This window comes from Moschus berezovskii, chromosome 22 (genome assembly GCF_049115385.1).
Source record: "Moschus berezovskii isolate FMDL1 chromosome 22, NW_MosBer_1.0, whole genome shotgun sequence".
Lineage (NCBI taxonomy): Eukaryota > Metazoa > Chordata > Mammalia > Artiodactyla > Moschidae > Moschus > Moschus berezovskii.
In genome coordinates this window covers 458,388-530,476 of record NC_142481.1, presented here as the reverse complement: position 1 = coordinate 530,476, position 72,089 = coordinate 458,388, and the positions used below count along the sequence as shown (strand labels likewise).

Genomic DNA, 72,089 nt, shown 5'->3' with positions numbered 1-72,089 from the left:
ATGTATAGAAATTGGAACTTTAAAACGTTGTTGAAATGTGATATGGCACAATCTACTTACGCAAAACTTTGGCATCGTATCAAAAATATAAAAATGCAGTTATCATCAGTTTCAAAAAGTCTGCTCTTACATATATACCCAAAGAATTTTAAATAAATGTTGAAATAAAAGTTGTATACCAATATTCAGAGCAGCACTGTTCTCAATGGCCCTCTGAGTTAAAATGTCCATCATTGGATTATTGGATAAGGAAAATAGGGTAGATCCATTAGACATGTTATTTTACCATATAAAAGAAAATAATAAAATGGAGCGGTATCTGTGGAAATCAGTAGGTGGGGTCCTCAAACACTGAAACATAAAATTAACATTTAACTCCTGGATTTGCCTACGGCCATGCCACCCTGATCATACCTGATCTCGACTGACCTCTTAAGCTAAGCAGGGTCTGGCCTGGTTAGTACTTGGATGGAAGAATCCCTCAATTCCACTCCTGGCTGTACCCACAAATATTTAAAAGCAAGGACTGGGACAGGTATTTGTACCCCATATTCACAGCAGCCAAAAGGTGGAATCAAAACAAGTGTCCTTCAGCAGATGAATGGATAAACGTAATTTAGTAATATACAAAATAGAATACAATTCAACCTTTAAAGTAATTCTCACACAGGTTTCAATGTAGATAAACCTGGAAATCAATATCCTAATTGAAACAAACCAGACACAAAAGGACAAAGGTTATCATTCCACTAGTATGAGACATCCAGATAAGCCAAATTCAAACACAAAGTAGAATAAGGTTGTCAGGGGTTGAGGGTGGTGAGTGTTTGTTTAAAGGTTACAGTTTCACTTCAGGAAAATGAAAAGATTCTGGAGATGAATGGTAATAATATTTTTACAACAATGTGAATGTAATTAATGGTATGGAAGTGTATAGTTAATATGATTCAAATGATAAATGGTATATGTCTTAATCACAATGAAAAGCTACTGATACATGGTACAAGGGAAACCACTGAAATTATCCTCAGTAAAAAAAACCCAAACAGAAAAAGCCACCCAGATCATATTCATCTTGTATACTTTAAACCCGTGAAGACTTTTAACATGAGGGGAAACCCCAGGGATGGTTCCAGAAAAAGAAAATTGCATTAGAATGGAGAAAGACCTTTGCACAAAGTTGGGGCACCTTTTGAAAGTTGAAGTGGTCTGGTGGATAGGATTGCAATGCGGAAAGCATAATTATCCCTCATTTTGGAGTTATGTGCTGGGAGAGAGGCCCTGTTTTGGGTCAAACACACTGCAGTAGCTGGTATGAATGTAGCAAACTTTGTACTGCTATTTAAAGTTTAAATATTTGAAATTGACTAGAAAATAAATTACTTTTCAATACATGTCAGTAACATGCCAGAAAATCAGAGATGACTTCAAACACTGTTAATAGGGGCCAAGACTTACTTATCCAATTCAAATTCACCCGAAGTAGTGATGCTAATTGCCCTTGTAGAAGCCCACATAATATAAAAAGGCACCATGGGAAGAGTATATTAGTGGCCATGTCTTGGGTGCTGTGGATGACTCTGATGTAGTGGAAACCGCAGGATTTCTGAAGTCTAGTTTTCCACATAATACCACCAAAAAATGCCAGAACTGAAAAATGAGTTCAGTAAAACTGCAGGATCATTTGTGATTCTCTCCACTAATAATGAAGTATCAGAAAGAGAAGCTAAAAAAAAACCACTTCCATTTACAATTGTATCCCCCAAAAAACTAGGAATAAATTTAACCAGGGACTTAAAAGAGCTGCACACTGAAAATGCTAAGACATTGATCAAAGAAACTGAACAGACAAAAAAATGGCAAGATATCCCATGCTCATGAGTGAAAATATTGTTAAAATATCTATTCTACCCAAAGCCACATACACAGGCAATCACTACCAGTATTTCAGTGACATTTTCCACAGAAGCAATTTTAACATTTGCATGGAGCCACAAAGGACCCAGAAAGGCCAAAGTGACCCTGAGAAATGAGAAGAGGCTGGTTGCATCTCCCCGCTGACTTCAACCCACATTAAGCAGTTAATGGCACCACAAGGTGTGTGGAATTGACACACAAGCAGGTAGAGACGAGAGCCCAGAAATAAACCTACAGACCCATGGTCAGTCGATTCACAAAGAGGACCTAAGTAAGTACACTGGGGAAAGGCCAGTGCCCTCAATAAATGATGCTGGGGAAAATGGACACCACAGACAACACTGGACACCATCCTATACCACAGACAAAAACTGACTAAAAACCCACAACTTTCCACATCAAAATTTTCCAGTCCTGAGTCCTCTGAAGATAGACACACTCAGCAGCAGCCACACACAGAAACTTTCTCCCCAATTTCCTCACCTTCTCCTTCAATGGCACCTCCTCTACACAAGTCCTGAGGAGACCAGACTCCCGTCAGCCTGAACTGAACCCCACAATGTCGCAAAGCCGAAGCCCCAGCAGGTCCTGAGAAGATCAGACTCCCATTAGCGTGGACTTGACTCCGTGTTGTCCCAAAGGTCCCAGGCTTTCAGCATGGACTCAGCCATGAGTGTTCCAGAAGCCAAAGCCCCAGCAGGTACAAAGGAGACCAGGCTTCTGTCCACTGCTCGAGGGAGCCAGGTACATGGGGAGAAGGTGCAACACCCCGGCGGGTCAGGGAGGGGAGCTCTGCGTTCTCTGCCAGCCAGTAAGCAAGTGCAGACTGAGCAGCCCTCACAGCTGAGTGGGGACCCCACACCCCTGAGGGCAGTTCTAATAGGTCCATTAAAGTGTGGAAATTCAAACTGAAAGAGCGCCAAGGATCCCAAAACTTCTCCAAAATAGTTAAGGAACAATTAATTTATACACACAAACACAGAAAATCTACATGATCTTGGGTGTAGCACACAAAAAGTCAGACCACAAAAAATATTGTGGACTTTAAAAATTAAAGATGTCTACTCTGAAAGACCTTATTCAGGAAATCAGAAGATAAGCCACAAACTGGGAGAAAAATATTTGCAAAACTGTGTCTGATAAAGGATTTGGACTCAGAACAGACCTCTTGAACAGAATTTGTAGTCTAAAGGCAGAATGGACCTTTCACAGATAGCGGGCTTTATTTTACAAGGTTCTTTCCAGGGTTCTGTAGCTAACAATGCCAAAACCTGTGCACATGTAATCCGGAAAGAAGTAACACACAGATAGAGGGCAGATAGTGAGAACCAGGCTCCTCACTGTGGGAACGGGAGGGACAGACACACGAGGGGAGAGCCTCTGCCCTCATAATCATAAGCCAGTGCCTACCCCATCGTATTGATGATGCCATCCCAGGAGAGCCAACTTTGCAAGGTAAGCCCTGCTGGACTTGACACCTGGCCCCTTTTCACGGACAGGATGGGGTGGCTGTTCTCACAGGCCCCACGGTGGGAGAGCTCACGTCTGATGAAGCCAGGCCTTGATCTTTCCCAGGTCCTCATTCTCCCCAGACGCCCACCCACATGACTGCTGTCTGTGCTAGTCTATATGGGACTGCGGTGATCTCCTAAAATGAGGGTTGTTTTACACATGGATGATGGGCTGAATTGTGGCCCCAAAAGCTGAGTCCCCCCAGAACACATAAACAGGGCCGTCATCTGGGGAAAATGTCTCTGTAGATGTAGTTAAGGATCTCAAGGTGAGGTCATCTCTGGTTAAGGCAGCCCTCAATCCAATTGACCAGTTCCGTATGAGACAAAAGGGGAAAAACACAGAGGAGAAGCCACATGAAGACGGAGGCAGAGATGGGAGGGAGGGGGCCACAGGCCCAGGGATCCCTGGAGCCCCAGAAGCTGGGAAAGGAAGGACCTTATCCTGGAGCCTGTGATGGGATCTCAGCCCTGCGCCACCTTGATCTCAGGTGTCTGGTCTCCAGGACTGGGGGAGGATGAACTTCTGTTGTTCTAACTCATCCAGCCTGTGATCATTTGTTAGAGAAGCCACAGAGCAGCCACACAGACCCTGCTCTGTAGGATCCTAGAAGTGTGGGTCTCAGTAAAGGAAGATGGAGGGTGCTGGGCCCTCAGAAATGCTAGAGCAGTGGCTGGACATCAGAATGTTGAGGGGTCAAGTCTGAAGCCTGTCCCTAGGGGTACCGGCTGCACACAGCTCCCCAGGTTCTTATGCCTCTACACATGGTGTAACGTCTCAGCCCTGACTGAAGAGGACATTTAATGTCACCGTTCACGTTGCTAATTAACAACCCACCAGTTACACAGGTGAAAATCAATCAGGACGCCTGCTACACGGTTGGACAATTCTGAAAGTGGCCAAGGGTGAGGACTGACACGCAGCCAGCAGCCCTGCCGCCCTCCCCACCCCATCACCCCACTCCCACCGAAGGTCCACTGTGAGAAGCTGGGGGACCCCACGGAGGCATCTCTAAGTAAATGCTGGCTGACTCCCAGGCTGGTTGCTCCTGAGCATCCTCCAGCCTCCACAGTTAAGACACCTGAATGTAAGCAAAGACCTCAGAGGCTGGAGGAAGGGGCCTAGAGCCACCCCAGTGACAGCACGCTTGCCGAGTTGGCCCGTGCAGGCCAGGCGGGATGTTGCTGACCCCAGGAGCTCTTCTGGAAGCTTTCCATCTTTCTACCTGAGTTACTCCTCTGTCCTGCTCCCACTGCCTGTGTTTTTGCTTCCTCACCTCTGCCTGGGAAGACTTCCAACAGCAGGTGTCAGCGACACAGCCTCTTCCTTAGCAAGTGGCAGCCTAGCACATCCTGCAGAAGGCCCAGCAGAGCCCCACGCAGGCCAGACTCCCTGAAACGCCACGGCTCCTCAATTCCCTCTCGCCAGCCCAGCCCCGTGGCCTCTGATGGCAGAGAAGTTGGCGTCTGGTACCGCTGCAGGCGCCCTCCTGCTGGAAGCAGGGCCTCAAGCAGGCACACCTGGGAAGGGCTCGCCAGCTGGGTCACACTGCCTGGGTCAGCCGATCCTCACCCACACCAGGGGCTCAGTTACAGAAAATGGGCCCTGCTGTCCCAGGTCCAAGGACCAGCTATGTCCTGAGGGTCAGGATGGACATGGGGCTGCAGCTCTGGTCTGTCTTCTAAGTATTTTAACTGGCCTACAAGTGGGAGACAATTTCAAGAAGACCTGTTGGGCATTGCTGGTGGTCCAGTGGTTATTAATCCGTCTGGCAAAGCATGGGACACCAGTTCGATCTCTGGTGATCGCTGGTCCAGGACGATCCCACATGCCTTGGAGAAAGTAAGGCTGCACCCCAGCTGCTAAGCCTGTGCTCTGGGACCCACACACTTCAACTGCTGAAGTCAGCCCATCTGGAGCCTGAGCTCCAGGCAGGAGAAGGTGCCGCAATGTGAAGCCTGCTGACCTCAGCGAGGAGGAGCCCCGACTCCCGACAACCAGAGAGGAGGCTCGTGTGCAGTGATAAAGACCTACCACAGCCAAAAAGTAAAATAAATGAATGAATCTTAAGAAAAGAAAAGACCTCTCCCCAGGAGAGGAGCCCAGGAGTGAGGGAGAGGAGGAGAGATGTGGAGGCCTCTGGAAGGCCTGGTTGGGGGAGGCCAGATAAACTCTGTGGGCTGCCCAGGCGAGTCTCAGGTTCTGGAAGGTGCCTGCCTAAAAGGTGCCTGTTTAAAAGTGCCCCTGGCCCTGGGAGGGTCATGGGGAAGGAGCATCTTTTCTTTGCTACCAGCAGTTTCTGATGAACAGCCCTGGGCAGCGCTGGGTGAGGCGAGAGCCAGGAGACACTGGGCTCCCGAAGACGCCTGGGCACATCCAGAGCAAGGTGGCCTGGAGGAGGCAATGGCAGCGGCACTGGCTGCTGTTCAGTTGGTCAGTCATGTCCAACTCTTTGCGACCCCATGAACCGCAGCACTCCAGGCCTCCCTGTCCATCACCATCTCCCAGAGTTTACCCAAACTCATGTCTATTGATTCGGTGATGGCATCCAACCGTCTCATCCTCTGTCATCCCCTTCTTCTCCTGCCTTCAATCTTTCCCAGCATCAGGGTCTTTCCAATGAGTCAATTCTTCGCATTAGGTGGCCAAAGTATTGGAGTTTCAGCTTCAGCATCAGTCTTTCCAATGGATATTCAGGACTGATTTCCTTTAGGATGGACTGGTTGGATCTCCTTGCAGTCCAAGGGACTCTCAAGAGTCTTCTTCAGCACCACAGTTTGAAACCATCAATTAAGCCTTCCTTGTGGTCCAACTCTCACATCCATACATGACTACCAGAAAAGCCACAGCTTTGACTATACTGACCTTTGTCAGCAAGGTGATGTCTTTGCTTTTTAAAATGCTGTCTAGGTTGGTCATAGCTTTTCTTCTAAGGAACAAGCATCTTTTAATTTCACGGCTGCAGTCACCATCCACAGTGATTTTGGAGCCCAAGAAAACAAAGTCTGTCAGTGTTTCCATTGTTTCCCCATCTATTTGCCATGAAGTGATGGGACCAGATGACACGATCTTAACTTTCTGAATGCTGAGTTTGAAGCCAGCATTTTCACTCTCCTCTTTTACCTTCATCAAGAGGTTCTTTAGTTCCTCTTTGCTTTCTGCCATAAGGGTGCTGTCATCTGCAAATGAGGTTATTTTCTTCTGGCAATCTTGATTCCAGCTTGAGCTTCATCCAGCCCAGCATTTTACATGATGTACTATGCATACTAGTTAAATAAGCTGCCCTGGTACCCATTTTCAACGTAGTTGCTTGTTTCATAGCACTTTACATTATGCAAGTACAAGTTCTTTATCACACGTGTATTTTGCAAATATTTTTTCTTCATTTCTGTCCTAGCTTTTGACTTTCTGGATAAGTTATTTCAGCAGTATAATTTTCAATTGTACAAAATTTGTTATTTTTTCCCCTTTTCTGCGGATTTTCATGTGATATGTTAGAAATAAAAGCTTGCAATCTACATGAAAAAAGCCACAGCCATGTCAATTTTCTTCTATAAGTTTTAAAGTTTTATATTTTAAGTTTGCTTTCAAACAACTTGGAGTGTCTTTTCGTTTGAGTTGTAAAGTCTGTTCCTACATTTCTCTTGTGGTTCCTAATTGCTCTGTAGTTAGGGTTACAGAAGTCCTGGGATAGTGGCCTGGACCTGTTTATTTCCAGAGTGCCTTGAGCAGGACGGGCAGGAGAGACCTCCGCCCGCTCTGCAGTGGGAGCGGGCGCGGCCTGCATTCTCCAAGTTGGCCAGCAGAGGACGACAAGCCGCCTCTCTTCCCAGGGCGGACCCGTGTATTCTGGCCACAGGCTTGGCCCGGGGCGCAGCTGACAGGCATTAGGTCTCCTCAGGACAGGCCAGTGCTTTGGCTTCGGGAAAATGCAGGGCTCTGCCCACACAGAGGGTGGCTAGGTTTTCTCAGGACCTTATGGGAGGGACCCCCTGGGAGAAAAAGGTGAGGAAAGGTGGGGTGATGCTGCCTCTGGGGGCCGGAGGAGGCATCCGCAGACTGCGAACATCCCTGAATCTGCTGAGTATTGGGCGGGGGAGTGCAGGCAACAGGCAAACAGGTTGTTCCGGTGGCTCTTGAGCAGAATTGGGGGACAGGGGCTCAGTCCACAAAACCTGAGACGTGCTTCCAGAATGGCAAGAGGTGGTTCTTCCACCCGCCAGACATGGAGCGGGGGATGGGCCCACCAGGCCACCCTCATTCTCGGCGACCTTCTAGGAGGCTCCCCGGCCTCAGCGCACGCTGTGCGTGAGGCTCGGACGGGTCAGTTTGTGCAGCAGGGAGGCACGGTGGGGGGGTGAGGGTTCCTCCAGCCTCCTCGCGACCCCTCCTTTCCTCAAGGGTCTCAGAACGTCTCCCCTCCCAGTGACGGAAGGTAGTTCCCCAGAAAGGCTCATTTCAGACTTGACCCCCAGGTGGGGCTGGTCACGTGGTGTCCAAAACGCCAGGCCCCAGAAGGGGAGCCTCGCTCAGTAAGGACCACATGGCCGTGCAGGGGGCTAACCCTCAGGGGAGGGAGCTTTAGGTCACAAGGAGGGTGGTTTTCCAGCTCTCCTCAACTTCGCCACCACCACCTGCTTGTCACCGCTTCCCCCACCCAGCTTGGGCAATTCACAAAAGCCAGAGTCTGCATCAGCACTGACCAGCCCAAAGTGAGCAGCAAGGCCCACATGGCCCGGATGCCGCCATCAGATGCGAGCTGACCTCCCCGAGCCAGCAGGAGAGGTCCTCTCCGGGCAAGTCATTTACTTCTTGGGTTACATTTACTCCCATGCCTTAGGTCCTCTTGACCTTACTGTGAGATGGCTTTCTTCCTCTCTGATGCTAATTAGTAGGAACACAACTGATATTCGTGTACTGATTTATGCATCATGCAACTTCACATACTACTGGTGTTTTTTCGTAGTTGCACACGGAAAACTACAGTTAGACCACCACTGTTTCTAGAACAGCCAGGTCATCCAGAACACCAAGACATGCCATGCCCTTTGAACCTACGCCTTCCTACAGTGGTAAACTGCATATCACTTTGGGGGAGCAGCCTGGGTGGGTCTTGGCCTCTGAAACAAGTTTTGACATCTTCTCTAATTTCTGGCTCTTCGTTGACATGGTTTTGAAAAGAAATGTACGTAACTTCAGAACTCTAGAAAACTGTCCACAGCAGTAGAATGGGCTCCCGTTTGCCATCTCACACAAATTTCAGCCCTGTTTTACACAAAGCAGAAACCCTCTGCCAGGGAAGTGGCACGTGACCTCCAAGTGAGGACATTATTTTGGTTTCTACATTATAATCCAGTTCACAGGGCCATGTCCACTTCCACTAGTTGCCCCAATTCTAGAGAAATGTCTTTCCCATTCTGATCTGTGTTTCTTTCTCTGGGACCATAAACAGATACTTTCCCTCCTTGTCACAACCTTGATGGACTGAAAGTGCACCAGATGAGCGGGCTCTGGGTGGCCCTTTCTTACAGTAACAGGGATCAGTGCTTCATTCATTGTGGCTAAACGGACATCGCACTTACCATCTGGACCATTTTATGTACACAGTCCTGTGGCATCAACCACACGCACATTGTCGTATAAACATCCTCAGCATCTATGTCCAGATCTTTTCCATTTTCACTGGTGAAACGCTGTACTCTGAACACAAATCCCCCTCAGTCTACTTTGTACCTTTGAACTGCACTTCTCTGGATGCCTCCTGTACATGGAAACCTATCATGTTTGTCCTCTTGTGACAGGGCTATTTCACTGATCATGCCTTTGAGGTTCGTATATGCTCTAGCAAGCATCAGCATTTCCTTACCTGTGAAGGCTAAACGGCACTCCTTTGTGTGTAGACCACACGTGGGCTATCCACTCATCCATCGATGACACTCAGGTGGCTTTCGCCGCTTGGTATTGTTCTGATTCATGGTGCTCAGAATGTGGATGTGTACCCACATCTGTTCCAGGCCCTGCTTTCAATCTTTTGGGTATGATTCTCTCTGAGCGGGTATTTTAAAACTTTTAAAAAAACACTGGACAGACTTCCCAAATATCAGATTCTATTTAAAGTTCTTCTGAACTCCAACTGCTTTGGGGTACTTCAAAGGGCCCTGGAGCATCTCAAAGAGAGACCCTAAACTAATTAGATTCATTTGGAGGGTTACACTGCATGGGAAACACTGTCCAAACTTGCTGTTGCTTGTGTAAGAAGGAATCATGAGGCTCTCCCCAATTTTATCATAGCAGCCAAACAGGGGAAAGGATTCAGGGCGTCTCCTGCTGTCTAGTCTCTCACCTCACACAGTATCCAAGAAATCTAAAGAATGTCTTCATTTCCTGGCCCTCGGGTCTTGAACCCCATGCTGCCTTCCACAGTGCCCAACTCTATTTTCTCCAGGGGTTCCTCTCTGCATCAATTGAGTGCCTTTCACTCCAGTCTCCTGGGCTGGCCGCTCCCCAGAAGCCCACGTTATAATCTTTATAGATGCTCAATCGTGAGGAATACACCCCAGGGTAGGGAAACTTGCTGTTGGCTCTACCCTTTATACACAACAGAGCCTCCTCAGGGAGAGTCCTGGCAAGGCCCTGGCAGAGTGTGCAAATGTCCCTGTCCCCAGTGAAAGGCCTCGGTCAACCAGAGACATCTGGTTAGGCAACAGGAGAGTAGAGGATGCTCAAAATCCCACTGGGGGGATTTCCCAGGTGGTCCGGTGGTTAAGAATCCACCAGCCAATGCAGGAGACACAGGTTCGATCCCTGGTCTGGGAAGATTCCACGTGCTGCGGAGCAACTAAGCCCATGTGCCTCAACTACAGGGGCCCATGTACCCCAGTGCCTGTGCACCCCAAAAAGAGAAGGCGCTACAATGAGAAGCCCACACACCACAGCTAAGGAGAAGCCTTTGCTCTCTGCAACTACAGAAAAACCCTCGCACAGCAACAAAGACCAAGTGCACCCAAAAATAAATAAATAAATAAAATCTAAAAGCCCATTAGGTTCAAAGGGAATTTGGACGATGCTCTGGCCCCTTCAGGTTAAAGGCTCCTGGTAAAAATTTCCCAGACGCTGGATTCCATTTCTAGGAAAGTCCAGTTGCAGATTGTTCAATATGGGAGGATCCCCTTCTAAGCCAGAAGAAACACCTCTGGAGTGTATCCTTAAGAACTGGAAGTTCTTAAAAATAGTTGGGCTAAGAAAGGAAACACTTAAAGTTTATTGTAACACTGCCTGTCCTTTATGGAAGCTGGGAGGATAGAGAGGAAATGGCCTGAAAATGGGTCTCTAAATTACAATATCACCTTGCAATTTGGTCTTTACCGTCACAAGAGTAAAAAATGGACTGAGGTTCCCTATGTTCAAGTCTTCAAGACCCTTTCCCCAAGTCCCACCCTAAGTGGCTTTTGTAATTAGAGGCCTGGGGAATCAGAAAACACTCCTGACATCTAAGGTGATCCCCTTCTAACCTCCCAAACCCTCAATGGGGAAACCGGCCTCCCCTGCTCCTCAGGAGCCGGCAGCCTTTCCAGAGCCACCTACTCCTCTGGATCCCTCTGACTGACCCCAAATCCCACTCCCCTGAAAACTTTCATACCCTCCGTTACTCCAGGAGGGCAAGCCAGTCCCTCCATAGTAGGGGAGCTTCCTCTCGCCCAGGATCAGGGAAAGTGACAAATGGCAAAGGACGATCAGAGTGTATGCGCCCTTCTCTCTAACCAACTGAGCCCAACATGGAGACTAAGCCGATCTTCTAAGAAACCTAGTAAGTCTGCTGAAAGGTTTTAGGCCTGACTCTGGCCTCTGATTTAACCTGGAAGGATGTCCCAATAGTCCCACCTGCTGTACCCAAGGAGAGCAAAGCACCTGGACTGAAGCGCAGGTGCACACCGACCAGCGTGCCAGGGCCCCCATGCAACACCCACTTCTGCCGGCTGTTAGGCCAGATGGGGAATAGGAGACGCACACACACCCGGGAGCAGTAAATGAGGCAGAGGCCCTGTGCCTTCCCTCGTGGCCGACGCGAGGGCCATGCTGCCACTGAGGAAAGGGGGAGACATGGTGGACCTGAAGTTCTCACCCAGGGAGGCGGGAGTGCCCAGTTCTCCAGCGTCACATCGCAGGACTGGCATCCCTGAGCCTCTCAGGAGACCCCACTCCTCCCAGGAAAAATGCACATCCACATCTTCGAAGGTCAGGCCATCCTGCTATGACGGTGACAGACAAAACCACAGAAGCCACACTCCCACGAAGCCACGATCCACTCTCCACACCCCCAACACCGACCCCATCCTCTTCCCATGCTCCTCAACCCGGAGGAAAACCAGGCCCGGTGCCCCTGTCTCCTCGCTGGGTAAAGCCCTCCGCAGCAGGAGGTATCTAAGCTCTGGGTGGAGAGAGGAGGGAGTGCCACTTCCACAGGACAGCCCCACGGTGTGGCCACAGCCATGTAACCCTCAAGGCAGATTAGCAGACGTGTGCCAGGCTCCGCACCCAGGGCCACTGTGACCTGTGCGCCTGCCCACTGGCGTCTCACTGCCTTCCCAGCACTGGTGTTTCAGTCACTTGCTCGTAACCCCACTGGTGACAGTGCAATTCCCTCAGCATGTGACCAGACACGTGACACCTGGCAGTGGCCAGATGCAATCACCAGCCCTTTACTGATCCCATGTTAACTTGTGGGAGATGGCACACAAGGCCACCAGCAGGCTGCACTCCAGAGGGTCACCAACCACGGGGTCTGGGATGCAGTCTTTGTGGGATCAAGAGGGTTGGATGCCCTGCTTCCCAGAGGACATGACTGGCTTGTTTAAATGACTCTGCATGTTTGTAGGGAACTGAAACTCACTACAAACCGATAAGCAGAAACTGCGCCTATTCCCTTTGATGAAAAGGGTTGTAAGATTAGGAGATATTACCTGTGAGAAGAGTGTGGAGGGAAATGCACTGCAGTCACTGGAGGGCATCCTTGTTTCACCAGCTCAAGGCACCATTTCCATTGGCCTTAATTTGAAAACTTACAACTTGGCAGACAGCAGCCAGAACATTACTAACAAATTCCACAGGAGCCAGGATGACCACAGACTTCCCACGGTTCCCCTTAGTGATGGCAGCCTCAAATCACTTTATATGCTCAGTCACAGAAAATCGAGTGTGATCTCAGATACCATAGTCCTGCTTTTCCTATCCTTGCTGTGCCCTCAGAAATTACAACCTTCCTCCGTTCATCCAACTGTCATCCAAAGCCCAGCAGCACTGACAACCCACCCCGGGCCTGGTGACTCCCACAAAGGAATGTGTTTGCCCCTGATCACATGCACTCGGCCAAATGAAACACCCGAGACTCCAGCAAAATCCTCACAAAATCTTGGTGAGTCCACAAAACGGTGAATTTCAAGTTTCAGCCTGAGTATGACTTTAAATATGCATAATTTATGGTAACACAATGAGTCCTCATCTTTTCACAGATTCAGTATTTGTAAACTTTCCTACTTGCCAAAACTGTGGAAACCCCTCAAATCAATACTTACATTTTTACATTCGTTCACAGACATTTCATTGTTTAGTCGCTCAGCTGTGTCTGACTCTTTGTGACCCCATCCCTGTAGCTCACCAAGTGCCTCTGTCCATGGGATTTCCCAGGCCAGGCTCCTCTGTCTGTGGGATTTCCCAGGCAACAATACTGGAGTGGGTTGCCATTTCCTTCTCCAGGGGATCTTCCTGATCCAATTCCAAACCCACATCGCTTGCATTGCCAGCAAATTTGTACCACTCAGCCACAGGGGAGGCCCCTCACAGATGTACAGACACACAAAAAATCTGAGTCACCCAGTGATGCTCTGCCTTCTCATTTCAGCTCTCATACTGGAAATAAGCATTCTTCCCATGATGTCTTTGGTACCCCATTTATGCTTTTTCTTGGTGATTTTGTGGCCCAAACAGGCCTCCAAACCTGGTGCCTATGTGCCACCTGGTGTTCCTAAGCACAAAGAATGTGCCTTAAAGAAAATATGTAATAGGTTAGCATTGGTCAGTCATGAACTACTGTTGTTGGCCATGATTTCAATGTTAACAAATCAATAGTATATAGTAAATGAGTTGCTTAAAAAAAAAAACAGGAAAACAATGTTATTTACTGACTAGTGGACAACAATTTTGCAACCAGAGGCTCTCAGGAAATTAGTTCTGTTATTTCCCCCTAGAAACAATGGTTGTGCATCTATTAACTCAGGGAATTACAGAAAAGGACTATTGTGAATGACAACTGATTATACTTCAATAAAGCTGTTTTGCTTTAAACAAACTCTTAAAATTTGTAACTTCCTAATTTACTATGCTTTACTATTATATATATGTTCTTGAAGTTATCCACATCTACTGTAGCATTATGGAGTCGACAGGATATAATGCGGTACCTTCTCTGCATCTTTGTCTCTTCTCAGGTTGCCACAACAAAATCCCCGACTAGGTGGCTTCAAGGGATATACATTCTCATATTTCTAGAGGCTGGAAGTCTAAGGCCAAGGTGCCATCAGGATTGCTGTGTCATTAAATGGCCTTTCCTCTGTTCAAAACTACAGAGAACAAGCAAATACCTTCTGGTGTCTGGTCTTCTTATAAGGACACAAGTCACACTAGGAGGCCATTCTCATGACCTCATTTGTCTTAATCATCCATCTCCTTATAGGTGACACCTAAAAAGTTCCATTGGGTGTTAGTGCTTGAACATACAAATTTTGAAGAGCACAATTCAGTCTATAACAGACTGACCAATATTATATAATGGTCTTTATTCCTTATGAACATTCTAGTACTTTGGCAAACTAGGGTTAAAGGTAAAGGACTTCCATTCACTAAACGCTAAGGTCTGTCTCTAATGTGAACTTTCTGGGTGTTCAATGGAAGGACTGATGCTAAAGCTGAAACTCCAATACTTTGGCCACCTCATGCGACGAGTTGACTCACTGGAAAAGTCTCTGATGCTGGGAAAGGTTGGGGGCGGGAGGAGAAGGGGACGACCAAGAATGAGATGGCTGGATGGCATCACCGACTCTGTGGACATGAGTTTGAGTGAACTCCGGGAGTTGGTGATGGACAGGGAGGCCTGGCGTGCTGTGATTCATGGGGTCGCGGAGAGTCGGACACGACTGAGCGATTGAAATGAACTGAACTGAACTGATGAGGTTATAGCTCTGGCTAAAAGACTTCCCATATTCACTACACCCACAAGGACCATAAGGCCTTTCTCCAGTGTGACCTCTTTGATGCTTAGGGGTTAGAACTGTCACTGAAGGCTCTGACACTCGCTACACTCGTGAGGCCTTTCTCCAGTGTGAACTCTGCAGTGCTGAAACAGTGTCAAGCTATAGCTAAATGATTTCCCACACTGCCCACAATCATAAGGCTTTGCCCCAGTGTGAACTCTATAGTGTGAAATGAGGTAAGATTTGCAGCTAAAGGATTTTCCATATTGACCACACTCAAATGGCCTTTCTCCAGTGTGAACTTTCTGATGTTTAAAGAGGTTGAACAAGCTGGTACACATTCATCACATGAGACCTTAAACAAGTGTGATCTCTGTGGTGTTGGAAGAGGTGGCTGAAGGAAATAAAGAATTTCCCATTCACTGCACTCATAAGGCCTTCCTTCAGTGCGAACTCTTTGCTGTATAATGGTGTGAGAGCTCTGGTTAAAAGATTTCCGACATTCAGTGCATTCATAAGGCCTTGTTCTAGTAAGAATTCTCTGGTGAGTAATGAGGTCAGACTTATAGCTAAAGATTTTCCCACATTCACTGCAATCATATGGCTTTTAACCAGTAGGAACTTTCTGATGCATAATGATTGCTAAATAATTTTCTATATTCATCACACTCATGAGGTCTTACTCCAGTGTGAACTTTCTGGGGTTGAAAGAGGCCAGAGCTTTGTCTAAAGGATTTTCCACATTCCTCACGCACACAAGGCTTTTCTCTAGTGTGAACTCTCAAATACTCCCTGAAGATACAGTATTTTTACTGCGCCTGTAAGATTTTTCCCTTGTGAGGACTCTCTGGTGCTGAACAAGTGTGTGTTTGGGGCTCCAAGCTTTCATGCTCTCTAGTCAGTGACTTTTTACAGTGTGGAAGGCCACCACACACTCTCCTCTGCTGTTTGGCTTCTCCCTGGTGTGAGGGGCCTGTTGCTGAAGATGTCCTGAACTACCTTCCCGACCTCCTTAAAGATAAAAGATTTCCCTAATGCTTGGAATTTGCAGCTCTTCAAAAACAAGGCTCTGTTCGTGTTGCTTTTGCAGTGTTACTCGCCAATATGCCACCTGTGCTGCTGATACAGGTTTGCCGTGAGATGAAATCGATTTCCACATGCCCCACACGTGTGCAGTTTCTGCCTGTGCTGTGTTTCCTGGTGTTCAGCCAAGTGCAAACTGTCTCTTGACATGGGCCCACACACCTCACACAGGTGTGCCTTCTGGGGAAACAGACCTGCTTTGAGCGTCCTGTCCTGTGGTATTACATTGGCAGAAACGCTCCGCTCAGATGCTTCCTTATCCTTACTACAGACCAACAACCTGAAAGAAAGAAATGCTGGTGAAGTGCATGTTGACTCCAGTGAAAAGGGGTAACGTGTAGAAAAGTGTGTGGGGGACAAACCCAGGAACAATCAGTGAGATTGTTCTGAGGACTAAAGACTTGGGGACAGGTTGAGAATGGTCTGCTTAGCAGACTTGGACCTCTAAAGATCACAGATCAGAGGTGGACTCAGGAGGCTAAATACACTGCCACTGTGAGACAGAAAGGGTCTATAACTCCTTCCTCTGGAGACAACTCTCAGGAGACCTGTGCATTTGCTGACATGGGTGTGTTATGTAGAACACTGAGTTTAGGCCCAAGAAAATGCAACTGCAACAAAGTAGCAGGTATTCAATGACTGTTAAAAATTATGCGTATGAAAGTCTCTAGGGTGAGGCCCAGCCCCGCAGACCCCGGCCGGCAGCAGTCCTCAGTCCCCCAGGCTGGCCCACTGTGCCCCCCACCCCGGCCCCGCCCAGACTGGACCAGACCAGTGAGCGCCCGGCCCAGCCCCACTCTCTGGAGCCCGCCTGTCCCCCTTGCCCCAGCTTCCCCCAGTCCAGCTTTGCTTCGACATCGGATGACCTTTCTTGCCTTTGGTACCTGCCCCTCCTCTGCTAGGACTTTGCTGACTGGCGTCATCATCCAGGTGTGGTTCCCATTGAGCAACGTGCAGTACAGCGGTGGTCAGGGCCCTCTAGGAGAGCTGGGTGGAGGTGGCCGTGGGGTCCCCTCTCTCCCAGGGCCAACTCCGTCGTGACAGCCTCTCCCGGATCTCCGGGAGGACGTCCTGCCTCACGGCTGCCGGGCTCTGTCCTGTGAATCTTACCGACCCAGGCAGCCGGCTGCACCGCAGAGCCCACAGCTCCTCCCAGCCTGAAGCCGACTTATCTTTTAATAAGTTATTCAGACAGAATAGCATGACTGCATGACTTTAACTCTTGGGACAAAACAGTCGTTTACACCTGCGCACACACACACCTGTGTGGTCTAGAATATGCACTGTTTCCGGCCCAGTTTGGTGGGGGTGGGTGCCAGGGGTGGAGGGTTGTTTTGGAATCCGGAGGGAGACCCTGACAGAACACGTGTCCACCCTGGCCCTCCCGGGTTGTGTGCAGGCTCCAGGCGGGCGGGAGGGAGCAGGCTCCCTGCAGAGCGCAGGCCGAGAGTTGGGCGCTGCCTGAGCCCCCACCGTCTCCCTACCCAGGTGGCAGGCAGGAGCTTTGGGAACAGGGGTGCCAGAGCAGGAGAGGAAGGTGGTGGTCAGACCTGGCCTGGTGGCAGGAGTGGCACAGATGCCCACTGAGGCCCCTCAGTTTTTGGAGGAGGCCCCTCAGTTTTTGGAGGAGGGCCCTCAGTTTGGGCCACTGACCTGGGTCCCAGGTGTGGGACTGCAGAGGGAGCGTTCTCAGAGGCACTTTGAACGGAACTGAGCCTGGTTTCCCGAGGGGCCTTTTGTGCCATTTGCAGAACACTGTACTGACCCCACTGCCCTGTACATTCTCCCGGTGGCACCCGGTCCCTGATCAGTAGTGGGAGTTTTGTAGATTGTACAGAAATCAGCACACTATTTTCTTGCAGCTTTCAGATTTTGTTAATCTGGATTATACAGACAGACGTAAAGTGTTTTAGCAAAATGGAAAATTATGTGTGCAGCTATTAAGATGGGATTTCCAGAGCTGTAGGGCCTGGACCCAACACCAACAGAGCCACCAGTTCACACTGCCAGTACGGGAGAGCTGCAGTCATGAGACTCCAACCCAGGAGGGCACAGAGGTAGGACTGCTCTCAAGAGAGCCTCAGAGGCAGGCCTGCTCCCAGTGGGCCTGGAGGGCCGAAACTGAACCACCGAGGAGCATTCTTAAGGCTTAAGGTTCAAACAAACTTGCCCCGGTAAGTTTTGGACTTATCTGGTACCTATTACTCCTTTCTTCCTGCCCTTTGGAATGGGAATTGCTTCCTTCCGACATGGGAATGTCTATCCCATGCCTGTTTCATTATTATATTCTGGAAGCATATAACCTGTTCGGTTATACAGATTCTCAGCTGGAGATAATCTGTTGAAGGATAAGCTGTACTTCAAGTCTCACCCACATCTGATTTAAATGATACTTAGATGAGACTTTGGAATTTAGAGTTGATGCTAGAACTAGCTAAGATTTGGGGGCAGAGATTGACTCTGAGTATGGGGTAGGTTTGAGGGCCTTACCCAGGGGGTTACAAGTGCCAAGTTCTCCAGCATCACATCATAGTATACAGATCACTGAGCCTTATCAAGCAGATTCCATTCCTCCTCCAAAGAGAAGCACATGGCCACATCCTCAGAGGTCACTTTACCCTGCTGAGATGGTGACAGAAGAATCACAGAACAGTCCACTTCAGAGTCACAATCTCTTTCCCCATACATCTATTCCATGCCCAACCTCCTTGCAAACTCCCTAACTCAGGGTTCTGAGAAACTAGACCTTGACACCACTGTTGCCTTGTGCCTCCATGTGCCCATGAATCACTGGATCCAGACATCTAAAAGAGGAAGGTGGAAAAACATACAGTCGAACGTTGGATAACACAGGTTTGAACTGCAAGCATCCACTCATGTTTGAATTTTTTTCAGTAAATAAATAATAAGTTGGTTGAATCAACAGACGTGGAGCTATAGACACAGAGGGTCACAATGTAAATTTTATGTGGATTTTCGAGTGTGCAGAGGGTTGGTGCTCCTAATCTCTCGTTGTTCAAGGGTCAACTGTGTATCTAAGCCATGCGCTGGCACAGAAGGATCCAGCCGCTCATTTTACCCTCGTATTACCAAGGGCTCAATATCAGATCCTAGAACCATAAGGTACACTCTCTAAGGGTGCACCACTCTTTGCAACGCATATCCCTCACATCTCTCGATTCCACAGCCACATGCCATGGCTACCACCACCTGAGGGTTCACACCATAGGCACGTCCCTGGTCTCCCCATGTTGCTGCTGCTGCTGCTAAGTCACTTCAGTCGTGTCCGACTCTGTGCGACCCCATAGACGGCAGCTGACCAGGCTGCGCCGTCCCTGGGATTCTCCAGGCAAGAACACTGGAGTGGGTTGCCATTTCCTTCTCCAATGTGAAAGTGAAAAGTGAAAGTGAAGTCGCTCAGTTGTGTCCGACTAGTAGCGACCCCATGGACTGCAGCCCACCAGGCTCCTCTGTCCATGCAATTTTCTAGGCAAGAGTACTGGAGTGGCTTGCCATTGCCTTCTCCACCTCCCCATGTTACTTATGCCTTAATTGGCATCTCTTCACTCCACTGTTGCGGGTGGAATTCCCAGTGTATAGTTATGGAGATAGCCAAATACGTGACTCTAAACATATGACACCGACATAGACATTTACAAATCACATAGACGCAGAGCCTAAGAAAACAGGACATACCACACCACACAAGATCACATGGAGGTTGCATTTCAGAAAGAGTAGGGCTTCCCTGGTGGCTCAGCTGGTAAAGAATCCACCTGCAATGCAGGAGACCTGGGTTTAATCCTTGGGTTGGGAAGATCCCCTGGAGAAGGGAACGGCTACCAACTCCAGTATTCTGCCCTGGAGAATCCCACGGACAGTATAGTCCAAGAGGTCTCAAAGAGTCAGACACGACTGACCAACTTTCACTTTCACTAACTAACTTAGCTTACAAATAAAATAACTCCCAGTTTGATAGAACAGAAAAGAGTAAACTGCCACGGACTGTGGGATGTAAGGTTTGTAGTGTCAAGAGAAGTGTTCCTTGGTTTCGATGGGAGGATGTGATAGGCTTTTTGCAAAATTCCATGGACTGGTAGGAACTGAAACCTGCTACAAAGAGATAAACAGGAACTGCTCTGGTCTCCTCGATTAAAAAAAAAAGGGGGGGGCAGTATCTGGCTAGGAGAGCTTACCTGTAGGAACAGAGTGGGGAGGGCAACTTATATTCAGGATATCTGAGCCATCCTATTTTTCACCCCCCACGTTAAGGTTACTCATAATGGGCCTATGCGGCAATCTAGCAGACAACACCCACACCATACTTTACACAGTTTGCCATGATTTGATATCACACCAGACATCCCATGTCTTCCACTAGCAGTCGCAGCCCCAAAACTGTCTATGAAGCTCTCCCTGCCTGGCTCTGTTCCCTGCCTCTGACTCAGTCACACAGAACCTCGTGTGGGTCTCAGACACACATGGCTCTCCCTCTGCTTCTGTGTTTCACTTGCTGCCCCTTTGCTAGAACCTTCCTCTGTCCACCTCTCCCTCACTCAAGTTACAGCCCACAGGTGGCCTGCCCCAGAGAACATGGGGTTCAGTGTCAGGCCCCAGAGCGGGAATGGGATACCTTCTACTGTGTTGGTTCCACAAAAAGCCACGGAAAGGTGGGGAAAGTGATGAGTCTATGGCCGGGGTTTGGATGGGTTTATGTTTCCGTGTACTCCTGCACAGCCCTGAGGTGTCCGGCAGCCCTTTAACCTCTGACCCTCAGTGCTCAGTACGTCTTTTATCAGGTGTCCCTCTGTCACCCTCCCCCAGTTGCCACAATGCTGTCAGAAACAGGTGCCCACCTGAAACTCCAACAGGATCCCCTGCGACTGCTGGGCACGGAAGCTGTTCCCCATCCCCAGCTTCTTGTTTGTTGGCCAAGGGACACACAACGATATCTTGATTTCTACTGCAGAACTAAAACAACCAACAAACAGAAAACGCTAAGCACTTGAGTAAGCATTCTTCAGAGACGATCAGGAGGCCAATGAGGCCAGATTGAAGAAACGTAGGCCCGGCACACATCCTGGTCCTAACTCCTCCCTTGAACCCAGTAACTCCTCACTGACAGCCCTGGGGTTGGGACCACTGTGTTTCAGGGCACGTGCCCACTGTGTCTCCCTTCGCCAGGCAAAGCAGTACAGACAGTCATCTCTGCTTCACAGAAAACTCGAGCGCCGAGATCCCATCCCGCACCTCTGCACAGATGCTGCGCTTTCGGCATCACGCTTACACCTACGGCCGTCCCCACCCCCCTATCCCTGGCCGAGCTGCGGGTTCCCCGCGCTCCGGGCTTCAGTGTCCGGTGGGGCGAGGGCGGCGCGGGTCCGCGGGACGTGCGTTTACCTGAGACGGCCCTGCAGCGCCGGCTGCCATCGGAGTTCGTGAAGGGTGGAGCAGGGAAGATGCGGCAATCCCCATCCCGGGCCTGGCGAGGGGGACCCCGGGCCACGTGGGAGCCTCAGACCCGCCTTGGTGCAGCGGGGACAAAGCCTCTTCTCAGATCAGAACGTCCCTCACGTCTGTCCAAAGCCTTAGGCACCTGTGCCCAGACAGACCTAAGGCAGTTATAACGTCAGCCACGAAAGGGAAACTAGAAGTCCCGCCCCTGTGAATTAGTACTAAGATGCTTGCTCCTTGGAAGGAAAGCTACCACCAACTTAGACAGCATATTAAAAAGCAGAGACGTGGCTTTGCCAACAAAGGTCCGTCTAGTCAAAGCTATGGTTTTTCCAGTGTTCACGTATGGATGTGAGAGTTGGACTGTAAAGAAAGCTGAGCGCCCAAGAATTGATGCTTTAGAACTGTGGTGTTGGAGAAGACTCTTGAGAGTCCCTTGGACTGCAAGGTGATCCAACCAGTCCCTCCTAAAGGAAATCAGTCCTGAATATTCACTGGAAGGACTGATGCTGAAGTGAAACTCCAATACTTTGACCACCTGATGAGAAGAGCCGACCCATTTGAAAAGACCCGGATGCTGGGAAAGATTGGGGCAGGAGGAGAAGGAGACGACAGAGGATGAGACGACTGGATGGCATTACTAACTCAATGGACATGAGTTTGAGTAAACTCTGGAAGTTGGCAATGGACAGGGAGGCCTGGTGTGCTGCAGTCCATGGGGTCGCAAAGGGTCAGACACGACTGAGCAACTGAACTGAACTGAACTGAACCATCCTCCAGTAAAGGAGGCAAAGCTCTCCTGGGAAATGGTGCCTCTGGGTTTCCAGGCAGAGGCGGGATTTCACTCCTTAAAGAGGCTGTACTCAGATTACTGGAGTGTCCTGTCTGCAACTGAAAACTCTTGGGTGTTTGGCCACCTACTTATTAGTTTGGACTCCAGAAAGTTCAGCATGCTCTCAGAGGCTAAACAGATTCAGATTCTCACAGAAGCTATAGATATAATGCACCTGTCCTCCACAGAATCACAAAAAGTGTGTCCACTAGTAGAGAAAACTCATAAATATCATGTGCAATTCAAGTGTCAAAATTATAAAAATTCAACCATGTTTTGAAATTCAAGAAATTAACAATCATATGACAATGATCATAAATTGACAAAAGTAATTTATGTAAATTTGGAGTAATTGCTCTGCAAGAAATTGAGACATAAATCTAGAGTAAAAAAACGCCAATTACAAATTGACAGTTGCTATCTACCTCTACGAGGATTAACTCATGTGCTCTGCAGCTGCTGACTTTCAACATCTCCCCAAAAGGAGTTCAAGGTGGAGAGCAGAGATAAGGCACTCTGCTCGGGGAAAAGTAGCAGAATAGGTCTTCAGATAGATGTTTTCAGGAGCCGATTTTATGAGCCCAGTTTTTGTTTCCCCTCATATCTAGAAAAGCACCAAACCCCTTCATTGTGATGACTGCTCCTTGTAACTAGTACTAACCTTGACGAGACTAGCAGAAACCTTTTGCAAAAAAATGTGCTTGCTTGCATGTATTCCCCCTTCACCAAAATTACATACATACTGACTTTCCCCTCTGCCTCTTTGGAGCAGTTTCTTAGCACTATCTGAAATGCTGTCTCCCAGGTTATAGTCCTCATTTTGCCCCAAATAAAACTTGGTGCACAACTTCCACGTGGTGCATTTTTTTAAAGTCAACAAACACTGTGACGTTGGTATCAGTTCAGGTCGCTCAGTCGTGTCCGACTCTGTGCGACCCCATGAATAATCACATTATGCCAGGCCTCCCTATCTATCACTAACTCCCAGAGTTCACTTAAACTCATGTCCATCGAGTCGGTCATGCCATCCAGCCATCTCATTCTCTGTCGTCCCCTTCTCCTCCCGCCCCCAACCTTTCCCAGCATCAGAGCCTTTTCCAGTGAGTCAACTCGTCGCATGAGTTGGCCAAAGTATTGGAGTTTCAGCTTTAGCATCAGTCCTTCCAATGAACACCCAGGATTGATCTCCTTTAGAATGGACTGGTTGGATCTCCTTGCAGTCCAAGGGACTCTCAAGAGTCTTCTCCAGCACCACAGGTATAGAGACATAAAATTTCAGTCACAAATCCAAGAGAACAGGACTTCCCTGGTGGTACAGTAGTTATGAATTCGCTGGCCAGTGCAGGGAACCCAGGTCTGATACCTGTTCACGGAAGATTTCCCTTGCTGAGGAGCACCTGGGTCTCTGTGCCACCACTACTGAGAAGGCCGCGCACCGAGAACCCACGCTCCCCAGGAGGCCACAGCAGTGAGCAGCCTACATGCTTCAACGGAGAGGAGCCCCTGCTCAGTGCAATTACAGAAAGCCAGTGTGCAGTGATGAAGACCCAGCCCAGTAGAAAATAAATTAATTTTTAAAAAAGACCTACATTATTAAAAAATATAACAGGACAGATTATGGAGAACATTTAAAGGCATGTGTATATTTTGATCCTGGATTTATGTGTAGAGTGGCACCAGATAGCAGTGAGAGATGTAAGCTTTTAAATATGGTCTGCATGCCACAACAAAGATCAAAGATCCCACATGCTGCTACTACGACCTGGAGCAGCCAAATACATGAATAAATCTAAATATTAAAAGGGAAAAGAGTTCTAAAAAAAAAAAAAGAGCCAAACTTGAATCAGAGGGGCATCAGTAAATGGCAGAGTAGGAAATTATAGGTCCTTGTTCCCCCTAAAAACTCTAGGTAAACAACATCATGCTGGTCAAAATAGTTTTTCAAGTACTGTAGAAACCAGTGAAGGATCTTCAGAAACTAACGAAGCACCCTATTTTGTGGAAAAAAATTCCACAAATCAAAATGATAAATTTGGGAGATGTCCCAGAAGTCCAGTGCTAAGACTTTGCGCTTCCAGGGCAGGGGGAACAGGTTTGACCTCTGTAAGATGTCACGTGCCATGAGTCCAAAAAACTAATGGAAAAAAAGAGAAATTTGAAGGCATTTTCAACGGCTCCATGCCCTCCTCCCAGGCACAGCAGAGTGAGGTGGAAGCTGCCGTATTCTCAATTCTACTATGGCAAAGGAAGGAAAAAGCATAGCACCTAACTGCAACATTCTGGCTTGTCTGAAGGCTGGCCAACAGTCTGGTTTCCGCATTGCTTGCCTCAGTGCTGATGACAATGGTGGCGATAGTCTGTAAGTCAGGATGGAGGCCAGTAAGGCCCCTGGGACTTAGACTTAGTCCAGAGACTCCAAACCTTGGGAGAGCAGCAGGGAGACTGCAGTCCTGCCATGTCTGGGGATAAAAAGACTAGGTAGGGCAGAGGAACGCGATAGAATGTTTAATGCCCTGAGAAAAATCAGGTGTGGGGGAGGGAGACTTTAGGGAAATTGAGACATTTAATGCAGCACACTGTGTATGGCAGTATGGGGGGAATACACCCATACCCACACACCAGGGAAGATGCATGTCCAGAAAAAATCTGAGAAAGCCTGAAGCCTTTACCCTGGGTTGATTAGCAAAGGTCTTTCCCTGCATGGGTTGTGGCTTCCCAGATAGCCCTAGTGGTAAAGAACCCGCCTGCCAGGGCAGAAGACGTAAGAGACGCAGTTCAATCCCTGGATTGGGAAAGATCTCCACGGAAGATCCCCTGGAGAAAGAAATGGCCACCCACTCCAGCCTGGAGAATTCCATAAACAGAGGAGTGGAGGGCTCAAGAATAAAGTCCATAGTCCATAAAGACTTGGAGAGGTGGTTTAATGTAACGATTAAGAGTGACAGTCCCATCACCTTTGCCTGATCACAAGACTGACATCCGTCATATTTGAAGACCCACACTCAATGGCAGGTGTGCACACACAGCTGTGGACACCAGGGAGCAGGACTTTCAGGGGCCGTCTCAGAATTCTGCCTGCCATCCTGGTTTTTGCTAAGATTTAAGACATGTCTGCCTGAGACGATTTATGCTCTTCTCATATCCTTGATACCTGATAAAAAGTAGTCCAGGGGTTTCCCTGGTGGTCCAGTGGTTAGGACTCAGCACTTTCACTGCAGTGGCCCAACTTAAATCCATATATCTGAGTCACTTTGCTGTACAGCAGAAATTAGTATAATATTGTAAATCAAATATAACACTTGTGTCTTGAGTATTGGCCTTTGCAGCAGTGAGCAGCTGAACTTGGGTTTGGTACCAGCCTTGTCCAGTTACACTAAAATTTTTTGGTAAAATTTTTCATTGCCTTCAAAAGGATACTCATACATACCCGCAAACCATTTTTCCATTTTCTCCCCACCCGCAGCACCTAAAACCACTTTAACTCTCTATGGATTTGCCTAGTCTGGGTTATTTCATACAAACAGGACCATATGATGTGTGACCTTTTGTGTCTAATCTGTTTAACTTACGCATAATGTTTTCAAGGATCGTCTGTGTTGGAGCCTGTGTGGGTACTCCTTTTGTCTGGCTTAACAACATCCCACTGTACAGGGAGCCATTTTGTTCGCCTGTTTATGAGCTGATGGACGTAAGTGGTGTTTCCACCTTTTTGCTATGAATGCTGCTGCTATGAATGTGTGTGTACAGCTTTCTCTTGTGTGCAGGTACATGTATTTTCAATTCTTTCGGATATATACCTAGGAGTGGAGTTGCTGGGTCATGGAGTGGCTCTATATTTAACTTCTGGAGGAACCAGCAGACTGTCCTCTTATCACAGCTCTCAATGACTCCTAGCTTACAATACATCTGACAGTGTTTTCAGCTCTTTGCCTGCAAGCTTATTTCCCTCACCAGGTCCCAGACCCTTAAAAACAAAGGTTGCTGTATCTTAATCTAGTGTCATATTCATTTTGACATTCTCACTCTCCTCACGGGAAAATGGAAGCAAGCTACTGGAGTGGACAGATAACGTCACTGAGGAAACTTTACTTCATGAAAGCGGTTCCCTGGCATGGTCTGGGAGACTTGCCCAAAGAAATTACTGGTTCGGAGTGAGAAAAGAAAATCCTGAAAATTTCTCTTTCACACTTAAAAGTCAGTTTTCTCTTCCAATTAAGTTATATTTATTCATCAAACTATGAGAGCTAGGAAGCAAGAATTGCTACATCACGTGAATTTATTTTCTGCTTTCACGTCTAGTTGTCATCATTTAGGGTGCTCCCGTACAAGGTTCTCCAGAGGAAGTCAGGCCCACGTTCTCGGCCATCTGTCCTCCCGCGGTTGTTCCTCCACACTGACTAGCATGTCTTACATCTCCGTCATTTGCTTTCATGGACTCCCCGCTTCTGCAGTATGTACAGGATCCTTTACTTTCACTTCCTTTACTAAGCTTTGTGCTGCATTCAATCTCTTCTTTTCAAAATGTTTTCTTCTTTTTGATCTAATAACTAAAATGTAGACATCATGTTGCTGAGATACTAATAAATGAGGAATTTTAAATGGAGACAAAAGAAGTGAGGAAAGATACGGAAAAATAAAGGAAGAACAATGGAATTTTTAGGCTATACTGAATGCTATTTGCCTGATAAGGAAAACTGCACTTTGAAATTATTTCCCCACTTTCCGTACTCAAGCTTTGTAAATTCCCAGGTTTAAAAATGTATAATACTGTAAATCAACTATACTTGTTTTTAAAACTTAAGCAACTTAGCATACCCGACCGCATGAACATATATGTTGTTATCTCCTTACAAGAACTGGCAGGGGTGGTGAGCGACTCTCAGCAGAGGTCTCTGACCTGGGGGTAGTAACCTGTTTTGTGGGCTTGGATCCCATTTCCACATCAGGCTGAGGCAGACGGTGTAGGAACGCATCTGACTGCGTTCAAAACTTGAGAATAATGCAACATTAATAAGTATGCGTAAGGGAAATATTTAGTTCAGGAAAGGTTTTGTTTCCTGAACTCTTTTCAATCCTTGGAATTGCCTTGCAAAAGGAACCAAGCAACCACACAGTTGTTTGCCCTCTGTAACTGAGAATGGTTCACTCTTGCAGGTGTGGCTAGAAATATTCATCTTTCTTACCTCCCACTTGGCTTTGATTTTGAGAAAACCAAACCATCATTGTCAGCTCAGCTTTCCTGCAATTCTGGATCTGACAAGATAAACTGGTTGACCCCCTACCTGAATGAATAAAATTTTCCAGTTCCTTCTCATTCTCCGGAAGGAGATACGTGGACTCATCTTGGCCCCCATCCTCAAAGAATTCCTCTTCATCTCCTAATGATGGGATCTTGATATTTTTATAAAGTGATGCAAGTTGTTGTTTTTCCTCAGCCTCTACCAGTCGACTGGAGAACAAAATACATAATTTTGGAGGAAGGCTGTGCCCTGTGGCTTGCAGAATCTTAAGTTTCCCTACCAGGGATCAAACTGTGCCCCCTGCAATGGGAGCGCAGAGTCTTAACCACTGGACCACCAAAAGAATTCCCAAAATAGATAAATTTGAAAGCATAATTTTCACACTGAATCATCAGGTCTTAATCCTTTGTCCTATGATTTTCTGACTAAAAAGTAGTCACTAGTACATGGTGGTACTAGTACATGGGGAGGGAGGCAGAAATAGTCTTTGAACAAAATGTCAACATTTTAAATAAAGATAGCATAGGTACTGTGGGTTTTTCCTTTTGCTCAATCTCCAATATTTTTGGCCTGGCACTGTGACTGATCCTGTATTTAAAATGTTCATCATGGGGCTGTGAATGCATTAATTTAGATTTAAAAAATACTATATTATTATTTATCTTGACTACCAAGTTTTTGGCATTGCCTTAAACTTTGCACCTGAAGTGAGTGCCTTGTTCGCCTCACCTAGATCTAAACTTGGAAGTAGATCATTGAACAGATATTTGTGTGAAGTGAAAATGGATAATACAGTGTTTAATTTTTTGTAACATACGTACCTTCTTAATTATGTTTGACTCATGTACTAATGGGCTTCCAGGGTGGCTCAGATGGCAAAGAATCTGCCTGTAATGTAGGAGACCTGGGTTAGATCCTTGGGTCAGGAAGATCCCCTAGAGAAGGGAATGGCTACACACTCCAGTATTCTTGCCTGGAGAATTCCATGGACAGAGGGGCTCTGCAGGCTACAGTCCATGAGGTTGCAAAGTTGGACACAACTGAGCAACTAACACTACATGTAATAATAAATCATTTTAGGGTTAGCTTAATTGTGTTCTAAGGAGCTGAGATGGAGGAAGGGGTGTAGGGATAACATTCCAGAATCATGCTTTTCAGCAGAAGAACTGATCTGACTGTAAACACTGCTACAGATAATCAGGAAACTGGGCCAGGAACAGGATTTGGGTGAGGAGAATAAGGTGCTCACTTCATGTGCAAAATTTAAGGGGGTGCGAAAAAACTCAGTAATGATGATAAATATTTTGACTTAATATTTTTAAAAACTGAAATGAGTGAATTCCCTGGCCGTCCAGTGGTTGGGACTCTGTGTTTCTACTGCCAAGGGCCCAGGTTCAATCCCTGGTTGGGGAACTAAGATCCCACAAGCAATGCGGTGTGGGTAAAAAAAGGAAAAAACTGGAAAAATCCATGATAAACCAAATATCAAAATTTTAAAAACAGGATCCATCAGCACTGTGATGAACTGCATGAGAGCCTGAGTCAAAAGGGAAAATGTTGAGTCCCTATATACACACTTTTATGTATTAGTTTATGGTTCTTCTTTTCTAAAACATTAAAGTAGTTGAGAATATATTTTAAAAATTGAAAAGTCCTATATCAAAACTCACATTATGTTAAGTTTAAATACTTTATACCAGAAACAAAATTTATTATAATTTTACTTTCCTGGTTTAAATGAAATAAAACTCACTAATATATTTTCATTTTTTATATTTATTTATTTAATTTGGCTGCACTGGGTCTTCGTTGTGGCATGTAGGATGTTTAGCTGTGGCATGTGAACTCTTAGTTGTGGCTTGTGGGATCTAGTTCCCTGACCAGGAATTGAACTCGGGTCCCCTGCATTAGAAGCACAGAGTATTAACCATTGGACCACCAGGGAAGTCCCTCATCGATATATATCCAAAATATACTTCTGGAAAAAATTAATGGCCAAAAATTACATAAAAACATATACTCTGGGGCACATATTTTTCCTTTTGCCTCAGGCTTAAAAAATGTCACTATGGGTAACACAAACTTAAAAGCGATAAATGTTGACATTAGCTCAGTACCTTAATTGGTCACTATACTCACTGGAAAAGACTCTGATGCTGGGAAAGGTTGTGGGCGGGAGGAGAAGGGGACGACCGAGAGTGAGATGGCTGGATGGCACCACCGACTCTGTGGACATGAGTTTGAGTGAACTCCGGGATTTGGTGATGGACAGGGAGGCCTGGCGTGCTGTGATTCATGGGGTCGCGGAGAGTTGGACACGACTGAGCGACTGAACTGAACTGAACTGAACTGAAGAGTTCAGGATGAAATGTTTTAGTGAGTTATTTTAGGACTCTTCATATCTGTTAACATCTTTGTCTACACTAATGAAATAAACTGAAACTGAAGTTCCATAAATTGAGTCAAAGGAGATCGTCAGATTAGAAAATCCAGAACCAAACATGCTAGTGACACACTCACTCATTAGCAAAATCTCTTCAATTTCACCTTTAATTTTACCTTCATTTGACATACTTCAAGGTGTCCTAAAATGGTTACCTTAAAAGATATTCCATTCATGGCAATGTATTTCCCATGTGCACACTTAATCCTAACAAAGAATTTAGTACTTCCTCAAGATGTTTCTGATGGGATATAATGGAATCCTGGAACTAAATCCTAGAATAGGAACCAACATGCTGCTCCTGATCACAGTCACGTGATGTCACAGTCACATGTCAAGTCACATGATGGCTTGCTTTTGTCTGATACTAATTTCAAAATGATCACATAAACTGAGCTTCACCACAGGCTTCATTTGTGTGAACAAGATGACGTGTCTTCCCTAAATGCTACTTTAACCCAAACCACATTGGTGATAAGTTTCTAGTGAAAGAGACAGTGGTCACTTTTCCACTTTGCACTATTAAGATTTTTTTTCCAAAGCATCAAGTTCACTCTAGAAAATCACATTGTGAGAGGATGCTAGCATCTCAGAACACTTTTGATCATGAGCCACAGTAAGAGATAAGTTTTACTTCACAATCTTGAGTCTGAAAAGTTGAAAATCAGCATTTCTATTCCACTAAATTGTATTCATTCTGTCCTGGGGTTTTTTTTGTGTTATTTATTCATACTTTTTATTTTTTTAAATTTTTTGTCACGTTTCTTTTTATATTTTTCATTTATGTCATGATCCACCATGAACATAGGCCATATTCTGAAAAACACTGAAAATTTATAATGACTGTAATTATTCAGTGATTATAAGAATTACCAACATCATCACCATTATTAACATTACTACCATGAAATAGTTACTTGTATGTCTTACTAAAGGATGGTAAACATTATTTAGCATAGACTTACTATATCATGTAGGAAACAGTGATCCCAAATATCAGGGCAATAGTGAGGGCTATACACGCAATTGTAATTACTTTAACAAGAGCAGGTCTATGAGGAATCCATGCTAAAAACAGAAAGAAAAGAAGTTTTTATAAAGTCTCATTTTAGCTATGACTATCAGTTATTAGGGCTTCCTTGATAGCTCAGTTGGTAAAAAAAAAAAAAAAAAAAAAAATCCACCTGCAATACAGGAGACCCTGGTTCAATTCCAGGGTTGGGAAGATCCCCTGGAGAAGGGAGAGACTACCCACTCCAATATTCTGGCCTGGAGAATTCCATGAACTGCACAGTCCATGGGGTCGCAAAGAGTCAGACCGAGCATCTTTCATAGGTGGTGCTAGTGGTAAAGCACCCACCTGGCAATGTAGGAGACATAAAGAAACTTGGGTTCAATCCTTGGATTGGGAAGATACCCTGGAGAAGGGCATGACAACCACTCCAATATTCTTGCCTGGAAAATCCCATGGACAGAGAAGCCTGGCAGGCTACAGTCCACAGGGTCGCATAGAATTAGACACAACTGAAGTGACTTAGCACACACACATGTATCAGTTAATATATTTGTTAATCATATTGTTTTAGGGGAATGGGAGAGAAAATCAGAAATAACATTAAAAATAAAATTCTTAACTTACAAGAAAACCATGTAAGCTAGATAGCACAGCCTGTGTGAACAAGTATAATCTGAATTCCCACCTAAATCCTCACTCCTTTTTTTTCATCTGTCTCCTGTCTTTGGCCAAAGCCGTTTCTTATGAGACCGGTCCCTGATATAATAGCAGAGACTGCCACTGATATACCTGAAAGGAGAGCCCTAGTTTTACAATTCAAGTGTTGCTGGATGGCCTTAGGTTGTACAGTGATGGTTTTAAATAAAACAGGATATTATAGGTCAATTCGAGATCTAATCCCACAAACCTGCATTCCAGGGACTGGTGTTTAGGCCCATTGAATATCCTATAAAACCAAGAGTGGTCCTTGCAGGCTCACTCTTATCATCATCTGAAATGAAAATAAACAAACAGAGCTACTATGGGTACAAACTGAACAAAGGCGCAATTGACTAAGTACATTACTCAATCATTTGTAAAATCTGACAAACTGAGGTGCCTCCTCGTCTTACACAGAGCACTCCCTCACTTTCTTTCCCTTCTCTGGCTCAACAACTGAGCTGAGAAACTCTTTGAGACTGGCACCTCAATGTGAAGTCAGCTTGACATGAAGAAAAGAACCTGGACTATGAAAATGCTCGATTAAATGCTTAAGTTTTCAGTCCAGTTCAGTTCAGGCACTCAGTCGTGTCTGACTCTTTGCAACCCCATGGACCGCAGCACGCCAGGATTCCCTGTCCATCACCAACCCCTGGAGCTTACTCAAACTCATGCCCATTGAGTCGGTGATGCCATCCAACCATCTCATGCTCTGTTGTCCCCGTCTCCTCCCATCTTCAATCTTTCCCAGCATCAGGGTCTTTTTAAATGAGCCAGTTCTTCACATAAGGTGGCCAAAGAATTAAAGTTTCAGCTTCAGCATCAGTCCATCCAATAAATACATAGATGTTCATTTAATGATTCTCTCAATTTTTCTGTACATTTTCAGGTTTTCATAATGAAATACTGGGGGGATATGGGTTACAGATGGTTTCAAAATCATGACTACTGAAAACTGGTTGTTGGACTTGGCAATGGGAAGGTCATTGGAGACCTAGTCAAAAGTGCTATTACCCATGTGCATGACTGACAGAGGTTCATGAGAAAACAAAAGGAAAGGGAGAAATAATCGACCAGTGTCCCGAGCTGGCCTAAGGGGATGGAAGTTGGTGCACAGGTGAAGGGTCAGCCTTGACCTGGCCTGGAGGAAAGATGAGAAAGTGTTATTCGGAGATACAGATGCTCACTAAAGTGCTTGTGTTGTCAGTGATGGTGGGAACAAAGTCATCCTCTAAGAGCAAGGCTGGAGTAGATATGGTGGTGGTGTTTGTGGAATGAGAAAAACAGAGGAGAAAGTCACCAAGCAAAGGGGGAGGGTAAGTGGACTAGGAAAATGGACCAGCATACTTTAAACAAAATTTCCTAGAAACAGAATGGCTGAGTACACTATTTTTTATAGCCACTCCTTTAGCCCAGAGCCCACCAAAATTATTCAAACTATGCAACACTAGTCAATCCTAAAGGAAATCAACCCTGAATATTCATTGGAAGGACTGATGCTGAAGCTGAAGTTCCAATACTCTGGCCACCTGATGGGAAGAGCTGACTCACTGGAAAAGACCCTGATGCTGGGAAAGATCGAAGGTGGGAGAAGGGGGTGACAGAGGATGAGATGGTTGGATGGCATCACTGACTCAATGGACATGAGTTTGAGCAAACTCTGGGAGATAGTGAAGGACAGGGAGGCCTGGTGTGCTGCAGTCCAAGGGGTCGCAAACAGTCAGACACGACTGAATGACAACAATAACAAACGCAACACTAAGCCTACTCCATGTACCTACCCCACCTCACGCATTCCTTCCCCCAGACGGTCAACAGCAGCTCTGGGTCATGCACCCGTCTTTCTGCCCCCTGCCTCCTAACAAGGCTGGCCCTTCCCCACATGGCTTGGCATGGTGTGCCCTGCCTGCTGTTTCTAGGATTCTGTGTGTATAACCTTCCTCCTTCACGATGATCATTTCCGAGTCTGTGGGTCTTATCATACCTGATTAAAACAAATCCTGGGTATATTTCAAAACTGTGGGTCAAAAAGTGAATGCATTCTTCTTATAAGAACTCCCAAATTGCCCTCTGTAGAAACCACACTTATTCCTGGCTTACACACAAGACAGGAGACTAAATTTCCCTACTCCTTTGCCAGTACAGTTTATTATGAGATATTTTGCCCACTTTCAACATGATAGCTGAAAACTGGAATTATAGTGTATTTTCAAGGTGTATTTTCCTTTTTATGAGGTAGGCATCTTTCCATGTAACCGAGAGCTGAGAGTTACAAGAGAAAATTGGAGTCTTCCAGTGATCCAACTAGACAAACAATTTCGTCTTCTGTATCAGAAATTACACTGGGACTGAAAGCTCAGGAACAGCAGAGGTCTCAGCGAACCTCCAGGGCCACCTCACAAGAGGTTAGTGTTGATAGTGTCAAGGTAAGACTAGAATGTGGGCCTTCTAACACTTTGACCCAGCTTCCTTTTCTGAACTTTGGTGGTGGTGAAGTGAATGGAGAAATGAGATACTACAGCTGAGCTTTGTGTGTGTGCATGCTCAGTCACGTCCAACTCTTTGCAACCCCATGGACTGCAGCCAGCCAGGCTCCTCTGTCCATGGGGTTCTCTAACCAAGAATACTGGAGTGGGTTGCCATGCCCTCCTCCAGGGGATCTCCCCAACACAGGGATCAAACGCGCATCTCTTACAGCTCCTGCGTTGGCAGGTTCTTCACACTGAGCCACCTGGGAAGCCCATAGCTGAGCTTGAGGAAGAGTAATAAAGAATGTCTTTGGGATGGACAGATGTATTAATTGTGATTTTCTGTATTTCCTGACACTTTGACATCTGTGCTATTTTCTAATCTGTCCCTAGCAGCATGGTTACTAACCCAGCCATGGGGGGCAAGGCGTGCCTTTTTCTAATTTGCACGGAGCTGGGGGGGGGAGCTGTTAGTTATGAGAGTCATGGGATGTCCTCCTGGACGAGCCATATGACACAAGAGCTCTGCAGATATTTATGGATCCCACGTGCACTCCCAGATCCCCTGACTTACCAGTGCTCGCTGGGGGCTGCATGGGTGTGGTACGCGGAGCTAGATGGCCATTGAAGGGGATCAGAGAGAAGAGAGTTTTAGGATACATTTAGGAAAATCACAATATAACTTGGTATTAGACGACAGGGCGTGACATGTAGTTTCCAAATATTAATTGCTGAGATGGTAAATGTTCTTAACAAGTTTACTCCAATGCCGAGTAGATGCATGGGGCTTAGTCTGCAAAAGCATGGTGCTCTGCTTGCAGCCAGTGTTTCCTCTGATGTATATGGACTGTTAGCAACACAGTGCATTTGGGTCCTGCTCTGCTTCTGCAGTCATGCAAGCCGGGAACGCTCCTCCTAAGCAGAGGACCTAGAGAAACTTGGTGCGGAGCTGAAGGGTGCGGTGCTGTCATCAGCTCAGAGAGGTGGTGCCGGGAGGGCTCAACAGTGACAGCCCTGCCATCACCCAGCTCACAGAGAACAACTCAGGATCCAGTTTCCAAGCAATGTCTATCTAATCTTATTATTTTATGGATCACACTACTAACAATACAGAAGAAAAGACACACTGAATAGCAGTTAGGAGGACCACAGAGTACAGCTCCCATTTCACTGACCAAGTAGTAACAATGACTCACCTCCGGGTCTTGGGATAGCTCCATGGACCGAATGAAATTGCTTACCGAACTGTATGGGTTGTTTGGTGACATTTGGGTGTCTTTCTAAGGGAAAATAATCTGGAAAAGAAAACCTACAGCAGTGAGGTGTAATCACCCCTTTTTACTCCCTCAAAACAAGTGAAAGCAATGGTTGAGGCAACCCATTCAACCTGTTGTTTGTCCAAGTGGTTTGAACTCACCTGCATAAGGCACACACAGATGAAGTGGGCACTCCATTAAAAACAAAAATAAAACAGCAAAAGATCTTTGAACCTTGTCCATCATTCCAAAACTGCTAGTTTGTTATCGTGTGAGTGAAAGGAAGTATTTAGCTATTGTCCACAATCTGCCCCGTATTTCTTTGAAAAACTAAGGAGCTCTTCTCCCTACAGAATGTGTCAGTTCTGACTGGGAGCCACCAGTGTGAGGTCAGCTCCCGTCACCACGTGGAATTCTTTGATGGAACCAAGTCAGCCAATGGTGAGACTAACAGAATGAGAGGGCGTGCTGGGAGTGAGTAAGACCCTCAGAGTCTTGCTCTGAACATTGCTTGGAAACTGGATCCTGAGTTGTTCTCTGCGGGCTGGGTGATGGCAGGGCTGTCACCGTTGAGCCCTCCCGGCACCACCTCTCTGAGCTGATGACAGCACCGCACCCTTCAGTCTTACTCAGAGTCAGACTCTTGAGGAGACAGAAGGGAATCAATTATAATTCAATGTGACACCTCACAAGAAGCAAATGGAGGAGACAGCAGGGCTCTATAGGCCCATTCTAATGCTTACCTCTGGCTTCCTAGATGTTTGAGCTTCATCAAGTTACTTAACCCCTCTGAGCTTCAGTTTCCTCATCAGTAAAATAGGAGGAGGAAAGAATACTCACTTCACAGGGTTACAGTGATGGCTCAATAACGCAATCCACACAAAGCTCAAAAACAGGGTGGGCACTGAGCGTTAGTTCTGGATGTAAAATGTGAGAGTGTAATCTTTGAAAAAAAGCAATTTGGTATGCCTCCAACCTCTGGGGTACCATCCAGAAGCCGAGACCCAAGTGGCTGTCTCCAAGTTTCTTTAAGGGAGAGATTAACTGAATCATCTCGGCATGTAGAAAGGGAATTGAACAGTGAGATGGTATAGAAGGCTGTCCCCTGGACTTGTCCTCTGCCCATCCAGTAGTTCACGTGATACATGAAATAGGCTTTCATCCCTCCCATCAATGGTAGTAAGAACAGACTGGACACCTCTGGATGCTTACACAGCCCCGAGGACCAGGAACCAACTCCACCTGTGGTGCAGCCCAGAGGGCAGCTGCCCCTCCTAAATGTCTATGGGATGACAAGGCTAGGACCTGCCCCCCGCCCCCCGCGACCTCCTCCCGCTGTGGACTATCAAGAGGGCCTTGCTCTGTTCTTTCAACACCCAATCTGTCTTTCCCCCATCCTGCTGTGCCTCCGGGACGAGCCTGGTAAGGATGCGGCTCCCATGCTCTCTAAACCCCACAGTCTCACAACTGCCTCCAATCTAACCCATCTCTTTTGAGCTTCCTGTTGGCCTGCCTGTGGGCACTGTTTAGACTGGACTTAGGACTGTCAAGGTCCCTGGGGACACTGCTGTCTTTGGAGCTGGCCTGGGGTATCAATCTCCCCATGCTCACTGCTGCTTTGTCCAGTCCTTCCCCCTAGGTCTGTGAACACCTGGCTCCTAGTCCAGGATTCCCGGAACACAAAAGGTTGGACGGAATCAACTGTTTTCCAGGAGCCTGGAGGTAAAGTTCTACACCGTCACCCCGTATCTCCAGGTTTCACACCACCTGTATCCCGGAGCCCTTTGGGTGGCCCCTCTAGGCCAGATGAAGCCTAGGCCACCACCCTCCTCCATGCTGTCATCACTGTATGGGGCCAAGTTACAAGTCCCCAGCACTTTGCTTGGGTCCTGCCCAAAGTGGACCCACAGTGACCTCAAGCCAAGCTGGCTTCCTCCTTTGTGAGGTAGAAACTGTGTCATGTCCTACTAGACATCTGCTCCCAGGATGACAAGAACCCCCAGAGCCCTGGTTGAAAATACATTATTTCTGGGGCCGGGGGAGGGGGGGCTCTGTATTTTTAAGATGCCCCCAAGTAACTTTCAGGATAAGAAGTTTGGGGAACAAGACCAAACTTAGTGGTTTCTGGCTGGAAAATCTCATCAGGGTCCCCGTTTCTCCACCGGAACCCTCCCTCTTTGGGGCACAAGTACTTCTCCAGACCCTTCACCAGTTCCTCCCACCGTGAGGGCCCACCTTGAGCAGGGCACTGCCTGTAACCGCCGCATTTGCTCCACCTGCAGAGGGGTTTCATCTTTGTGATGTCACAAGGGAGGGCATTGTCCGGGCAGAAAGAATAGCTTCTGCAGGGGAGGCTAGCATGAGCCCTGGCTCTCCAAACTGAAGACTGTGTTGCTGGGAGTGCCCAGCACTGTCCACATTCCCAGGCCCTTCTCTCCTCTGTCCACAAGGCAAGGTTGCCTTGTTGCTTCTGAGTTAACTGCCTTTTTTTTTTTTAGCAGCATTTAAACACTTATTCTTCAAATTAAGAAATTACACACTTTGATAATGGTCATTGTCTTAAAAGTGTCATTCAGTTGCCACACATTTAAAAGGATATTGGTAATTCTGACCAATTCCTATAACTGCCTCCTTGGTATCCACCCCGGACCCCATCGTATGGCTGAGCCTTCTGACCAGTCCTTCTCCCACATACAGGACTTCGTGACCGTCTGCTGAGTCCACAGTGCCCTTCTCCCTGTGCCGCACCCCCTCAGTCCCCCCACATCTCCGCGGTCAGGAGATCCAGATGAGGAGGTGGAGAAGCACAACCGACAACCTGCTGGTGTCCCAGGCACTTCTGGAGCCAGAGTGCCATGCTGGGCACCTCAGACATAGCAGACCAGGACCAACGAGGTCCCCACGGAGCACAGAGCCTGGTGTGTGGCATCAGGAGACAGAGTGGACAGTAAGAAAGGAGAAAATGTATGAGGTGATGTTAAGTAACGGTGCGTGCAATGCAGCAAGTTGACAGGGTGGTGAAGTGGGCAGTGAGGAAAGCGTGCTGGTTGGATGGTCCAGCATCAACATGGCCATGAATGGCCCCTGGTCCAGGTTGCTGAGGGGTGGAGTCAAGGTTGGGCAGTAACCCGTGCTCAGAAGTAGCTGAGAAACAGGCAGAGACTCCATGACACCAGGCACGTGTTTTTCCACCCTGACTCTACGAAGCCCTGGGCTGGCGGATCACACTTCAGAGTTACCTTGGGAGGTAAGAAGTCACTGACTAGCTTTCTGGTGCCTTCACCTCCCCATCCCAGGATCCATCCTCCTAACCCTGAACTCTGGGGTTCTTAGGGACCAGGATCTGATCCCATCCCATGTATGCATAAAAACAAGTAGCTGATGAAAACAAGAGAAATAAATGTGCTCACTGGTCAAGGAAATAAGCAATTTTCTGAGCATACTTATTTCCAAAAGAAAAACAGCACACTGGATTACAGATTCTATCAGAGGCACATATATTAGAACAGATGGTCCAAAATTTTAAAGTAGTCACATACATTTAGAGAGATAAGGCATGACATTAACAATAGGGAATGAGGCTAATAACATATAAAAGAGAACCAAGAAGAAATATTAGATATGTAAAACAGTTGTTGAAATGAAGATACATTAGAGGAAATAAGTAGCAAACAGACAGCTGAGAAATTAGCAAACTAGCACAGCAAACAGGAAATGGCCAGAGGAAAGAAAGGAAAAGGAATTAGAGAACATGAAAGCAAAGCTAAGAAATATTGACAACAGACACAGACATGCTAACATCTAAGTATTAATAATCGGAGTCTTAAAAAGAGAAAAAATTTAAATACATAGATGAAATCTTAAAAAAAGAAGAGATAAATTTCCCAGAATGTAAAACAGAATAAAGACATCAGGTGAAAAGGCCCATAGAAGTAGCTTATGAAGTTAAATATATACTTACCATACAACTCAGCTATTCCACTGCTAGGTTTTTACCCAAGATAAATGAAAACCTGCACACGCAAAAAACACTGAAAAGGAACATCCAGAGCAGCTGTATTTACACTGGCCCAGGGCTGGGCTCAAGGTAATGTCCATCTACAGGTGAACAGAATGACTACCTCATCCACATAACGGAAAGCAAGCTACTGACACACGGTACAATGTGGAGGAGCCTTCAAAATCATGCTGAGCAAAAGTATCTGGATACAAAAGGTACGATATGAATAGAACACTGTACAATTCTATCTTTATAAAACTCTAAAAAGACAATTCTAATGTATATTCACAAAACAGACATGTGGCTGCCCAGGTCTTAGGGTTGTGGTAGGGACATGGGGAACTTTTTAGAGAAGGGAAAAAATTCTCTAGTTTTACTATAGTGGTGGTTACAAGGATATGGACATTTTTTTCAAAACTCACCAAACTGTAGACATAAAGGGAGATTCAACAGCATACCTGTGGTGTTTATAGAGCCTCAAGACCGGATGAGGTCAAGGTAGTGTGAGCAGACGCGAAGTGGGGAGGAAACAGCAAAGGGGACCTGAAATGCAGGCCACAGAGGCAGGGGTCGAGCCCCGAAATGCAGGTGAATGTGTTTCAGGAAGGAAATGACCCATCACCTGAGAATTTGAGATGCTACTGCTAAAGTCAAGGAAGAAAACAGAACTGACCACTGGATTTAGCAATGTGGAGGACATCTGGCAGCAAGGTAGGTTTTGGAGTGGGTTCAAGAAAGAATGGTTTCCCCAACGCCTCAGCGGTAAAGAATCTGCCTGCCAATGCAGGAGACCCAGGAAATATCAGTTCAATCCCTGGGTAGGGAAGATCCCCTGGAAGAGGAAATGGCAACTCACTCTAGTATTCTTGCCTGGGAAATTCCATGGACAGAGGCGCCTGGTGGGCAACAGTCCATGCGTTGACAAAGAGACAGACACAACTGAATGACTGAGTAGAAGAAAAAATGGAAGGGAAATGAAGACAGCAAGAAGAGACCACCTTTGAGAAATTCTGCTTTCTGTAACAAAGCAGAGAATGATACAGGATCTAGAGGGTTTTCTTTCCTTTTTTTAAAGTGTGTTTGCACATCAATGAGGATAAGCCAGTATATATAGAAAACCTGATGATACAAGAGATAAGGGAAACTTGCAGGAACAACGTCCTGAGGCAGTGGACATGGAACAGGCTCTGGCGCCAACCCAGTCAGTTTGTATAAAGGCACCAGTGGGCAGGCACAGATGTTACCGAAAGTGGGTAGAGGAGGTGGAGACCTACAATGGAAGCCCTCTGCTGGTGGCTCCTATTCAGTCAGGAAACAGGAAGCAAAGTCATCTGCTGGGAGCAACCCAGAGGGAAGCTTCAGTCAAGCAATTGTTGGAATCTTGGTACTCAACAGCTAACTAGCTTAGGAAAAGATACGTGAAACAGATGGTGGGCAGGTCCTAGTCACTGGTAATGGAATGGTCCTAGGGATGACAATGGCAGTGTCTGGTGCAGACAGGGTGGGAGGCAAAACCAGTAGCAGATAGGCTGAAAAGCTGTGAGGTCAGGACATGGGAAGGTTGTCTACATGGATAGTGGGACTGGGAGTTACGATGGGGGTGGTTTTAGATGCAATACTGCAAGAGTAGAAATCTTTGCAGACGAGTGAACCAGTCATAGGTGACTGCAACAAAGCAGCAGAAGTAATATGACAGTCTGATATTCCAAGAGTCAGAACTGTTTTAGAGAAAAGGGAGGGAGAACAATTTAGAAGCAATAAGTAAAGAAGAATAGGAGAGAAAGCAGCCACTCCCTGCAAGGATCTTAAGAGGTGCTGTGCAAAGAGGAGACTCATGTTTCAGCAGATGATGGATGAATGGAGACTTCCAACTGGGCCCAGAAGGTTTCAGAGCAGGGGTATCAAAAGGGCAATGAACTGAGCCATGTGTAGGTGAGAACCAGAGAGGTAAAAGGGGACCTAGGAGTCCTGGACACACAAGGTTGTATAATAGGTGGTAGGGAGATATGGAATCCTCCTAGAGGAAACACAAGACTGGGATCCTTTTAGAAGGACCCTTTAGAAGTCCAGGAGGCCCTTTTAGAAATATTTTTTGGGGACTTCCTAAAGTGGTCCAGTGGCTAAGACTCCATGCTCCCAATGCAGGAGACCTGGGTTTGATCCCTGGTCAGGGAACTAGCTCTCACGTGTCACAACTAAATAAGATCCTGCATGCTGCAACTAAGACCTGCCACAGCCAAATGAATAAATAAAATTTTTTAAAGAGAAATACTTTTTTAAAAATACGAGGCTTGGTAATATAGTTACAGAAGAACTTATCAGGATGCTTGTGGAATATGTAGAATATTGTATATGACTTCCAAAACCCTCTGGAGTCACTAAATCAAGAGAATCTGGGTTCACTCAAAGTGTATTTCTTTGGGTATTAGAATACAATTCCCATATATTGGCAGTACAACTCTTGATACATTAGATTGCTTTCTCTTACAGAGACAATGTTGATAACTCTAGACTCTTTAACGATCTTTGCACAAATCACATGAGAAATCCAATTTACCCCTGCAACATTTATTGGGTTAACTATACATTAAGGTAGGGATCAGATGTTACACACCTATATAAGCACCAGCTATAGGCATCAGATAGTGAACACAGCATTCCACAATACCAGCAGGCGACTGCTTCTCACCCCCTGGAGCATCATGGACCCCTAGAGAACTAGATGAACCTTCTGTACTCTGGATTTCTAACCAATACCGTTGAAACCTATCCAGGAAGGATTGCTGGTCCCAAATTATAGCCCAACTTTAGGGAAACACAGGAAATATTTGTGAACCAAAGAAACACCACCCAAGTCCTCCTATTCATCTTACCCCCTTTCCACTCTGAGCAGAGAAACTTCCTCACTTTATGAGATGATTGATGCTCTCTTCCCTTCTGAGTCCTCCCTACTATCAGACAATCTTCTCATCTAGAGAAGAAAAGGAAACACTGCATCCCAGGGAGACCTTGAGAAAGAGGGATCTCCTGTGCAGAGGTGTTTCTTGCCCTCTGCCTCATGAAGGGTAATTCTAAACCTGTCAAGGGGCATTCCTCTGACTTGCCCAAACCTCCAGCGAGTCCTCCAGCCCCTGGTTGACTATAATCTTCAGGGATGGAGGTGGTGAAATTCTTGGGAAACCAGAGCCCAGAAAATGCAGTGATTCTCAATGTTCAATCCAGACTTCATATTTCAAAGGGAGCTTTGCTCTCATATTACCAGAAATTCCACAGGCAAAGAGCCAGGTAACTTTCTCATTGTTTAGGAATTTGATTTTTATTATCAAATATCTACTATAAAAACAGTGAAGACAATTTTCAAAAACACATTAAGGGAAAAAAGTATCACTGCAGAGGCAGCGTAACACAGTGGTTATAAACATGAATTCTGGAGTCAATCTCTCTACTCCTAACTAGTTGTGTGTCCTTAGGTAGGTTTCTTATGATCTGTGCCTCAGTTTCCCCACTTGTGAAATTGAGATAACAATAGTTCCTATCTTATAGAATTAAGGGGAATGAATAAGTTAATATCTGAAAAGCATTTAAAAAAAGTCTAGTACACAGTAAGTACTGTATGTGTTGGTAAAACTTAAAATCTTAATTAGGTTAATTTACCCATGAGTATTTCCAGTCCTTATGCAAATACACTTTTCAGATGTTCTAGTGGATATGTATATACAGTTTTGTGTCCTTTTTATTCCTTTATGTTATGCGTTCTGACTCAGTGTCAATAATTATAACTTATGTGATTGCCTAAAACAGATTACAAACTAATTGTCCAACTGCAGTAATGAGCAAACCATGGACACTGACATACCGGGTTATTAAGTATCACCTTCTGTTCCAAGAACATCAGTCTCATACTTCTGCACAATAACCTTTCCATCATTAGTAATCTCATTTACTACTCTTTTCTAAGGCTAATTGTTGATCAACAGTAAATATCCCATTCAATATTATAAAAATTCAGGTTTAGTATTCCATATTCTAAAGGGCACCCAGACCCTCCTCTTACAATAGCACAATCTGTGTTTCCATAATGATGCACAAATGTTATTGTAAAGCTTCCATTCAGTACTCCAGCTTGATGCAAAAAGAGCGTATGTCCAGTTGAAAATACTTTTCTAGGATAAAGTTTTTCCCATAACAACGCACTCTGAGCCACAAACAGTAGAGATCTCTTACTAATAGACATTTCATTCCCTATGTTCATGGTGCTCAAGTAGGATTCCTGGTGAACCACGAGGGGAGTCTGGAGTTCTCTTCACTGTACTTATTTGATTTTAAGCAAGAGCTACACATCTGTGGAAGGCTTTTACTTATTCTTTTCATTCACAGGTTTCTTCTACAAAGAAAATCTCTACTGATTAATAGGGGGAGAAGTCTTACTAAACTCTCATTAAAATTTCCCCACATGATTAAACTTTAGGGTTTTTTCAGTGTGTTATCAAGTGCACAATAAAATAAAAAGCTCATCAATTCAATTCACAGAGTTTCTCTTCACTATGAATTCTCTGGTGTTGGAGGAGGGCTGAGTGACCACTAAAGGCTTTTCCGCAGTTGCTGCATATAAAGCGTTTCTCTCCACTATGCATTCTCTGATGAATAATAAGAGAAGAATTCTTACAGAAAGCTTTCTCACACTGATTACATTTGTAGGGTTTTTCTCCAGTATGGTTTCGCAGATGTACAATAAGGGAAGAACTCTCATTAAATGCTTTTCCACACTCGTTACACCTGTATGGTTTCTCTCCAGTGTGAGTTCTCCGGTGAGCAATAAGATGAGAGCTACAGTTAAAGGATCTTTCACATTGATTACATTTGTAGGGTTTCTCACCAGTGTGAATTCTCCGATGAGCAACAAGGTGACAGCTCTGGCTGAAGGATTTTCCACATTTATTGCATTCATAGGGCTTTTCTCCAGTATGAGTTCTTTGATGTCTAACAAGGTGAGCCATTTGGCTACAGGATTTTCCACATTTATTGCATTCATAGGGCTTAATCCCAGAATGAATTATTTCATGTTTAGTGAGGGCTGAACGTTCTCTAAATGCTTTGCCACATTCCTGACAGTTATAGGGTTTCTCTCCCGTGTGAGTTCTCTGATGGGCAATAAGGTGGGAGCTCCAGCTGAAGGATTTTCCACATTCAGTACATTTATATGGTTTTGCTCCAGAGTGAGTTCTTTCATGTTTACTAAGGGCTGAGTAATCCCTAAAAGCTTTTTCACATTCATCACATTTAAAAGGCTTCTCTCCAGTATGCATTCTCATATGGGCAATAAGATGGGAGCTCCAGCTGAAAGATTTCCCACATTCAGTACATTCAAAAGGTTTCTCTCCAGTATGAGTTCTCTGATGCCCAATAAGATGTGAGTTCCAGTTGAAAGACTTCCCACATTCATTACATACATAAGGTTTCTCTCCTGTATGAATTCTCTTATGTACAATAAGATGAGAATTCCAGCTGAAGGCTTTCCCACATTTATTACATTCATAAGGTTTTATTCCAGTGTGAGTCCGTTCATGTTTAGTAAGGGCTGAACGATTCCTAAAAGCCTTTCCACATTTATCACATTCATAGGGTTTCTCTCCAGTATGAGTTTTCTTATGTTGAATAAGGTAAGAACCCCAGATGAAAGATGTTCCACATTCATTATATTCATAAGGTTTCTCTGTAGCATAAGTGCTTGTATGTTGTGTAAGGAAGGAGTCATACCCAAAGACTTTCTCCCATTCATTGTATTTATATGCTTTTTCTACAGTACCAATTTTTTGATGTTCCATAAAGGATGAAAAGTAAAAGATGTTTTCATATTCTTTGTAATCATACTGGTTTCTTCCAATATGAATTCCTGGATGCTCATTAAATGATGGGCTCTGGTTAAAGATTTGATGGCATTCCTTATACTCATAGAGTTTTTCTCCTGTATGCATTCCCATATGATCACCAAAATGCAGTATATGATTGAAAGACTTAACAGCATCAGTACATTTTAAAAGATTATCTCCAGTTTGTACCCTTGCAGGGTGAACAGGCTGCATGGACTGATAGAAGGCTTTGTCATACTCATTATTTTCACAGGTAATCTTATCAGTATACATTATGGCTGAGTTCCATCTCCAACTTTCAGCATTTACATCAGGCTTATAGAAATGTTCTATTTGAGAAACTTTCTGAGATGGAACAATGCTTAAGCTCTGGCTACACCCTGCTCCAAGTTCACAGAACTCAGAGCCTCTTTGAGACAGTATCTGCTTTTGCATGAAGACCATCTGCCTCATAGCTGTACTCTGGTTCACATGATACATTTCTAATTGGTCTTTACATCCCAAAACTTCTAACCTGGAGAACCAAGGATCATCCCATATGTATCTCTCCAACTTCATGCTATGGGACTGTTCCTCCTCAAGTATGCTCTGTGTTGGGATCAACGCTTTGCTTTCAAGATTTTTCATCCATTCTGAAATAAATAGAAAAAGGCCATGAGAGTATAGAGAAACAAATTCTAAGAGTAGGGTGGACAAGGTAAGATTTATTGTCCATGTTACTGAAAAGGCAAGTGTGAACTTTTTTCCAAATAGACTGGTAACCCAGAGAAAGATCATAACAGGAAAGAGGAAAATAGTAAAGAGTGAACAAAAGTAGTTAACCAGAATACAAAATGTGTACTGAATATGAATAAAACCCATTTAGGAACATTTCCCCATGTAAAGGAGGACTAGAATAAGGGACTATTGAAAGCCTGCACTTGGTTTCCTCTGGACTTAGCTCCACACATCTTACCCTCTGCTGATGCTGCTCTGCATCCTTTCACTGTAACAATCCATTACCCTAAGTTTAATGCCTTCTGAGCCCAGTGTGTACTTCCAGTGAATCACTGAACTTGGGAGGCTGTCTGGAGGATCCTGACACATTTAATACTACTAAGGTGAAAAAATAATAACTGGTTAAGCAAAAGACAGATGAACAACCAGCCCCTCAGCAACTAATATTTAAATTATTAAAGTATGTCAATTCATTTCTATGTTATAGTGTCCTATTGCTCTCCTATTTTGACACCTACCAAAAAAAGGAGGGGTGTTAAGTGAAAGTATCACCAACAAGGCTTCAAGCCTTATTTCCTATTCCACAGAGTTCACTCAGTAACACAAAATCATCTGCCCAAAGGGCAAAAATCACATAGTTTAAGGATACTCCTAAAGTTCTTTTAACACTGCAGAATAATTTGTAGAGTGATGGCAGAAGAGACAGACTTGAAAGACAGCATACTGCAATGAAAAAGGTACAGGAGTTATAGTCTGATAATATGTATTTAATTACTGGCTCTGCCACGCTCCTTAGGTGAGTTTTCTGAAGATTAAATGAGATTGTAAAACCAACAAAATGTCTGGCAAATTCAATATGTGGAAGCCACCTATCATCACTGCTGAGGTTATCAGTCCTCCAACAACGGAAGGGTCTTTACTAGTTTCCTATCGCTGCTAGAACAAATCACCCATCTCGCAGTCTGAAAGTCAGAGGTTATAAACAGCTTTCACAGGGCTGAAATCAAAATAGCTTTCCTTCAGGAGCTCTAGGGGAGAATCCATATCCTTGCTTTTCCCAGCTTTTCCCTGCCTGCATTCTTTGACTTGTAGCTCCTCTATCTTCAAAGTATATTATTCCTATCTCTGCTTCTGTCAATCATATCGGTGTGTCTGATACTCACTCTTATAAGGACCTCATGATTACAATGGGCCCATCCAGACAATCCAAGATAATCTCTGCATCTCAAAAAGATTCCTAGTTTAATTCACATCTGAAAAGCCACTTTTGCCACACAAAGCACCATATTCAGCTTTGGATGTGGACATTTTGTTGGGGGAGGAGGGTATCATTATTCAGCATACCATAGTGTCTAAAAACTACAGGGACCCAATAAGGACCTAGACCATGGTTTTCTTCAGGTTTTTCTGCTTTCTTCACTATATACTACTTTCCCCTTTTACTACCAAAGTCCTCTACAACAGAGAGATTCTACTCTGCTGAAGAACTGGCATCTATTATCAATTTTAAGCTTAGCTCCTAGAAGTTAGAGAGACCCGCTTTGTGCTCAGTTGTGTCCAACTCTTTGTGACCCCATGGACTATAGTCTACCAGGTTCCTCTGTCCATGGGATTTCCCAGGCAAGTATACTGGAGTGGGTTGCATTTCCGCCTCCAGGGATCAAACTCGCATCTCTTGCATTGACAGGCAGGTTCTTTACCTGCTGATCCACCAGGGAAGCCCCAGAAGTCTGGGAATGATCTTCAAATAGCTTTTGAATTTTCCCAGTAAAAAACTTTGAAATGGTAGCTGACCAAGCCACTGACCAAACAATTTCTGACCAGCTTTACAATCAGTATTTGTGGCCTGAGCATATCTTTCACCTGTAAATTATAATCTCTGTGATGAGAGGACAATCGAAACACTATATAGCACTGTGATTGTGGGGTTGTAGATGCTAAGCAGGTGGGAAGCCAGAAAAGGAGATCAGCACAACAGAAGCCATCCAGGAAGATTTCACCCACAAGAAACGACATGAGCTCAGCCTTCGAGCATGGCTCAAGTACAGACTGCTAGAATGGCACAAGCAGAGGTAAGCTGTAAACTCCAGGAATTAGGCAGGAAATAATGAGAGAAAAAGAAAATAGAGAAAATAGGAAGGTCCTGAAATTGAATCAGTTGTTTAAAAGGTAATGCAAGTCATTGTAGGTTTACTGGCAGAGACCTAATATGGAAGACTTCAGGGATGTAAATCTAGAAATACCACCCGAGAGGCTCATAACAAATAAAACTTTACTCAGCAACTTGAGCTGGATGAGAAGAGACATTACTTCTTAGAGAGGAATGAGCAGGGAGTCAGGATGACTCCCACATTTCCAGCTCTGGGGACTCACAGAAGGCTGGCACAAGGAGATGGGAACACCAGCCAGAAGGGAAAGCTGAGATTCCTGGTTCAGTCAGTATCAAGGAGACAGCTGAGATGATCGGCAAGAAGGCAGAAGTGTAAGGCTGGAGCTGATGGAACCACAGGGCTGAGGATGATTACTCAGAGAGGTCAGCACATAAAAGCTACTGGAAATTACGACTCCTTGGTACAGGGTTTCAGATCCAGATGGGGGTAACAGGTAAGACTCCACAAAAGCCCACTTCTTCAGAGTGCACAGAAAGATGTCCACCTTTAGGACTCAAGAGAGAGCACAGAATATTGTTAAAAAATAACAAAATACAGAACAATGTGTACTGTATTTCACCTTTGGAAAGTTGAAAAGTAACTATGTGTGCCTATATGCTTAACCAAAGCTGTGCATTGACCCAGAGTTTATTCAAGGAGAACAGTTAATTTCGAGTAACAGATTTGTAGCATTTTAACTTACCCTAATCACATCTCTGACTCCTCAACTCAGCAGTAGCCTTGGAAAATAACATCCCATATTTCTGGTGGAGGAAACAGAACAAAGCTAGAGCTTTTTCAAAGCCTCACTCCCAAAGAACAGTCATTATCTGAGCTGTTTGGTGGTTCCCAGAAAGATCCCACTTGAAAGGCTTGTGGGAACTTGCACAGTGCTAAAAGCTTCCAGGAAGTAAGGATCTGTCAAACATTTCCAGGCAAAGTTTTAAGAAGTCTTTTTTTTTTTTTTTAATTACTGTCTGAGATGATGGAACATGGTTGGGGCAAACAATATAGAAACCAAAAAATCAAAGGAAAAGCTGAGGAGTGAGATACGCATAGGAGTTTTGAAAAGTTCTAACATATTCCTGGAAATCTAGAAGGCCACGTGCAGACACACTGTAGTTAAATTTTCAAAAGCCAAAGAAAGAATCCAGAAAGCAATAAGAGAGAAGCAAGTCATTACACACAAGGGATATGCAACAAGATTAACAGCTTATTTCTCATCAGAAACCAGGGAGGACAGAAAGAATGAATTGTGTCAACCATGAATTCTATACCTGGCAAAACTATCATTCAAAAATACAGAAATCAAGACCTTCCCTGATAAAACAAAAGGTAAGAGTATGCTAGTAAAGCTGCCCTATGAGAAACGCTAAAAGGAGTTCTTCAGACTGAAATGAAAAGACAATAACTCAAAATACAGACCACCAATAAAGGTAACTACATAGGTAAATACAAGACTGTATAAATGCATTTTTATTTGTTTCCTATTTGATTTAAAAGACATTACATAAAATCCAAACTAAACTGCTGCAAATTAAGATGTTAATTATAACTTCCAGGACAACCACTAATAAAATAACCAAAAATTAACAGTAAAAGGAAAGGGGTTACCTGTGTGTTTCTGTGTGTCTCTCTGGAGGATAACAACAGTGTGAATAAGTATAAATGAAACTTTCTTTCACTTACCCATTTTACATAGCTTTGAGTTTTTAAATCATGTAAATACATTATCTGTATTAAACAATCACTTTTTGCTGGGTTTTTTTTTGGAAAGAGTCTGTGACTACAGGATATAGGTTCTGCAATAAAAAATTAAAAAGCAGATAAATGAACGAGAAGTCTTTTTAGACAAAAATGACAGCAGATAATATGAGAGGTAAGGAGGGAAACTGCAGCATACAAAAATTGCTACCTTGTTAAGAAGGTGGGCATCTTTGCTCTGAAAATAGTACAAGGGATGAAGCTCCTTGGAAGGAACTGTGATGCTATCTCAGGAAGTGAACTCCTCATGGCCTCAGCCCTTTTCTCAAAAAGTAGGGCTTGGAGGAACAGTTCCTCACTCCCACCTGGGGCCTGCTCTCACCTGGACAAGTGCCTTGAAGAGGATATCCTGGTTCCATTGACCATGGCTCTTCTCCTTGCTCCAACAGGGAGATGACCTCAGGTTTGGTGATCTGATTCCCTACATGAAGAGGAAAAACACGGACTTGTGTAGTCATGTAACCCTCCTTCCCCTACTCTTTCCATGAGTGACACTTCACTTCATACTTTATGATCAGTAGGTACTCCATCCTTGAACCTCAGGGTTCATGATCACCTCGGCCCTCCTGAGGCTCATATAAGATGGTAAACAGGGAGTAGCAGAGGGTATTGCAAGGAGAGCTTCATTTATTCGGTCAGCCAGCAGCTTACCTACAGACAGCAGGTGCCCATAGGTCTCCAGCATCACGTCACGGTACAGGGTCCTCTGAACAAGGTCCAGCTGCCCCCACTCCTCTTGCGTGAAGTCCACAGCTACGTCATTGAAGGTCACTGGTTCCTAAAAGACCAGACATGTTCCTCTTCAACCTGGAGACACCTTTCCCTGCCCCCAACTCCATCTAGTGTTTTCTGGGGAGGGAGTAGGGCTGACAGTGTTGGGGAGGAAACAGGACATAGAGGAATTGTCCTGAATGTATTCAATATTCTGACTGATGTGGGTAAGGTCTCACTGGGAGCCAGCCGAGGCCCTGCATTTGAGATGTACTCTTAGGAAAGCAGATACCTGGGCTCACAGTAACCACAATAAAAATGAGCAGCTCTCTCCGAAGTCTTGCTCAGTTCCAGTAACACTGGGTAGTATCTGGACAGTTCTTCCTGCTTTTCCAGAGCTGCAGACACTTAGTGAGACCAAGCCCAGGACCAGGATGGACGCAGAATATGAACCCTGATCACAAAGCAGAGAACCTGGGGCTGACATCTGCTCCATAGTGGATCCAGGACCTGGAAGGGTTCTCTAAACATTCAGAGGCTGCCTTCCTGGGCACAGAGAGAAGTTTCCACTCCCAGACTGTTTCTGAGAACAGCCTCCCAAGGACTGGAGGTGGGGTGGGCCAGGACTGAGCAGAGCTGTCCAAGCCAAGGAGATCCACTTACAGTTGCTATCAAAGCACTTTGAGTTCTAAAAAGTTCAAACTGACGTTTTTAAGAAAAAGAACCAGGAATATCCACTAGAAAAATCAAGGGATGCCTGATTTTTGCAACGAATGCATCCAGTACAGTCCTTTGAAGCCATCAAAGTGAGTCTCAGGTATCTGGGCACTTCCAGGGTGGGGCAGGGGCATGTCTTCCCTCATGAGGGCACTGGGGAGTGAGCTGTGTGTTGTGGAAGGTGTGCTACAAACCCCACAGCCCCTGCTCCTTTTGAGGCCTCTCTCTTGGCCTGTCTATCCACTATGGTCCTCTCCTCCAGGTCAGCACAGAATTCCCTCAAGACAAACACCCACTGAATGGACACGTGTGCAGTGCACTTCCCCTCATAGCATCTGGTGAACCTCTACAAAGCCTGTTAAACACTTCTCTTCCAACCACATACGGCCGCTTTCCTTTATCCCTGTGGGTCATGGCTCATAAACCAAGCCTGTCATCTCTGATGAGGGCCAGCTTTCATGCTGGGTCTTCAATGTAGATTTCTCTGCCGGTCTGAACTGCTCCCCTCACTCCCTTCACACAACTGGCTTGAAACACAGAATTGCTTCTGCTCCAGTGATTCTCTTACTCCAAAAAACATTTACAACTGCTGATCACAACCTCCTATGGTGAAACCCTCCCAAAACTCGGATTCCTCAGTGACAATGGGTTTTCCTCTTGAAGACCTGCCCAGGCCTCACTTTTCTTAATGGCAGCTGCCTCTACATTTTTGGGTAACAAAAACATTTTTACTTAAATGTGACATTCAGGTAGAGAAGTTCACAAAATCTAAGTATGCACAAAGCATAAACTCACTGCACTTCCAGAGTGATACACTCAGGGGTGTTAGGGAAATTTGAAAAAAACAGTCTTGTTTAGGCTTCAGAGACAAAGCAGAACAGGCCTCTGAGCTTGCTTCTAACCTGTGTGGACAGTGCCCTGACTGGGAGTAACTGAGTGCTGAGTCCAAGACTTGCAGCACTTTAGATAAGATGAGGGAGGAATTTTGAAGTCCCTGAGCCCCTGAAAGGGGCCTGGCCAACCAAGCCCCAACCAAACCCCAAGCCCCAGCAACATTCCAAGTTTTACAAGACAAAACAAACAGCATTAACGTGAAACCAGGCTTGCAGTTTGGTCACAGATTGATGATGATATCAGTTTGCCTCCATCCTGGGATTATAAGCAGGAAACTGAACTGCAATCTCTGAAGTCTCACCCACAGAGCGGACGCGCTGCCTGGGACCCTTTCCCAGTTGGGACTCCAGATGTGCTGTGACTTGTCACTTCTCAGCACTGTTTAAGTCTGGATGTTGGTCAAAACCCATTTGGTGATGTATCCTTTGCTCTATTTCTCTTTTAATGTTAGTTTACTGAAAGTAAGGTAGATAATTCTCTGACAAATATTTGTATTATTTATTTGTGTATATCAAGTGGCTTATTTTGTTAACAATTCCTTTGAACCTGACACGGAAGTGAAAGCTTTCAGCAAAACAGGGGGCACAGGCAGGAGGCCATGCTTCCCGCCCAGGGTGCTCTTAGGATGCTATCTCCCTGTAAGGTGGCACCTACTTACATGGCTTCAAAGTTCAACAGTTAACAATATCCAAGCCCACACCCTGGCAGCAGTAAAGCAGGTGGAATGAGCCACAAGTTCACCTCCCACTCCTCCAAAGACCCCAACAGATCCCCACACAAATACTTAAAAAGGAACAACCACCTTTAACAGAGACAGAAGGAATAAAATCACTAGAAAGAATCCGCAACCCCTAATAAAACAGTGACAAAGAATTAATCTCAAAAATATACAAGCAACTCCTGCAGCTCAACTCCAGAAAAATAAACGACCCAATCAAAAAATGGGCCAAAGATCTAAACAGACACTTCTTCAAAGAAGACATACAGATGGCTAACAAACATATGAAAAGATGCTCAGCATCACTCATAATCAGAGAAATGCAAATCAAAACCACAATGAAGTACCATTTCATGCCAGTCAGAATGGCTGCTATCCAAAAGTCAACAAGCAATCAATGCTGGAGAGGGTGTGGAGAAAAGGGAACCCTCTTATACTGTTGGTGGGAATGCAAACTAGTACAGCCACTATGGAGAACAGTGTGGAGATTCCTTAAAAAACTGGAAACAGAACTGCCATACGCCCCAGCAATTGCACTCCTGGGCATACACACCGAAGAAACCAGAATTGAAAGAGACACATGTACTCCAATGTTCATCGCAGCACTGTGTATAATAGCCAGGACATGGAAGCAACCTAGACGTCTATCTGCAGATGAATGGATAAGAAAGCTGTGGTACATATACACAATGGAGTATTACTCAGCAATTAAAAAGAATACATTTGAATCAGTTCTAATGAGGTGGATGAAACTGGAGCCTATCATACAGAGTGAAGTAAGCCAGAAAGAAAAACACCAATACAGTATACTAACGCATATATATGGGATTTAGAAAGATGATAATGATAACCCTGTATCCGAGACAGCAAAAAAGACACAGATGTATAGAACAGTCTTTTGGACTGAAAAAACAAAAACAAAAACCAAAAACAGTGGACCCTGGCACTCTGGCAATGATCAGTGATGACTGCTAAACTACAGGTGAAAAGCAGACAGGGAAATTTATGATGGAGGGATCAGGCTGACTATACCTGCACCCACTAATCCATCACATCATGTGGAAATGGGACAACAGACAACCTGTGCCCACTGATGCAGCCCAGGAGGGACTCGGCATCACCTATCAAGGACTCTTGCCCAAAATACAAAGCCTGAAACTGCTCTAGCCTCTAGCTCAATTATCCGTCTACAAGAGACAGCAGGATGAAGGAACTCATCCAAGGACATCACAAGGGCAAAATTAGGCAAACCAACAAGATAGGCGACCTGGTTTCATCAGCATATGAAATACATGCAACGTGCCATCCTCATTTGGATCCTGATCTGAGTAAACCAACTGCAAAAGATATCTTGGGGACAAGCGGGGAAAACTGAATGCAGGCTTGGTACTAAGTAATACTAAAGAATTACTGTTAATTTTGCTGGGTGTGATAAAAGTATTGTGTTCGTTTCCTAAAAGGTGTGTATGTCTCAGATACATACATGGGTAAAACAATGTAATATCTGAGCTTTGCTATAAAATACATTTTTTCCTAATACTTGACTTTTAAAAAAACTTATTTTTTAAAATTTATTTTTATTGACATATAGTTGACTTCCAATGTTGTTTATAACTGTTGTACGGCAAAACTGATTTGGTCATACATATATATACATTTAAAAAAAACACTCTTTTCCATTATGGCCTATCTTAGGATCTAGCTTTTTTTCTTTTTAAGGTATCCAAACAGACGCAAAGGCAGAAAGCTGAAAGGTGACATTGCTAAGGCTGATGAATGTGGATGTCTGTGGTCAGCTGAATAACGGTCCTGACAAAGATGTCCACATACTAATGACTGTTACCTCAACATGACAAAAGATGTCACAGTTACAGTGGTGTGATTACATTAAGGATGCTGAGATAGGGAGATTATCTTGGATTATCCAGGTGGGCTCAACATAATCACAACGGTGCTTACAAATGAAGGAGGCAAGAGGGTCTGCATCAGAGAAAATGAGACAATGGAAGCAGAGTTCAGAGCGATGCACACTGGAGGAAAGGCCCACAAGCCAAGAAACGCAGATGCCTCCAGAACTGAGTAAAAGCAAGGGAGCCAATTCTCCCCTGAGCCTCCAGGAAGATAAAAGCCCTGTAGTCCCATTCTAGCCTTAGAGCACCAGAACAAGAGAATAAATTCATGTTGCTCTAAGTCATTGTTTTGTGGTAATCTGTTACTGCACCACAGGAAACTAATAGGTTTAAAAATCACATGGCTTTTTAAAAATATTTTTATTTGATTGGGCTAGGTCTTAGTTGCAGCATGTGGGATCTAGTTCCCTGACCAGGGATTGAACCTGGGACCCCAGCATTGGGAGTACAGTCTCAGCCACTGGACCACCTAGCCAGAGTCCCCCAAACCACCTAGTTTTAAAGAAAAGCCAGTAAAGAAAAGAAGCCATTAGTACATGGTGAGCCACAAATTCCTGTAAGATGAGGAGCAGAGGAAAGTGTGGCTGACCAATGAAACACCAGAGACCCCCACCCTGCATGTGAGAAGGGGCTGCAGTGGAAGCAGAACCCCAGGAGAGGCTCTGGGCTCTGGGTTTAAATGCCACTGAAGTCAGGAGTGAAAATCAGGCTTGAATGTCTGTACTCAAGAACACTTTTGCCAGTTGCCCCTCCTCCCTGCCAGCTACTCTACCTGATGGGAAAGAGTGTAAGAGGTTCTCAGGTTGCCCAGGTGAGTGACCGCCCTGGAGTTGAGACCCCCTTCAGCCCAAAACAGGGAAAGAGGAGGGGGTCTGTAGATGACCTGACAGTCAGCTGTATGCCCAGGAAAACTGCAAGCAGAACTGACCTGGTGATGGTGGCCCACCCAGGCCCACAGTTTAGAATGAGACTTGTCAGGAGAGACAGAAAAGAGACAAGGAGGCAGCGAGGTCAGGAACCAAAGCTGCTCAGCTACACAGAGCCACACAGTTCTCTGGTAAACACAGATAGATCAGAGGGCCCCTGAACACAGGAGAAACATCTGCACGGGTGGAGACTGAACTTAGCAGCCAAGGGGACAGAGAATCCAGGAGGCAGTCACATAGAACCTTCAGTGATCTGAAACTCTAATCCTCAGATTGGAAAGTTTCAGTATAAAACAGGACAGGATGATACAAGAGGCTCAGAGTATAAGAATCCACAGAATACGAAGAGACAGAAAACACAGCAATCAGGTCAGGAGGTCATATAAAAAACCTCAGAAAAACAACATAAAGGAAAAGGACAGGAAGGGGTTTTGTTTTTAAAATAAAGGACTTCTTTACATAAAATGCTAGCCATAAGCAAAAACAGATACATTTGACAAAAATATACCAAAAAACATTTCCCTGATAAAAGACACCATAAAGTTAAAGAGGAGAGTGAAAAAGTTGGCTTAAAGCTCAACATTCAGAAAACTAAGATCATGGCATCCGGTCCCATCACTTCATGGCAATTAGAAGGGGAAACAGTGGAATCAGTGTCAGACTTTATTTTTGGGGCTCCAAAATCACTGCAGATGGTGATTGCAGCCATGAAATTAAAAGACGTTTATTCCTTGGAAGGAAAGTTATGACCAACCTAGACAGCATAGTAAAAAGCAGAGCCATTACTTTGTCAACAAAGGTCCGTCTAATCAAGGCTATGGTTTTTCCAGTGGTCATGTATGGATGTGAGAGTTGGACTGTGAAGAAAGCTGAGCACCAAAGAATTGATGCTTTTGAAGTGTGGTGTTGGAGAAAACTCTTGAGAGTCCCTTGTACTGCAAGGAGATCCAACCAGTCCATCCTAAAGGAGATCTGTCTGGGATGTTCATTGGAAGGACTGATGTTGAAGCTGAAACTCCAATACTTTGGCCACCTGATGCAAAGAGCTGACTCATCTGAAAAGACCCTGATGATGGGAAAGATTGAAGGCAGAAGGGGATGACAGAGAATGAGATGGTTAGATGGCATCACCGACTCAATGGACATGAGTTTGGGTAAACTCTGGGAGTTGGTGATGGACAGGGAGGCCTGGTGTGTTGCAGTCCATAGGGTCGCAAAGAGTTGGACAGACTGAGCGACTGAACTGAACTGAAAGTTAAGACAAGCTACAGACTGGGAGAAGATAATCTGTATACAGCAAAGATTCAGGATCCAGAAAGCAAGAAATGCTTATATATCAACAGAGTCTACTGAAATCTAGAGATGGGAGTGAGACAGAGAGAGAAGGCAATACAGATGACCAATAACTACATGCAAAGATATTCAACCCCACAAGCAATCAAGGACATGCAAATTGAAGTAATACACTTTATTGGTCTCGAGGTAAACAAAAATTAAAAGACCCAATATTAATACTGTCAAGTGGTAGCAAAGATGGAAATAGACACCTTTCCTCAGAGTGGGGAGACTGAGAAGGAGCTTTGCTCTTTCAGAGCCACGTGGCAGCACTGGTCATACTGACAACACATATACCCTAAAACTTAGCAAAATTCTGCTTCCAGGAGTAAGCCTAGATAAACTTACACGTGCACACAAGTAAAACTGTAATGTCCACACAGCTTTGTTTGAAATAGGAAAAATGGTAGAGGAAGGAAGGACTCATAAGCCTATCCACAGAAGAGATGAATATAGAGTGCATGTCTTTGATGGGGCAAAAAGAAATGCACCTGATCTTTACTATCACATGGAGGGACCTCAAAATTGACCTTGAAAGGTGTCAAGGAGACATGTATAAAGCACTGTTAAAAATTATAAGATTATTTATTACCTTATATCTACAGTTGATTATCTACATGTTATCATGCTATTTACAAAGTATGAAAATGGACTCGCTGTATATGTATTTTAAGTGGCTGTTCTCAGGGAGGGTGGGAGAAGAATGTAATTGGGGACTAAAAAAGAAAGCAAAGCAAATACAGCAAAACATTAACAATTGTTCATTTGGAGTGATGGGAGGCACCTGTCTAGCTTATCACTTTTTATATTTTTCTATAGCTATAGACTGTCAAAATAAAAATCTAAATAAAATATATTTCCAGAGTTGAGAGATGTCATCAAAATTGAAGGATCCATGGTCTGCCAAACAGAAAGAAAAAAAGACCCCCAGCAGAACACGCCCCAACATCAGGGCCGACAATTCATGGAGGCCTTAGGGACACAAAGGAAAATGCAAAACTGAGGCTGGTGATGAAACAGAAGGAAGAGATGGCAGGAGACAGGCACCTAGCCTCACCAGCTGTGGAGAGAAGAGGTGGGGCTGGAAGAGGAGTGTCACTGTTACCTAATGCTCAGGAGCAAGGGAACAGGGCAGAAAAGGGCCCACCTCTAGGCAGGAGTGAGCCCTTCCAATTCTAAGGTAACCCTTACCTGAATTCCCATCTTCCAAATTATTATCTGCCATGATGAATTCCAAAGATATTTCACCCAAATTCTTGTAAACATTTTTGGACAGATGGCTTTGCACACATGTGTAAGCGTTTATCTAGACCTTCTAAGGCACTTTATGAAATCTGATACACCAGCCACACATCTAAACCATGGCAGGATGCAGGGGGTGATGAGCTGGGTCTCAGCTGTTTGCCTGACAGTATCTCATCTGATTGCTCCTGCATTACCTGAATTCTCTGACCACTGGCCCCTTCATGGAACCTAGTAAAATTCAGATGAACTCTTCAGCATCTTCAGAACTTCATGATTTATTACTATTTTAGGGCAAGCTCTTTGCAGAGAAGGAAAATGTAACTAGAGTGTGTTCATCCTTGACACAATCAAGGATGGGGGCAGAGTACTCCATTAACTGATGTCTTACATCAAAGTTTATTGTGCAGAAAACTTTGGTGGATTCTTAAGGAGGGGTTTAAGAGTTTCCACATTTGGAGTGGCTGGCTGGGGTTTTTTAATGGGATGGAATATTATTATTTTCCCTATTCATCAAAATAATGGGATCTGGACTCCCACTAGCTGAAATTTCACTAACCAACATGTTTCTAAAATCAGACTATACCGATAACAAGGGATAACAGCCATTTGATGTTTTCACCAGGTGAATGCTTTATTTCAATAAATATTTAATTTGGAGGGAACAACAGAGGCGTAAGGTGCTCTTGTCTGTGTTTCTGAAAACCTCACTTAATACAAAACTCACATATTCAAGGCTTGAATTTCCCAGAGGGAATGATCCAAAGTGAGTGTGGAGAGAGGGCCAGGAATATGTGCTCATAAATCACAACTCTTCAGACACTGGAGGGTGGTGGTATTTGAATTCTCCATTTTATTTTCTCGGCATTAACTCTAATAATTCTCAGACACCCTCATAAATATTGTCAGCTAAGTGCAGCACAGTGGTTATTAGAACTTCATAGCATTTCACTGCAGCTAACTTCTATTCCCAAGCAAGTGATCCAGGGCCCATCTGTCAACCTAGTCTAGCTTCACTACTGATTATGCTACAGAATCTAAAAATGACTGCACACTGTAACAGCAGCAAACATCAGTCACTCAACTTTTGATGCCAGACAACCACCACCCTGCATCACGTGATTCAGGCCTTGCCTCCCAGAGACAGCAGCACTGCCATGTGGGGACAGCACGCTTATAACAAACTTCACCAATCAGATTTAAACTGTGGGAGGTTTTGTTGATTTTTTTTTTAACTTGGCGGGAGACACAAAGTTAGGCAAAGGTGTTATTAATATATTTATATCACAGTATCTCCCATTTGCTTGATTCATTATTGTGACTTAGAAATGAAAAACCTAAATATAGTAATGGAACTATTTTTGTCTTTCATAGCAAAAAATCATTAGGATACACCTAAATTCAAAGAATTAGGATAAAAATCTCTCATTTAGAAGTAACCCTTCTCTGGTGGCTGAGACAGTAAAGAATTTTGTCTCTGCAATGCCAGAGACCTGGGTTTGATCCCTGGATTGGGAAAATCCCCTGAAGAAGGGAATGGCTAACCACTCCAGTATTATTTCCTGGAGAATTCCAGGGACAGAGGAGCCTGGCAGCCTACAGTCCATGGGGTTGCAAAGAGCTGGACACAACTGAGCAACTAACAAACTTCTAAAAAACTGAAACAGTAAGTTAAAAATGGCTATTTCTGTCATAAGGAAGAAAAAAACTGATAAATGATATCACATCGATAACCTGTCAAAACATGCTACATGACAGAGCAGACACAAAAGACCATGTATTATATAGTTCCCTTTATATGAAATGTCCACGATGGGCAAACACAGAGAGAAGTAAATTAGTGGCTACCAAGAGCTGGGAGTTGGGGAAACAGGGAGTAACTACTTACGTGTATAAGGTTTCTTTTTGGGGTAATGAAAATTCTAGATACTGGTGATGGCTGCAGTTCTGTGAATATACCAAAAAATACACTGAACTGCGTACTTTAAGAGGTTGAACTTTATGGTATGTGAATAATATTTTCATAAAACAGTTATAAAAAAATTCTTAAGTGGCTGCCTCCAGTAAGGAGACTTGGCAAGAGGGGAGGAGGGGGATGACACCTCTCCAACATCATCAACTCTGCTGCTCTGTTTCTCTAGGGAGTCAATCCTGTGCCCAAACAATCACAAAGTCCTCCTGCTTCAACTCCCTTACACGTATCAGATCTTGCTTCCAGGTGCCGATCAGACTGAAGCCTGATTTGCCAACCTGCTTTCCAGTCCCCTTCTTTTCACTCCCCTGCCAGGAGCATCCTTCCAGCTACATTTTAGACCCTGGTGCTTCTTGCTCCCAACACTTCTGCGGCTCCTTACTACAACCAGGATGAAGCCCCAACTCTGTGGCAGTCATTCAGGATACAGCAGGGTTTTTCCTGGCCTTCTTGGCCTAAAATCAAATTATGGTCAGCCTTCACTCAGATGCTGGTCATGCAGTGGGTCCCCATGGTGCTAGAGAAGGCAGATTCCTCTCACCAGGCTATGGCCATCCGGCTGATGTGTCCCCTTCACCTCTTGGCTCAGGTGCATCCTATCTCCCAGGCAGCCTCCCTCTCCACAGCAAAAGGACCCCAGCTGTGGCACATGGCCTCTATGCAGACTCTGTCCCACTTCCAAGGGATCCGTTGTGCTCAGCTCCTCCAGAGCTCAGGGCCTTTCTAAGCACCTCAGGCCTGTGTCCTGAATCACATGTACAGCACCAGGAAGATGGTGAGGCCTCAGGAGCTGACTGAACCACCCTGGAAAGGGGCCTGGGAGCTCCTAAGGATGGGGCTCACAATTGACCTTGTTCGCCTCCCTAAGCACAGAGCTCAGCAAATAGGACCAATGTGGGTCAAGTACTGAATATACGGGGAAGGTGGAAGGGAAAGGGGGAGGGGACTGCCTGCCAAAAGGGACTGACCCTTATCTACCAAACATCAAGGACTCTGAACAGGCTGGTTGACAATGAGGCTCCAAGTCACGGAAAACTGAATTCTCCCTACCTATGCTCAGAAATCAATAAACTTCTGGCTGATTCCTTTTCTATCCAAACCTTAGCTGTGGTAAACTGAGGCGCCATGTCAACTGGGATGGTCAGGGACACCCTCAACACCTTAGGAAGAGGGCAACCCGTCAGATAAAAGCAGAAGCCCCATCTCACCTGGGCCTGGGCTGTTGGGAGCCCTGGGGCCCTCCTCCTCTCCTCGGTGGTCTCCTCCACTTGCCAGGTAGAGTCCTGAGGGCACAGAGCTGGGGGAGGAAAGTGAAGTCACAGAGGCAGTTCTCCCTGCCAGAAGTGGCCCACCTGAGTACTATTTCCAGACCCTGTCCCTCCCTTTTGGGCAAGGGAAAAGATCTTCTTCCTCACATGACAGATGAAGGCAGTGGGATCCAGAGAAGTTAAACAATAAATCTAAACACATGACCTACCCCCTGTTGTCCTGAGGCACTGTCATAGAGAAAGTGCCTGTTCACAGCCTTTCTGGGTCTGAACTCTAAATGGCCACACATGCATTCTCATGCATCCTGTTCTGGAGATTTCATCACTAGATCCCCCACTGATGTGTTCAGATCCTTCCCTGTTCCAGCTCTACCAAGAGATGGATCTGGACCAGACGCCCTCCTCTCTCCCCACCAGCTCTGATTTCCAGCAATGGCAGGTTACTGATGGGAGAGACCACAACATGGTAACCAATGTGTCTGATGAGGAAACAGGGTCTTGACTCACCCCAGGAGGCCCATGGGTCAACAGTCGTCATCCCCCAGGACTGGTCCATAAGGATACCTACACCAGAGGGTCAGGTTAGGACAGGAAAGGAAAGGACTGTGACACTGATCCTAGTGACTAAAGCCAACAAGATGGAAAAGGAGACCTGTCTCACTAATGTGCACAACAAAACATTACTGGTCTTTTGATGTCTTTAATGACAGATACATGAAACTACACTTAAAAATAAAACACACTACTGACACCATTTAATGTTGTTCTTAAACTATAAACCAATGCTATACAGTGAAAAACAATAATACAAGTAAAAAACATGGGGATAGTAGAGAAATTTTGGTTGTAGATGACTGTCTTCCAAGAAATTCCACAAATCACCAGAAAAATCTCTTAGAACTAATGAGACTTCTTAGGAGAGAACTACAAAATACACGAAAATTACATTATCTTTTATACAAACCATCAATTAAAAAAAACAAAACAAAACAACCTCACTCAGTTCTAATTCTGTACCAAGATAAAGAGACCCCCTCCAATCCTCAAAACCCTTAGCCCCTTTACAGCTCTGACCCCTGGCTACAGCAGGTCACTACTAGAGAGGCCCAGAAGAAACAGGATTTGTACTCACCCCATGAACCCCACGGGTTGATGGCAGCCATCTTGCAGGATTAATCCACCAGAAGCTTGCCCAGGAGCACTGGATTTGGGTGATTATTGAAAACCAACCGCAAAACCCACCTAATAACAAAAGTAGGAAAAGACAAAAAAATGTTTTTTCTCAAAGTGGGAATAACGAGAACACATCCACAAAAACAATAAAAGACTTCTACAGAGGACTGTAAGAAAACAATTTACAATCAAAAACAAATTCCTGAAGAAAAATGAAGAATGACTCGAGTTAGCTGAAAAAAGGACATGGTCCAGGATGAGCGGGGAGAAATTTGTTAACAGTTCTCATGAGACGGGTACTGACAACGACGAGGTAGCTTTTCTATTGATTTAACAATAACTGTAGTAAAATCTACCTACAACATTCATATGTAAGTACTAGTCTAGAGCCGAAGGGAGGGAAGAACGGGCGAGTGGCAGCTTAATGGTTCAGGGTCGGGTTTTTTTTTGGGGGGGGAGGGGTGATGAAAATGTTCTGGAATTATATAGTGGTGATAACTGCAAAACGCTCTGAACGCACAAGAAAACCACGGACTTGTACGCTAAAATAGTTAATTTTAAGTTATGTAAATCTACTGTAGAAAAAAAAAATCTGTCTCTTGGTGCAGGGGCTAACAGAAAACCAGATTTGGAAGCCAGACCAACCCAACCTCCTAAATTCTAGACTTTTATGCAAATTCCGCGACTTCTCGGAGCGCACCAACGCCAACTGGCAGAGCTCTGCGGATTCCTGGGAGCGTATATAAAGCACTGGAACGCCCAATGGGCACCGGGATCTCCGCCCAAACTCCAAGCTGGCACACTAAATATTCTGCACGCTTGTTTGCAACTTGACAAAGTCATCCGGTCACTGCACCTTTAAAAAGGAGCCCCGGGCTGTTCCCAGGTCACTTTTGACTTCCCTCTGTGACAGATGAGAACGGGTTCTCTCGAGAAACGCCTGTTCGGAAAGACAAGGTGGACTCCTAGGGACGGCCTCGGAAGCATCCTCGCCACCTGCCTTCTGGCCTCTCACCCTAGACTTCCTCCGCATTCCCGCCGCGGGTGCGATGCTCACAGCCCGTCCCGGGAACGGCGGACCTCACCTGGTTCGCAGCCGCCGGCCTCCCACCCCTGCTGGCCGGTGACCCCTGCTCTCCGCGGGCAGCTAAACAAGCTCGCGCCCGCTTCGCCGAGGGCGTTCGGCTTTTATTGCGCTCACATTCGGCCCGGCTCGGCCGTGAGCTTTGGGTTCCCGCCCGGGGGACAAAGGCCCGACGCGCGGGGCTCACCCGGACCCACCCAGCCGATCCAGCGCCTCCGCGAAGCCAGAGGCGGGCCAAGGGACCTGCCCTGGCTGCGAGCCAGCCGCAAGTGTAGGCGCCGCCTCTCCCCGCCCGTCCTCCCTACCCGCCGGGCCAGCGGCAGCGGCAACAGTAATAATCCCACCGCCCGGCCGACCGCTTCACCTCAGCCGCGGACAATGGCGGCCTCTCCCCCGGCGTCGACGGGGACGCGTCGCGCGGGCTACTGGGAGTGGTAGTTCCAAGGGCGCGCTTCCGGTTGGACCGGAAGCGCCTTCTTGGCAAATTCCCCGAGCGGCACTTGTCCCAAGTTCCGTTTCCTAGGGACAGCAGTGTTCGAGGCCTTGGCGAGGTGGGAGATACTGTCCTAGAGGCGGACCGCGCCGGCTAGCGGGTGGGGAAGCTCGGTAAATCGCCTCCTGGCGAGCCTCAGTTTGCCTGTCCCTAAAATGGCAGCTCACGGTAGCCGCTCTTTGTAGGAACTTTGTTGAAGTCTGTTGAAGCGCTTTCCTTTTCATTCAGTAGTTAAAAAGAGTTGTAAGGAAGGGGCTGTTATGTTCCCTTTTCGGACGAGGAACCTAATTTCGAGCTTCGCCTCACATATGAAGCCCTACCCCTTGCTACGAATTCAATTTGAGTCTGCTGAACCGAGGCCCCCATTCCAGGAAAGTAGTTGGAAGGGACCCTTTCCCAGAGGATTCTGGTCCTCCTGGCCCCAACTCTTTACTTCTCATTCGCCTCGCCTGTTAATTTGTCCACCAACGTTTCTATTGTTTAGTTGCAACAACAGTAAGATGGTCAGAGTGAGTGACAGGTTGGAGAGAGCCTGGGAGCATCAGAATGGCTCTGCTGTGCGCCAGGGCATGGGTCTGAGCAGAGCAGCCATAGGCCCTGGCCGCATCAAAGGATCACTCACTCTGGCATTTGTGAGGAGAATAGACTCAAGAGGGTGAGGGAAGGACCGTGATGACTTTTGAACCAATGCAGTAATCAAGGTGGGTGGGGATCAGTGGTCAGATTGTGGACAAGTTGGTATTTTAAGGGTAGTGCCAACAGGCAGGGGGTTCAAGTTTGTGCATCATGGACTGCAGTCCAGCCCCTAATATGGAGAACAAGTCGTGGAGAAGGCCTCTCAATGCAGAGCTGTTTACCAAGGGTGAGTGGCGAACGTGTTACAGGTGTGTGATGAAGCCGCTTCCCTTTTGTCCAGGCCCTCTCCTATTTCAGTTACGGGAGCTTGCTGGATGGTACCCTGTTCTCTCTGAGTGATGGGGTGGCCAAGATTGGTCCAAACAGCCATTTTGGATGCCTCTAATTACAGAAGTCTGGGCTGTGTCTGAGCTGTTACTGAGGTTTCTGAATGGGAAAAGACCAGAGCGGTAGTAGAATGTATGCTCTCCGTGGACATGCTCCTTCTGAGAGATGTCCAAAATGTGATCACCCCATGGCAAGTGAAAGGCCCCAGCTGGTTCCATTTCGTCATAGCCAGATGAGAATGAAAGGTAAAGGGAGGGTGAGTCAAGGACACATTTTTTGGAAAAAGTAGGGCATTTTATGAGCTGGGTGTAGGGTCACCAACAGTAAAATAACTAGCACAAGTCACCTAGGCTGGAAGTTATTAGTTTGGTGCAAAAGCAATTGCAGTTTTTGCTTGTTCAAATTTGCCGTTTGATACTGTTTCTGTTGTTGTTCAGTTGTTAAGTCGAGTCTGACTCTTTGCAATCCCATGGACTGCAGCACACCTGGCTCCCCTGTCCTTCACTTTTTCCTGGAGTTTGCTCAGATATTGATATTGAAATACATTCTAAATAAATGTGGCTATGTTATATATAATTTGAATGCACATTTCTCATTTTATGGTTTTTTTTGGTAATTATGTTACTTGCTGTTGATTTTATATTTAGTTTAGACTGAGAAAGATTGAGGGCAGGAAGAGAAGGGGGTAACAGAGGATGAGATGGTTGGATGGCATCACCAACTCAATGAATGTAAGTTTGACCAAACTCCAGGAGATAGTGAAAGACAGGGAAGCCTGGCATGCTGTAGTTCATGATGTCACAAAATGTTTGACACAACTTAGCAACTGAACAACAACAGTGGAAATGATGTTAGGCAAAAATTCCAGAAATTTTCTTGAGTTAAAAATGGATCATAAAACAGCGGAGACAACTCGCAGCATCAACAATGCATCTGGCCCAGGAACTGCTAATGAACATACAGTGGTGGTTCAAGAAGTTTTGCAAAGGAGACAGAGTCTTGAAGATGAGTAGTGGCCAGCCATCAGAAGTTGAGACCAACTGAGAGCATCATCGAAGCTGATTCTTTACAACTACATGAGAAGTTGCCAAAGAACTCAACGTCAACCATTCTATGGTTGTTTGGCATTTGGAGCAAATTGGAAAGGTGAAAAAGATCAATCAGTGGATGCCTTGTGAGCTGACCAAAAAATATATATATATTGTTGTTTTGTAGTGTCCTCTTATTCTGTGCAACACTGAACCATTTCTTGATTGGATTGTGACATGCGATGAAAAGTGGATTTTATACGATAACCAGCAATGACCAGCTCAGTGGTTGTACTGAAAAGCCCCAAAGCGCTTTCCAAAGGCAAACTTGCACCAAAAAAGGGTCATGGTCACCATTTGGTGGTCTACTGTTGGCCTGATCCACTACAGCTTTCTGAATCATGGTGAAATCATTACATCTGAGAAGTATGCTCAGCAAATGTATGAAACACACCAAAAACTGCAACACCTGTAGCCGGCATTAGTCAACAGAAAAGGTTCAATTGTCCATGACAATGCCTGACCCAATATCAGATAGCCAGTGCTTCAAAAATTGAATGAATTGGTCTACAGAGTTTTGCCTCATCAGCCATATTCACCTGACCTCTGGCCAATCAGCTACCACTTCTTCAAGCATCCTGAGAACTTTTTGCAGGAAAACCACTTCCACAACCAGCAGGATGCAGAAAATGCTTTCCAAGAGTGCGTTGAATCCTGAAGCATGGATTTTTATACTATAGGAATCAGCAAACTTATTTCTCATTGGCAAAATCTTGATTGTAATGGTTCCTATTTGGATTAATAAAGATGTTTTTGAGCTTAGTATAATGATTTAAAATTCATGGTCCAAAAGGGCAATTACATTTGCACCAATCTAATACCTCATGCTCTCAAACCCTAGGATTAACTCATTTTCTCTAGCTAATATTCTAACAGTCACAAAGGTCAACGCTTGGGATTCTGAGTACCCTGCCCCCAGGTGAAAGTCAAGATGTTTCTCTACAGCTGGTGACCATGCAGAGGCTCCCCTTTCACAGGTCTGCTTTGCCACCAGTTCAACATTCAGCATCCAATTTCTCATGTCCCTGGAATTTAATGTTAGATGTTTGTTCCTTTTTCTTTTAAGAAAACTATGTAAAACAAAAATTTGTATGAGATTCAATGAAACCTGTGAAAAGACTCCTAAGCTAAATAAAAAAATAATAAAGAATATCAACCTACAGGCCTAAATCCCTTTGTTCCCCTCTCTTCATTGGAAAAGACTGATTCTGGGAAAGATTGAGGGTAGAAAGAGAAGGGGGAGATTGAGGATGAGATGGTTGGATACAATCACCAACTTGAGCAAACTCCAGGAAATAGTGAAGGACAAGGAAGCCTGGCATGCTGTAGTCCATGGGGTCACAAAGAGTTGGACACAACGTAGCTACTTAAAAACATTCCCCTCTGGAATAGAAACCCCCCTTCCTCCGGGGGCAGCCACTGTCCTGAATGAGATGTGAATCACGCCATGTGTTTCCTGAAACTTTACAATGTGTCTGTTTCAAAACAATACAAAGCACAGTTTTGCATTCATATAAAAGCATAGAATTTCATCTACAACTTGCATTTTTTGCTCCATAAATTTATCATTACAAGATTTATCCTTTTGGCTTTGTGTAGGGCTTTTTGTTGTTGTTTGTTTTGCCATTTTACCTGTTGGAATCTTAGTTCCCCAACCAGGGACTGAACCCAGCCCCCTGCAGTGGAAGCATGGATTCCTAACTACTAGACCTCCAGGAGAGTCCCAGAATTTATCCTTTTTGATATGTGAGACTAAATTTCATTTATTTTCGCGGCTGTATAGTTTCCCCTTGAATGACTATACCACAATTTATCTTTTGTACTTGTGATGGCCAAGTTCATTGAAAAATACTCATTAAAGCAACATCCTACAGCCCATGCTCCACAAGAGAAGCCACCACGATAGGAAGCCCGTGCACTGCAACTAGAGGAAAGCTAGCACAGCAATGAAAACCCAGCACAGCCAGAAACAATTTTTTTAAGCAAAGATGTCATCATGAGAGAGTTTATGCTAAGTTGCTTCAGTTGTGACGGACTCTGTGACCCCATAGACTGTAGCTTGCCAGGCTACTTTGTCCATGGGATTTTCCCGACAAGAATACTGGAGTGGGTTCCTATTTTCTCCTCAGGGGATCTTCCCAACCCAGGGACTGAAACCATATCTCTCATATCTTCTGCATTGGCAGATGGGCTCTTTACCACTAGTGCCACATGGGAAGTTTTCATGCCTTTTGATCTGGTAAAAGGAAACTGGGGAGAAAAAGGGTACACATTTTGTGAAAGAAAAAGGAAAAACCATCTTATTTTTCATTTGGATTTGCAGGTGAGGGAAGTGGTAATTGACATTTTATGAACACTTTAAAGCTTTCTTACTTCAGACAGAAGAGTAGTTTTCAGTATGACAATCACAAATATGATCCTTTCTAGTCTCTATATGACACCTTAAAAGAAAAACTAGAGCTTGCATCATGAGAGCATTCCGATTTTGAGCCATCAGACACATCTCGTAACAACCACTTACTCGAGGCTTACTCGATTTGAAGTCTTTTACTCATGTGTGAACCAACCAAATCTTTTCACCTGTTATGTGTAAAAAAAGATGTCACCAGCTATTTTTTTCCCCTAACATAAGAATTCTTATTGTCTGCTGTTTTCAGCATCAGAGTTTTTCCAAATAAATAGCTGTTTTAGTCAAAGAAAAGATGCCCTTGGCTTGAAACTTTTTCTCAGCTTCAGATCCATCATGCAAGCCCCAACTTATCTGACTCAATCAGTCCCCTCTTAAAAGGGCAAAAGCAGGTGGCTCAGCCTTGGTTAGATTCTTGCTCCATTGGATGTTCACATGCATTACTGAAAATAAGTCCAGCTCAAGTAGGGGAATGGAGAACGGTCTCACCTTGTACACTTGACTGCTGTACCCTGAGCATGCCACATGGTTGGCCTTAATCAGTGTTCACCAAATGGCGAATACAGTCACGTGAGGGGACGTCAACTTTTAACGTACTCATGCTCAGTGGCATCTGACTCTCTGCAACCCCACGGACTGTAGCCTGCCAGACTCCTCCGTTAGTGGAATTTTCCAGGCAAGAATACTGGAGTGGGTTGCAGTTTCCTACTCCAAGGGGTCTTCCCCACCCAGGAATCAAACCCGCGTCTCTTGCATTGCAGGCGGATTCTTTACCACTGAGCCACCTGGGAAGCTTTGCGTACTATGTCCAGGTGCTAAATCACTTCAGTCCTGTCCCATTCTTTGCGGGTCCCTGGACTGTAGCCCCCAGGTTTCCCGATCCAAGGGATTCTCCTGATAAGAATACTGGAGTGGGTTGCCATTTCCTGCACCAAGGGATCTTCCCGACGACACAGGGATGGAACCCGCGTCTGTTACACCTTCTGCATTGTCAGGCACGTTCTTTACCACTGGGTGAACACTATGCTGCTATTGAAACGCACAGTTCTGACAATTACGAAGCAGTGTGTAAAGCAGTTTTCAAATATCCCATGTTTCTTATAACCGTGTACTAAATGCTGGCACCTACTGAGCGCCGGGCTACAATCACAAGGCTCCTCACCGCAGCGGCGGCAGAGGTGTCAGGACTCGAATTCATGTACCAGAAGAACCGGACGGGCGGGAATAGACGCCCAGGGAAGCTGCGAGTGGCCCTCTAGGCGACGCAGTTCGGCGCCCTCCGCGCAAGCGCACTCCCAGACCAACGCGGTCGCAGCCGCCCGCTCCAGTCCCAGGAGTGAGGCGTCAGAGGGGCTCGAACCTCTCGGCCTCCGCCCCAACGAGCTAAGAGACGACCAGAGGTGGGCGCACCGCCCTCTGGGAGTTGTAGTTCGGCGCCCGCCCAGCTAGGCGCAATCTCGGCCCGCAGCAGGCGTGGCCTTCGTCCTGCCATTCCTCCAAGGAGTGCGGAACTAGAGGGTCTCTGGCTGGAAAACAAGGCGGAGCCAAGATTCAGAGCTCCTCAACCTCAGCCACCCAGGAGGGGGCGTGGCGAACGGAAGACGCTCGGAGGCGCGCGCCGCCCTCTGGGAGGTGTAGTTCAGCGTTGGTGCGCAGGCGCAGTGCGCTCCGTGGCGGCCTCAGTCTTTGTCCCACTGTCCGGCGGTAAGTGAGGTTTGGGTTGGCCGGGGTAGGGGAGGCCGGGCGGAGCGCGGGTCCAGGGTCTTCCTTGGGACTCCGGCCAGGGTGTGTACATAGCCGCGCGCGCCTGTGTCGCATCCCTTTTACTGCTTCGGCCTAGTTTGGGTCGCTGTGGGCGGTCTGGGCGGGGCCGAGTGGGCGGGGCCCGATTAGGGAGTGGCGTCTCAGTGTCCGAGGGGAGGAGTTGGGGCGGAGGTTGGGTCATGGATTTGGTGGAAGGGATTGAGGTCTTTGGCTTCACGAGCATTGCCTTCGAGATTAGCTGGCCTGACTCCTCAGAGCCTGGAGCCAGCCAGACCTGCATTCCTTCCCGGACTGGGCGAGACCTCCGGGGTTTGGAGGTGGGGAAGGACGAGGTCCCACCACGTCAACTCTGGAACCTCGCTTTCTTGAGGAGCTTTTGTCCGTAAGAAATAAAGGTAAAGGAGACCCAAAGCAACGGATTTTAACCACCTGGGACCCAGGAAACAGACAAATTAAAATTTTATTGAGCATCAGCTGCGTTCCGGGTACCATCCAAGTTCCTTCATTACTTCAACAAGCAAGTGTTTACATGTCCTGGGTGCCAGGCCCCGTCCTATATTCCCAACATTGTCTCCGCCCTGGATGCCACAGGAGAGTCAGGGAGAGGATGATAAGCCCATAAAACATCACTGAATATGAAAACTCCCATCCAGGAAACTACAATGAAGACAACTGGGCAGAGTGGCTGGGGCAGAATCGGGTGCATAAGCAGGGTCATTAAGGGACAGTCCAGAAAGAAGGGAAACACATCCTGCCTTTGGCCTGAGTTTTATTTGGCAATCAGCCAGGGATGAGCTTGTAAATCACTGAGAATAAGGCTGTGCATGTAGCAGATTCTAAGTAGATACTCACTGAAGCGATAACCTTTCCCCCCAGCAGCAGTTGCCTTCCTCTGTGTTCTGCTGCTTGCTGGGCTGTATCTTCAGCTCTTTTCACATTTGGTTTATTTACTTATTTATTTAGCCATACTGCAAGACTCACGGAATTTCAGTTCCCCAACCAGGAATTAAACTCCAGGCCACGGCAGTGAAAGCCCAGAATCCTAACCACTAGCCCACTAGGGAACCCTGCCTTTTCACATTTTAATTCTTGTAAGCTCCGTCCTGGGACACCATCCTCATTTTATGCGAGAAAAACCTTTTGTAGAAACGGGCATGCCAAAGAGTGCCAGAGACCCCAGTACTGCCTGGTTTTCTGCCTTCTGCACAGTAACAGAGTCATCACCCTAGGAATCATCTGTGCGAACTGGGCGGCGCCCCTTGCTCCTCTGGCCATCAGTTTCCCTGTCTGGAATGAGGTCTTCTTTCAGCAGCACCTGGAATAGCATCGTGCTCACAGCAGGAGCTCAAGAATGCCACGCTGAGGTGGCAATCCTTTTGCATCCCACTTGGGCACGGAGTTCCTTCTACATGCACACAGGACTTCCAGGGCCTGGGGTCACTCGTCACTTGCCCAGTCTCTCATATCCCCTTTCCCCCCAGAACTGCCTACAGAGAAGCTGACTGTTCCTGCGAGAGGCCCGAGGAGGAGGGAATGACCGCTGGGCTCCTCACTGCCGGGGACCCGGTGAGTACAGCGCCACCTCCCACCCAGCCCTCAGGCTCCGCCCGTGGTCCCCACCAGGCTCGTTCTGCCCTCAGGGCCTCTGCCCTCACCCTGTCCCCAGCCCGGCCTGTGCTTTCGTCGCCTCCACGTCCCTCCATATCTCACCTTGCCACTCTGAGAAGACCAGCTGTGTCCCACCCCCCCACCCCTGCC

General features: G+C 45.6%; 2 protein-coding genes across 13 annotated transcripts; both read right to left on the bottom strand.

The window, feature by feature from the left end:
• Window positions 1-23,902: 23,902 nt before the first annotated feature.
• C22H19orf18 (chromosome 22 C19orf18 homolog) lies at window positions 23,903-37,656 on the bottom strand (the record flags this gene model as incomplete). The annotated part of the gene is made up of 7 exons (XM_088830681.1): window positions 23,903-26,621; window positions 27,327-27,493; window positions 30,693-30,795; window positions 31,650-31,733; window positions 34,484-34,522; window positions 35,106-35,204; window positions 37,401-37,656. Coding segments are annotated over 7 exons (897 nt in total), but the record flags the coding sequence as incomplete, so codon positions are not given.
• On the bottom strand, window positions 37,561-64,034 carry ZNF606 (zinc finger protein 606). 12 transcript variants are annotated; one of them, XM_088830335.1, is made up of 9 exons: window positions 63,618-63,974; window positions 62,492-62,601; window positions 61,867-61,923; window positions 61,300-61,388; window positions 50,318-50,444; window positions 49,989-50,087; window positions 49,592-49,704; window positions 48,606-48,666; window positions 45,529-45,667 (listed from the first exon to the last, which is right to left on the bottom strand). In XM_088830335.1, exons 2-8 carry the CDS (start codon window positions 62,520-62,522, stop codon window positions 48,607-48,609), a joined length of 576 nt encoding a protein of 191 aa, XP_088686461.1. In that variant the 5' UTR covers window positions 62,523-62,601; window positions 63,618-63,974; the 3' UTR covers window positions 45,529-45,667; window position 48,606. The 12 variants fall into 12 exon arrangements, with proteins under 12 accessions (XP_055267228.2, XP_088686457.1, XP_088686455.1 ...); XM_088830334.1 differs by having other exon boundaries at window positions 45,526-48,666; XM_088830338.1 differs by lacking the exon at window positions 49,592-49,704.
• Window positions 64,035-72,089: the final 8,055 nt, after the last annotated feature.

Bases quoted from the DNA above. Each gene is read 5' to 3' on its own strand.
- ZNF606 (XM_055411253.2), bottom strand. From the start codon at position 62,522: ATGGCTGCCATCAACCCGTGGGGTTCATGGG. The intron at 61,924-62,491 runs GTGAGTACAAAT...CCTCTGGTGTAG, and splicing joins CAACCCGTGGGGTTCATGGG to GTATCCTTATGGACCAGTCC. The intron at 45,668-49,988 runs GTGAGAGCAGGC...TATTTATTTCAG, and splicing joins TCTTCAAGGCACTTGTCCAG to AATGGATGAAAAATCTTGAA.